The sequence below is a fragment of the Triticum urartu genome, chromosome 2A (assembly GCF_056163025.1).
Source record: "Triticum urartu cultivar PI428250 chromosome 2A, HENAU_Tu73, whole genome shotgun sequence".
Classification (NCBI taxonomy): Eukaryota; Viridiplantae; Streptophyta; class Magnoliopsida; order Poales; family Poaceae; genus Triticum; species Triticum urartu.
The window spans coordinates 287,136,426-287,208,514 of NC_141874.1; the positions used below are offsets into that span (position 1 = coordinate 287,136,426).

General features: G+C 45.1%; 1 protein-coding gene, 1 long non-coding RNA gene and 1 pseudogene across 2 annotated transcripts; 1 reads left to right on the forward strand and 2 right to left on the reverse strand.

Moving 5' to 3' along the window:
• Window positions 1–18,446: 18,446 nt before the first annotated feature.
• Window positions 18,447–20,053, forward strand: LOC125536958 (putative ribose-5-phosphate isomerase 3, chloroplastic). The gene is made up of 2 exons (XM_048700252.2): window positions 18,447–18,912; window positions 19,502–20,053. The coding sequence occupies exons 1-2, from the start codon at window positions 18,532–18,534 to the stop codon at window positions 19,937–19,939; spliced, it is 819 nt and encodes a 272-aa protein (XP_048556209.1). The 5' UTR covers window positions 18,447–18,531; the 3' UTR covers window positions 19,940–20,053.
• Window positions 20,054–23,592: 3,539 nt separating this feature from the next.
• LOC125536073 (serine/threonine-protein kinase Nek3-like) lies at window positions 23,593–54,208 on the reverse strand (annotated as a pseudogene).
• On the reverse strand, window positions 25,963–29,381 carry LOC125536957 (uncharacterized). Its single transcript, XR_007295381.2, has 2 exons — window positions 29,039–29,381; window positions 25,963–26,315 (listed from the first exon to the last, which is right to left on the reverse strand). It is a non-coding gene; the product is annotated as an uncharacterized LOC125536957 (long non-coding RNA).
• Window positions 54,209–72,089: the final 17,881 nt, after the last annotated feature.

A 72,089-nucleotide genomic window follows, 5' to 3' on the forward strand; every position in this document is an offset into this window, starting at 1 on the left:
GGACTAAGGGGAGGGGCGGTGCCCCCTCTTTCCTTCTCTTCTCTCTTCTCTCTTCCCGTCCCTTCTCTCCTACTCCTACTACTTGGAATGGGGGAATCCTACTCCCAGTGGGAGTAGGACTCCCCAGGGGGCGCCATAATAGCGGGCCGGCCCTCCCCCTCCTCCACTCCTTTATATACGGGGAGGGGGACACCCCATAGACACACAAGTTGATCATTGATCTTTAGCCGTGTGCGGTGCCCCCCTCCACCATAATCCACCTCGGTAATATCGTAGCGGTGCTTAGGCGAAGCCCTATTCCGGTAGCAACATCATCACCATCATCGCGCCGTCCTGCTAACAAAGCTCTCCCTCGAAGCTCTACTGGATCGTGAGTTCACGGGACGTCACCGAACCGAACGTGTGCAGATCGCGGAGGTGCCTTATCTTCGGTACTAGATCGGTCGATTGTGAAGACATACGACTACATCAACCGCGTTGTCATAACGCTTCCTCTTACGGTCTACGAGGGTACGTAGACGATACTCTCCCCTCTCGTTGCTATGCATCAGCATGATCTTGCGTGTGCATAGGAATTTTTTTGAAATTACTGCGTTCCCCAACAGTGGCATCCGATCCAGGTCTATGCGTAGATGTTATATGTACGAGTAGAACACAAAGGAGTTGTGGGTATGGGTATATACATATTTCTTGCCGTCACTAGTTGATTCTTGATTCAGCGACATTGCTGGATGAAGCAGCCTAGACCGACATTACGCGTACGCTTAGGCGGGACTGGTTCTACTGACATGCTTCGCACACACGTGGCTAGTGGGTGACTGCTTCACCATCTTTAGTTGAATCGGATTCAATGAACAGGGTTCTTTCTGAAGATCAAAAAGCAATCACTATACCGTGTTGTGGTTTTTGATGCGTAGGTAAGAATGGTTCTTGCTCAGCCCGTAGAAGCCACGTAAAACTTGCAACAACAAAGTAGAGGACGTCTAACTTGTTTTTGCAGGGCATGTTGTGATGTGATATGGTCAAGACATGATGCTAAATTTTATTGTATGAGATGATCATGTTTTGTAACACAGTTATCGGCAACTGGCAGGAGCCATATGGTTGTCGCTTTATTCTCCATGTAATTTCTTTACTTTATCACTAAGAGGTAGCGATAGTCGTAGAAGCAATAGTTGGCGAGACGACAATGATGCTTCGATGAAGATCAAGGTGTCAAGCCAGTGATGATGGTGATCATGATGGTGCTTTGGAGATGGAGATCAAAGGCACAAGATGATGATGGCCATATCATATCACTTATATTGATTGCATGTGATGTTTATCCTTTACGCATCTTATTTTGCTTAGTTCGGCGGTAGCATTATAAGATGATATCTCACTAAACTTCAAGGTATAAGTGTTCTCCCTGAGTATGCACCATTCCTACAGTTCATCGTGCCGAGACACCACGTGATGATCTGGTGTGATAAGCTCTATGTTCACATACAACGGGTGCAAGCCAGTTTTGCACACGCAGAATACACTGGTTAAACTTGACGAGCCTAGCATATGCAGATATGGCCTCGGAACACTGAGACCGAAAGGTCGAGCGTGAATCATATAGTAGATATGATCAACATAGTGATGTTCACCATTGAAAACTACTCCATCTCACGTGATGATCGGACATGATTTAGTTGATATGGATCACGTGATCACTTACATGATTAGAGAGATATCTATCTAAGTGGGAGTTCTTAAGTAATATGATTAATTGAACTTAAATTTATCATGAACTTAGTCCTGATAGTATTTGCATATCTATGTTGTAGATAAATTGCTCGCGTATAGCTTCTCTGTTTTATTTTTGATATGTTCCTAGAGAAAAATAAGTTGAAAGATGATAGTAGCAATGATGCGGACTACGTCCATGATCTGAGGATTATCCTCATTGCTGCACAGAAGAATTATGTCCTTGATGCACCGCTAGGTGACGGACCTATTGCAGGAGCAGATCCAGACGTTATGAACATTTGACGAAGCTCGGTATGATGACTACTTGATAGTTTAGTGCACCATGCTTTACGGCTCAGAACCGGGACTTCAAAAACGTTTTGAAATGCCACGGAACATATAAGATGTTCCAAGAGTTGAAACTAGTATTTCAGACTCATGCCCGTGTCGAGAGGTATGAGACCTCTGACAATACTTTTCTTACAAGATGGAGGAGAATAGCTCAACCAATGAGCATGTGCTCAGATTGTGTGAGTACTACAATTGCTTTAATCAAGTGGGAGTTAATCTTCCAGATAAAATAGTGATTAGCAGAGTTCTCTAGTCACTATCACCAAGTTACTGGAACTTCGTGATGAACTATAATATGCAAGGATGACGAAAGTAATTCCCAAGCTCTTCGCGATATTGAAATTAGCGAAGGTAGAAATCAAGAAAAGCATCGAGTGTTGATGGTTGACAATACCACTAGTTTCAAGTAAAAGGGCAAGGGAAAAAACGAAACTTCAAGAAGAATGGCAAGCAAGTTGCCACTCCCATGAAGAAGCCCAAAGCTAGACCCAAGCCTGAAACTAACTTCTTCTACTGCAATGGAAATGGTCACTGGAAGTGGAACTTCCCTAGATACTTGGCAGATAAGATGGATGGCATACTGAACAAAGGCATATTGGATATAGATGTTATTGATGTGTACTTTACTAGTGTTTATAGCAACCCCTCGGTATTTGATGCTGGTTCAGTTGCTAAGAGTAGTAACTCGAAATGGGAGTTGCAAAATAAACCGAGACTAGTTAAGGGCGAGGTGATGATGTGTGTTGGAAGTGATTCCAAGGTTGATAAGATCACCATCGCACACTCCCTTTACCTTCGGGATTAGTGTTGAACCTAAAATAAATGTTATTTGGTGTTTGCGTTGAGCATGAATATGATTGGATCATGTTTATTGCAATACGGTTATTCATTTAAGTCAAAGAATAATTGTTGTTCTCTTTACATGAATAAAACCTTCTATGGTCATACACTCAATATAAATGGTTTATTGAATCTCGATCGTAGTGATACACATATTCATAATATTGAAGCCAAAAGATGCAAAGTTAATAATGATAGTGCAACTTATTTGTGGCACTGCCGTTTAGGTCATATTGGTGTAAAGCGCATGAAGAAACTCCATACTGATGTGCTTTTGGAATCACTTGATTATGAATCACTTGATGCTTGCGAACCATGCCTCATGGGCAAGATGACTAAGACTTCGTTCTCCGGAACAATGGAGCGAGCAACTGACTTATTGGAAATAATACATACTGATGTATGTGGTCTGATGAGTCTTGAAGCTCGCGGCGGGTATTGTTATTTTCTGACCTTCACGGATGATTTGAGCAGATATGGGTATATCTACTTGGTGAAACATATGTCTGAAACATTTGAAAAGTTCAAAGAATTTCAGAGTGAAGTGGATAATCATCGTAAACAGAAAATAAAGTTTCTACGATCTAATTGTGGATACGAATATTTGAGTTATGAGTTTGGTCTTCAACTAAAACAATGTGGAATAGTTTCACAAATTCATGCCACCTGGAACACCACAGCATAATGGTGTGTCCGAACGTCATAACCGTACTTTATTGGATATAGTGCAATCTATGATGTCTCTTACCGATTTACCACTATCGTTTTGGGGTTATGCATTAGAGATAGCTACATTCACGTTAAATAGGGCACCGTCTAATCCGTTGTGATGACACCATATGAACTATGGTTTGGCTAGAAACCTAAACTGTCATTTCTTAAAGTTTGGGGTTGTGATGCTTATGTGAAAAAGTTTCAGCCTGATAAGCTCAAACCCAAATCGAGAAAGTGCGTCTTCATAGGATACCCAAAAAGAAAATGTTGGGTACACCTTCTATCACAGATCCAAAAGGCAAGATCTTTGTTGCTAAGAGTGGATCCTTTCTAGAGAAGACGTTTCTCTCGAAACAAGTGAGTGGGAGGAATGTAGAACTTGATGAAGTAATTGTACCTTCTCCCGAATTGGAAAGTAGTTCATCACAGAAATCTGTTCTAGTGATTTATATGCCAATTAGTGAGGAAGCTAATGATGATGATCATAAAACTTCAGATCAAGTTACTACCGAACCTGTAGGACAACTAGAGTATGGTCCGCACCAGAGTGGTATGGTAATCCTTTCTGGAAGTCATGTTACTAGACCATGACGAACCTACGAACTATGAGGAAGCGATGATGAGCCCGGATTCCGCGAAATGGCTTAAGGCCATGAAATCTGAGATGGGATCCATGTATAAAGAACAAAGTATGGACTTTGATTGACTTGCCCAATGATTGGCAAGCCATTGAGAATAAATGGATCTTCAAGAGGAAGACGGATGCTAATAGTAGTGTTACTATCTAAAAAGCTCTAATTGTCGAAAAAAGGTTTTCGACAAGTTCAAGGTGTTGACTACGATGAGATTTTCTCACTCGTAGCGATGCTTAAGTCTGTCCGGATCATGTGAGCAATTGCCACATTTTATGAAATCTGGCAAATGGATGTCAAAACTACATTCCTTAATGGATTTCTTAAAGAAGAGTTGTATATGACACAACCAGAAGGTTTTGTCGATCCTAAAGTTGCTAACAAAATGTGCAAGCTCCAGCGATCCATCTATGGACTAGTGCAAGCATCTCGGAGTTGGAATATATGCTTTGATAAAGTGATCAAAGCATATGGTTTTATATAGACTTGCGGCGAAGCCTGTATTTACAAGAAAGTGAGTGGGAGCACTAAAGCATTTCTGATAAGTATATGTGAATGACATATTGTTGATTGGAAATAATGTAGAATTTTCCGAAAAGCATAAAGGAGTGTTTGAAAGAGTTCTTCAAAGAAAGACCTTGGTGAAGCTACTTACATATTGAGCATCAATATCTATAGAGTTAGATCAAGACGCTTGATATATTTTCAATGAGTACATACCTTGACAAGATTTTCGAGTAGTTCAAAATAGAACAGTTAAAGAAGGAGTTCTTGCCTGCGTTGCAAGGTGTGAAGTTGAGTAAAGACTCAAAACCCGACCATGGCAGAACATAGAAAGAGAATGAGAAGTCATTCCCTATGCCTTAGTTATAGGTTCTATAAAGTATGTTATGTTGTTTGCCAGTCCTATTGTATACCTTAGCATGATTCTGGCAAGGGAGTACAATAGTGATCTAGGAGTAGATCACTAGACATCGGTCAAAATTATCCTTAGAGGACTAAGGAAATATATCACGGTTATGGAGGTGATAAAAGAGTTCGTCATAAAGAGTTACGTCGATGCAAGCTTTTTACATCGATCTAGATGACTCTAAGTCTCGATCTGGATACATATTGAAAGTGGGAAAAATTAGCTAGAGTAGCTCCGTGCAGAGCATTGTAGACATAGAAATTTGCAAAATACATATGGATATGAATGTTGCAGACCCGTAGACTAAACTTCTCTCACAAGCAAAACATGATCACTCTTTAGGTGTTAATCACATAGCGATGTGAACTAGATTTTTGACTCTAGTAAACCCTTTGGGTATTAGTCACATGAAGATGTGAACTAATCACATAAAGATGTGAACTAGATTATTGACTCTAGTTAAAGTGGGAGTCTGAAGGAAATATTCCCTAGAGGCAATAATAAAATTATTATTTATTTCCTTATATCATAATAAATTTTTATTATTCATTATAGAATTTTATTAACCGGAAACTTAGTGAAGGAAATATGCCCTAGAGGCAATAATAAAGTTATTATTTATTTCCTTATTTCATGATAAATGTTTATTATTCATGCTAGAATTGTATTAACCGGAAACATAATACATGTGTGAATACATAGACAAACAGAGTGTCACTAGTATGCCTCTACTTGACTAGCTCGTTAATCAAAGATGGTTATGTTTCCTAACCATAGACAAAGAGTTGTTATTTGATTAACGGGATCACATCATTAGGAGAATGATGTGATTGACTTGACCCATTCCGTTAGCTTAGCACTCGATCATTTAGTATGTTGCTATTGCTTTCTTCATGACTTATACATGCTCCTATGACTATGAGATTATGCAACTCCCGTTTACCGGAGGAACACTTTGTGTGCTACCAAACGTCACAACGTAACTGGGTGATTATAAAGGATCTCTACAGGTGTCTCCAAAGGTACATGTTGGGTTGGCGTATTTCGAGATTAGGATTCGTCACTCCGATTGTCGGAGAGGTATCTCTGGGCCCTCTCGGTAATGCACATCACATAAGCCTTGCAAGCATTGCAACTAATGAGTTAGTTGCGAGATGATGTATTACGGAACGACTAAAGAGACTTGCCGGTAACGAGATTGAACTAGGTATTGAGATACCGATGATGGAATCTCGGGCAAGTAACATACCGATGACAAAGGGAACAACGTATGTTGTTATGCGGTCTGACCGATAAAGATCTTCGTAGAATATGTAGGAGCCAATATGAGCATCCAGGTTCCGCTATTTGTTATTGACCGGAGACGTGTCTCGGTCATGTCTACATTGTTCTCGAACCCGTAGGGTCCGCACGCTTAAGGTTTCGATGACAGTTATATTATGAGTTTATGAGTTTTGATGTACCAAAGGATTTCGGAGTCCCGGATGAGATCGGGGACATGACGAGGAGTCTCGAAATGGTCTAGACGTAAAGATCGATATATGGGACGACTATATTCGGACATCGGAAAGGTTCCGAGTGGTTCGGGTATTTTTCGGAGTACCGGGGAGTTACGGGAATATGGAGGAAGAAGTATATGGGCCTTATTGGGCTTTAGGTGAGAGGGAGAGGCAGGCCGCGCCCCCCCCCCCATTGACTAGTCCGAATTGGACTAGGGGGAGGGGCGGCGCCCCCTCCTTCCTTCTCTTCCCTCTTCCCATTCTTTGTCTCCTACTCCTACTACATGGAAGGACTCCTAGTTGGACTAGGAAAGGGGGAATCCTACTCCCGGTGGGAGTAGGACTTCCCTAGGGCGCGCCATAGAGAGGGCCGGCCCTCCCCTCCTCCACTCCTTTATATACGGGGGCAGGGGGCACCCCATAGACACACAAGTTGATCTCTAAGATCGTTCTCTTAGCCGTGTGCGGTGCCCCCTTCCACCATAGTCCTCGATAATATTGTAGTGGTGCTTAGGCGAAGCCCTGCGACAGTTGAACATCAAGATCGTCACCATGCCGTCGTGGTGACGAAACTCTTCCCCGACACTTTGCTGGATCGGAGTCCGGGGATCATCATCGAGCTGAACGTGTGCTAGAACTCGGAGGTGCCGTAGTTTCGGTGCTTGATTGGTCGGGTCGTGAAGACGTACGACTACATCAACCGCGTCGTCATAACGCTTCCACTGTCGGTCTACCAGGGTACATAGACTACACTCTCCCCTCTAATTGCTATGCATCACCATGATCATGCGTGTGCGTAGGAAATTTTTTGAAATTACTACGTTCCCCAATAGTGGTATCAGAGCCTAGGTTTTATGCGTTGATGTTGTGCACGAGTAGAACACAAGTGAGTTGTGGGCGATATAAGTCATACTGCTTACCAGCATGTCATACTTTGGTTCGGAGGTATTGTTGGATGAAGCGGCCCGGACCGACATTACGCGTACGCTTACGCGAGACTGGTTCTACCGACGTGCTTTGCACATAGGTGGCTGGCGGGTGTCAGTTTCTCCAACTTTAGTTGAACCGAGTGTGGCTACGCCCGGTCCTTGCGAAGGTTAAAACAGCACTAACTTGACAAACTATCGTTGTGGTTTTGATGCGTAGGTAAGATTGGTTCTTGCTTAAGCCCGTAGCAGCCACGTAAAACTTGCAACAACAAAGTAAAGGACGTCTAACTTGTTTTTGCAGGACATGTTGTGATGTGATATGGTCAAGACATGATGCTAAATTTTATTGTATGAGATGATCATGTTTTGTAACCGAGTTATCGGCAACTGGCAGGAGCCATATGGTTGTCGCTTTATTGTATGCAATGCAATTACGCTGTAATGCTTTACTTTATCACTAAGCGGTAGCGATAGTCGTGGAAGCATAAGATTGGCGAGATGACAACGATGCTACGATGGTGATCAAGGTGTTGCGCCGGTGACGATGGTGATCATGACGATGCTTCGAAGATGGAGATCACAAGCACAAGATGATGATGGCCATATCATATCACTTATATTGATTGCATGTGATGTTTATCTTTTATACATCTTATCTTGCTTTGATTGACGGTAGCATTTTAAGATGATCTCTCACTAATTATCAAGAAGTGTTCTCCCTGAGTATGCACTGTTGCAAAAGTTCTTCGTGCTGAGACACCACGTGATGATCGGGTGTGATAGGCTCTACGTTCAAATACAACGGGTGCAAAACAGTAGCACACGCGGAATACTCAGGTTATACTTGACGAGCCAAGCATATACAGATATGGCCTCGGAACACGGAGACCGAAAGGTCGAGCGTGAATCATATAGTAGATATGATCAACATAGTGATGTTCACCAATGAAACTACTCCATCTCATGTGATGATCAGACATGGTTTAGTTGATTTGGATCACGTGATCACTTAGAGGATTAGAGAGATGTCTATCTAAGTGGGAGTTCTTTAGTAATATGATTAATTGAACTTTAATTTATCATGAACTTAGTCCTGGTAGTATTAGCATATCTATGTTGTAGATCAATAGCTCGCGTTGTTGCTTTCATATGTTTATTTTGATATGTTCCTAGAGAAAATTGTGTTGAAAGATGTTAGTAGCAATGATGCGGATTGGATCCATGATCTGAGGTTATCCTCATTGCTGCATAGAAGAATTATGTCCTTAATGCACCGCCTAGGTGACGGACCTATTGCAGGAGTAGATGTAGACGTTATGAACGTTTGGCTAGCTCAATATGATGAATACTTGATAGTTTAGTGCACCATGCTTAATGGCTTAGAATCGGGATTCAAAGACGTTTTGAACGTCATGGACCATATGAGATGTTCCAGGAGTTGAAGTTAATATTTCAAGCAAATACCCGAGTTGAGAGATATGAAGTCTCCAACAAGTTCTATAGCAAAAAATGGAGGAGAATCGCTCAAGTAGTGAGCATGTGCTCAGATTGTCTGGGTACTACAATCGCTTGAATCAAGTGGGAGTTAATCTTCGAGATAAAATAGTGATTGACAGAATTCTCTAGTCACCATTACCAAGTTAGTAGAACTTCGTGATGAACTATGATATGCAAGGGATAACGGAAACGATTCCCAAGCTCTTCGTAATGCTGAAATTGACGAAGGTAGAAATCGAGAAAAACATCAAGTGTTGATGATAGACAAGACCACTAGTTTCAAGAAAAGGGCAAAAAAAGGGGAACTTCAAGAAGAACAGCAAGCAAGTTGCTGCTCAAGTGAAGAAGCCCAAGCCTGGTCCTAAGCCTGAGACTAAGTGCTTCTACTGCAAAGGGACTGGTCACTCGAAGCGGAACTACCCCAAGTGATTGGCGGATAAGAAGGATGGCAAAGTGAACATAAGTATATTTGATATACATGTTATTGATGTGTACTTTACTAGTGTTTATAGCAACCCCTCAGTATTTGATACTAGTTCAGTTGCTAAGATTAGTAACTCGAAACAGGAGTTGCAGAATAAACAGAGACTAGTTAAGGGTGAAGTGACGATGTGTGTTGGAAGTGGTTCCAAGATTGATATGATCATCATCGCACACTCCCTATACTTTCGGGATTAGTGTTGAACCTAAATAAGTGTTATTTGGTGTTTGCGTTGAGCATGAATATGATTTGATCATGTTTATTGTAATACGGTTATTCATTTAAGTAAGAGAATAAATTGTTGTTCTGTTTACATGCATAAAACCTTATATGGTTACACACCCAATGAAAATGGTTCATTGGATCTCGATCGTAGTGATACACATATTCATAATATTGAAACCAAAACATGCAAAGTTAATAATGATAGTGCAACTTATTTGTGGCACTGTCGTTTAGGTCATATTGGTGTAAAGCACATGAAGAAACTCCATGCTGATGGGATTTTGGAATCACTTGATTATGAATCACTTGGTGCTTGCGAACCATGTCTTATGGGCAAGATGACTAAAAACACCGTTCTTCGGTACTATGGAGAGAGCAACAGATTTGTTGGAAATCATACATACATATGTATGTGGTCCGATGAATGTTGAAGCTCGCGGCGGGTATCGTTATTTTCTGACCTTCACAGATGATTTAAGTAGATATGGGTATATCTACTTGATGAAACATAAGTCTGAAACATTTGAACAGTTCAAAGAATTTTAGAGTGAAGTGGAAAATCATCGTGACAAGAAGATAAGGTTTCCACGATCTGATCGCAGAGATGAATATTTGAGTTACGAGTTTGGTCTTCAATTAAAACAATGTGGAATAGTTTCACAAATTCATGCCACCTGGAACACCACAGCATAATGGTGTGTCTGAACGTCATAACCCTACTTTATTGGATATAGTGCAATCTATGATGTTTCTTGCCGATTTACCACTAAAGTTTTGGGGTTATGCATTAGAGACAGCTGCATTCACGTTAAAAAAAGGGCACCATATAAATCTGTTGAGACGACACCGTATGAACTGTGGTTTGGCAAGAAACCAAAGTTGTTGTTTCTTAAAGTTTGGGGTTGCGATGCTTATATGAAAAGGTTTCATCCTGATAAGCTCAAACCCAAATCGGAGAAGTGCGTCTTCATAGGATACCCAAAAGAAAATGTTGGGTACACCTTCTATCACAGATCAGAAGGCAAGATATTCGTTGCTGAGAATGGATCCTTTCGAGAGAAGGAGTTTTCTCGAAAGAAGTGAGTGGGAGGAAAGTAGAACTTAATGAGGTAACTGTACCTGCTCCCTTATTGGAAAGTAATTCATCATAGAAATCTGTTCATTGACTACTACACCAATTAGTGAGGAAGCTAATGATGATGATCATGTAACTTTAGATCAAGTTACTACCGAACCTCGTAGGTAAACCAGAGTGAGATCCGCACCAGAGTGGTACGGTAATCCTGTTCTGGAGGTCATGTTACTTGACCATGACGAACCTACGAACTATGAGGAAGCGATGATGAGCCCAGATTCCGCGAAATGGTTTGAGGCCATGAAATCTGAGATATGATCCATGTATGAGAACAAAGTATGGACTTTGATGGATTTGCCCGATGATCGGCAAGCCATAGAAAATAAATGGATCTTCAAGAGGAAGACGGACGCTAATAGTAGTGTTACTATCTACAAAGCTAGAATTGTCGCAAAAGGTTTTCGACAAGTTCAAGGTGTTGACTACGATGAGAGTTTCTCACTCGTATCTATGCTTAAGTCTGTCTGAATCATGTTAGCAATTGTCGCATTTTATGAAATCTGGCAAATGGATAAACAAAACTGCATTCCTTAATGGATTTATTAAAGAAGAGTTGTATACGATGCAACTAGAAGGTTTTGTCGATCCTAAAGGTGTTAACTAAATATGCAAGCTCCAGCGATCCATCTATGGACTAGTGCAAGCATCTCGGAGTTGGAATATACGCTTTGATAAGTTGATCAAAGCATATGGTTTTATACAGACTTACGGTGAAGCATGTATTTACAAGAAAGTGAGTGGGAGCACTACAGCATTCCTGATAAGCATATGTGAATAACATATTGTTGATCGGAAATAATGTAGAATTATTCTGCAAAGCATAAAGGAGTGTTTGAAAGGATTTTTTCAAAGAAAACCTCGGTGAAGCTGCTTACATATTGAGCATCAAGATCTATAGAGATAGATCAAGACGCTTGATAAGTTTTTTCAATGAATACATACCTTGACAAGATTTTGAAGTAGTTCAAATTGGAACAGTCAAAGAAAGAGTTCTTGCCTGTGTTACAAGGTGTGAAATTGAGTAAGACTCAAAACCCGACCACGGCAGAAGATAGAAAGAGAATGAAAGTCATTCCCTATGCCTTAGCCATAGGTTCTATAAAGTATGCCATGCTGTGTACCAGATCTATTGTATACCCTACACTGTTGTTGGCAAGGAGGTACAATAGTGATCTAGGAGTAGATCACTGGACAGCGGTCAAAATTATCCTTAGTGGAATAAGGATATGTTTCTCGATTATGGAGGTGACAAAAGGTTCGTCGTAAAAGGTTACGTCGATGCAAACTTTGACACTGATCCAGATGATTCTAAGTCTCAATCGTGGATGCATATTGAAAGTGGGAGCAATTAGCTAGAGTAGCTCCGTGCAGAGCATTGTTGACATAGAAATTTGCAAAGTACATACGGATCTGAATATGGCAGACCCGTCGACTAAACTTCTCTCACAGGCAAAACATGATCACACCTTAGTACTCTTTGGGTGTTAATCACATAGCGATGTGAACTAGATTATTGACTCCAGTAAACCCTTTGAGTGTTGGTCACATAATGATGTGAACTATTGGTGTTAAATCACATGGCAATGTGAACTAGATTATTGACTCTAGTGCAAGTGGGAGACTGAAGGAAATATGCCCTAGAGGCAATAATAAAGTTATTATTTATTTCCTTATTTCATGATAAATGTTTATTATTCATGCTAGAATTGTATTAACCGGAAACATAATACATGTGTGAATACATAGACAAACAGAGTGTCACTAGTATGCCTCTACTTGACTAGCTCGTTAATCAAAGATGGTTATGTTTCCTAACCATAGACAAAGAGTTGTTATTTGATTAATGGGATCACATCATTAGGAGAATGATGTGATTGACTTGACCCATTCCGTTAGCTTAGCACTCGATCATTTAGTATGTTGCTATTGCTTTCTTCAGGACTTATACATGTTCCTATGACTATGAGATTATGCAACTCCCGTTTACCGGAGGAACACTTTGTGTGCTACCAAACGTCAGAACGTAACTGGGTGATTATAAAGGAGCTCTACAGGTGTCTCCAAAGGTACATGTTGGGTTGGCGTATTTCGAGATTAGGATTTGTCACTCCGATTGTCGGAGAGGTATCTCTGGGCCCTCTCGGTAATGCACATCGCATAAGCCTTGCAAGCATTGCAACTAATGAGTTAGTTGCGAGATGATGTATTACGGAACGAGTAAAGAGACTTGCCGGTAACGAGATTGAACTAGGTATTGAGATACCGATGATCGAATCTCGGGCAAGTAACATACCGATGACAAAGGGAACAACGTATGTTGTTATGCGGACTGACCGATAAAGATCTTCATAGAATATGTAGGAGCCAATATGAGCATTCAGGTTCCGCTATTGGTTATTGACCGGAGACGTGTCTCGGTCATGTCTACATTGTTCTCGAACCCGTAGGGTCCGCACGCTTAAGGTTTCGATGATAGTTATATTATGAGTTTATGAGTTTTGATGTACCGAAGGAGTATGGACTCCCGGATGAGATCGGGGACATGACGAGGAGTCTCGAAATAGTCGAGACGTAAAGATCGATATATTGGATGACTATATTCGGATATCGGAAAGGTTCCGAGTGTTTCGGGTATTTTTCGGAGTACCGGGGAGTTACGGGAATACGGGGGAAGAAGTATATGGGCCTTATTGGGCTTTAGGGGAGAGGGAGAGGCAGGCCCCCCCCATTGACTAGTCCGAATTGGACTAGGAGGAGGGGCAGCGCCCCCTCCTTCCTTCTCTTCCCTCTTCCCCTTCCTTGTCTCCTACTCCTACTACATGGAAGGACTCCTAGTTGGACTAGGAAAGGGGGAATCCTACTCCCGGTGGGAGTAGGACTCCCCTAGGGCGCGCCATAGAGAGGGTCGGCCCTCCCCTCCTCCACTCCTTTATATACGGGGGCAGGGGGCACCCCATAGACACACAATTTGATCTCTAAGATCATTCTCTTAGCCGTGTGCGATGCCCCCTTCCACCATAGTCCTCGATAATATTGTAGTGGTGCTTAGGCGAAGCCCTGCGACAGTTGAACATCAAGATCGTCACCACGCCGTCGTGCTGACGAAACTCTTCCCCTACACTTTCCTGGATCGGAGTCCGGGGATCGTCATCGAGCTGAACGTGTGCTAGAACTCAGAGGTGCCGTAGTTTCGGTGCTTGATCGGTCGGGCCGTGAATACGTACGACTACATCAACCGCGTTGTCATAACGCTTCCACTGTCAGTCTACCAGGGTACGTAGACTACACTCTCCCCTCTCGTTGCTATGCATCACCATGATCTTGCGTGTGCGTAGGAATTTTTTTGAAATTACTACGTTCCCCAACACTTAGTACATGTGTGAATACATAGACAAACAGAGTGTCACTAGTATGCCTCTACTTGACTAGCTCGTTGAATCAAAGATGGTTAAGTTTCCTAGCCATAGACAAGAGTTGTCATTTGATTAACGGGATCACACCATTAGAGAATGATGTGATTGACTTGACCCATTCCGTTAGCTTAGCACGATGATGGTTTAGTTTGTTGCTACTGCTTTCTTCATGACTTATACATGTTCCTCTGACTATGAGATTATGCAACTCCCGAATACCGGAGGAACACTTTGTGTGCTACCAAATGTCACAACGTAACTGGGTGATTATAAAGGTGCTCTACAGGTGTCTCCGATGGTACTTGTTGAGTTGGTATAGGTCGAGACTAGGATTTGTCACTCCGATTTTCAGAGAGGTATCTCTGGGCCCTCTCGGTAATACACATCACTATAAGCCTTGCAAGAAATGTGACTAATGAGTTAGTTGGGGAATGGTGCATTACGGAACGAGTAAAGAGACTTGCCGGTAACGAGATTGAACTAGGTATTGAGATACCGACAATCGAATCTCGGGCAATTAACATACCGATGACAAAGGGAACAACGTATGTTGTTGTGCGGTTTGACCGATAAAGATCTTCGTAGAATATGTAGGAGCCAATATGAGCATCCAGGTTCCGCTGTTGGTTATTGACCGGAAATGAGTCTCGGTCATGTCTACATAGTTCCCGAACCCGTAGGGTCCGCACACTTAACATTTCGTGACGATTGGTAGTATGAGTTTATGTGTTTTGATGTACCGAAGGTTGTTCGGAGTCCCGAATGAGATCAAGGACATGACGAGGAGTCTCGAGATGTTTGCGACGTAAAAATCGATATATTGGAAGGCTATATTCGGACATCGGAAAGGTTCTGAGTGGTTCAGGTATTTATCGGAGTACCGGAGAGTTACGGGAATTTGCCGGAGAGTATATGGGCCTTATTGGGCTTTAGGAGAGAGAGAGAGGGGCTGCCTAGGGCAGGCCCCTCCCCCCAAGGCCTAGTCCGAATTCGACTAGGGGGAGGGGCGGCGCCCCCTCCTTCCTTCTCTTCTCTCTTCCCCTTCCTTCTCTCCTACTCCTACTACTTGGAAGGGGGGAATCCTACTCCCGGTAGGAGTAGGACTCCCCAGGGCGTGCCATAGTAGAGGGCCGGCCCTCCCCCTCCTCCACTCCTTTATATACGGGGGAGGGGGGCACCCCATAGACACACAAATTGATCATTGATATTTAGCCGTGTGTGGTTCCCCCCTCCACCATAATCCACCTCAGTAATATCGTAGTGATGCTTAGGCGAAGCCCTGTTCTGGTAGCAACATCATCAACATCATCACGACGTCGTGCTGACGAAGCTCTCCCTCGAAGCTCTACTGGATCGTGAGTTCGCGGGACGTTACCGAGCCGAACGTGTGCAGATCGCGGAGGTGCCGTATCTTCAGTACTAGATCGATCGATCGTGAAGACGTATAACTACATCAACCGCGTTGTCATAACGCTTCCGCTTACTGTCTACGAGGGTACGTAGACGATACTCTCCCCTCTTGTTGCTATGTATCACCATGATCTTGCGTGTGCACAGGATTTTTTTAAATTACTGCATTCCCCAACATAAACTCATTATTCGCATGGTTGCAAGCTATTCACGATGGTGTATTAACGAGAGGGCCCAGAGATATCTCTCTGTCATACCGAGAGACAAATTCCAGTCTTGATCCATGCAACCCAACAAACACTTTCCGAGATACCTATAGAGCACCTTTATGATCACTTAGTTACGAAGTGACGTTTAATAACACACAAAGTAATCTTCTGGTATTCGGGAGTGGCACAATCTCATGGTTATGTAACAGATACTTGACATGAAGAAGTTGTAGCAAATAAACAAAGTGATACGATCTGATGCTAAGCTTACGGTTGGGTCTATCAATCACATCATTCTCCTAATGATGTGATCCCATTATTAAATAACAATTCATGTCGATGGTTAGGAAAGCTTAACCATCTTTAACCAATGAGCTAGTCTAGTAGAGGCTTACTAGGGACACGGTATTTATTTGTGTATCCACACATGTATCTGAGTTTCTGGTCAATACAATTAAGCATGGATAATAAACATTTATCATGAACAAGTAAATATGATAATAACTTCTTTATTATTGCCTCTAGGGCATATTTTGAACAGTTAGAATATTAGGCAAGTTCATGATTAATTCCAGTAAATAATTCATGACTGGAACAGAGACTAGCATGCAACAATCTAGCAAATTAGATGAACATCAAAACAAGCACACCAGCATCGCACACAAAGTAGCAACTACAGAGAAAGACATGAACATATCATGAAGGACGTACTGTTCGTTAGTTGCTGCAGGAGCGACAGTGTTGATGACGATGTTGGCGACGATATATTGTTAACGGCGATGAGTAGCACCACCCGACTTGGACGAAAGATGACCCATGATGACGAACTTGAGAAGTCGCGCAGAGTGTTTTCCAAAAAACCTAATTCGTCCTTTTTCGGTGCAGGATCGCAAGTATGAACGATTCCGGAGACCTGCTCTCCCGCACGTTGATGAACGCCGGCGTTCGGCATAGAATAGACTACGGTGATGGCGCAAGTTGCAAGATGAGGCAAACCCCTAGGTGTATTCGGTGTGTCTTTGGTCGAGGACGGTAAGTTGTATATATAGGAGAACTAGAGACGATATCGTGTCCCGATGACGATCTCAAACAAATTTGATTTTTAAGTCAAACTTACCGGACAAGAAAACAGTAAACTTGTTCATCAAGACACCAAAAAATAAAACGACAAAAGGAAGTAGCGCCCCTGCGAGGCAACAAACCGGATTTCGACGGACCATTCACGCGCATGTCATACGTTTGTGCTGCCTTGGGCCCGGCCTAAACTTAGAGCCACCACTTCACTATTTTATTCATGGGCTACTATTTGAGATTTCAAAAAAAATTATGAGCCTAGTCCATTTATTTCTAACCCGTAGTACTACTGTTCACTTCATACCCGTTTCTACTGGTGAAATCGTTCCGTGGATAAAAAGTTCCTACTGACATCGTCTACGGCTGTAAGTGTCACGTGTCAGCTTGCACAGGTCCCATATCGATATGTTTCGGCGATATTTCTGGCGATTGAATGTTGCCATGTTGTTTACACTATTGCACATAAATTGCCATGTTGTTTACACTATTGCACACAAATTGCCATGTTGTTACACTAAAGTTGCCATGGTATGTATCAACTACTTTTTGTTTTACGTTTAAAGTAAATTTTGACATGTTATAAAAAGGAAATTAAAAAACTAAATTTGCCATGGAGAATTACTAAAATTTGCCATTATCCATGAAATAATTTTGACATGCTTCATAACTAAAAAGAAATCCATCGTCAATTACTTTAAAAATGCATAGTCAATGACTCAAATTTGCCATGAACCAGAAACTAAAATTGCCATGGTGAATTGCTTAAATTTTTCATACTACAATTTGCCATGGTTCATACAAAAAATAATTTCCATGGTCAAAATACAAAAAATATCATGATCTATAAACTAAAAATTGTCATGATGAATTACTAAAAATTGCCATGATTCATGAATTAAACTTGTTGTGATTAATTACTAAAAATTGCCATGGTCAATTAATAAAATTTGCCGTGAAAAGCAGTTGAAATACAATGGTAGCTTCAAATCTAGAAGATTTTTTTTAGATGAAACATATTATGACAAATTTAGTGTAAACACTATGACAACTTCAGTGTAACATCATGGCAACTTTTGGCTCCAAAAGAACGTCGTCGAAACATATCAATGTCGAATGTCGAATCTAGTTTTGAAGATCTTATCGAGACAAATTTAATGATGAAAATGGATTTTTAGTTGGATTTTTATTTAAGAGATAAAATATTTTTAAGTCTGAAAAACCAAAAGAAAGTCTGATGATATCATCTGTTTGATGTGGCAAAATGGATGGTAATAAGACGTTTGGATCATGTTACTTCGTGTCATACGTGTGGCACTTATCATTTTGGTGTTTTTTTATTTTGCAAAAAAGGCCAATGTTTTTTTGGAGATGGTGTTTTCTGCATTTCTGTGTTGCTTTATGATGGTTGATCGTCAGGCAGCAACCCCCGCACATCTCCTCCCTCCTCCACCAGCTCCCCATCCTCAACGAGCTCGCACCACCCGCTGCTACCCAGCATGGCCGCCGCCGCCACCGCCGTCCGCTTCCACACGGCCGCCGCGCGACGCGCCGCCCCTCGCCGACCGGCGCGCTTCGCCGTGCGCGCGGATGCCGCGCAGGCGGCGACGGCGCTGACGCAGGATGACCTCAAGAGGCTTGCGGCGGTGCGTGCGGTGGAGCAGGTGCAGAGTGGTATGGTTCTGGGGCTCGGGACAGGCTCCACGGCCGCCTTTGCCGTCGCCGAGATCGGTGCGCTTCTTGCCAACGGGAAGCTCTCCGGCATCGTCGGTGTGCCCACTTCCAAGCGCACCTTTGAGCAGGCCATGTCCCTGGGAATCCCTCTTTCCACGCTCGACGACCACCCCGTGATCGACCTCGCCATTGACGGCGCTGACGAGGTCCTCCCTCTTTTCTCATTGCTTCTTTACCACTATGCATAAACGTGTAATTTCCATTGTTTGTAGGGATATTTGGAAGATGGGAAAAAAAACACCTCTTGCTAGAATTTCTGTCATACTCCACTTGGAGCATGAAAGATGTTTTTAGTTGATGGACGATATTTGGAAGATGATAAAACACCTTTTGCTAAAATTTCCATCTTTCTTGCTTTCCGAGCATGAAAGATGGCTCTGTCTTACTACTGTACTTCATGGACGATAGTTCAGACTTCCTGTCTGTATCATTTTAGTTCTGACATTTAACATGTTACTACGAAGGAGCAACCATTTATCTTGTATGTATGCCGTTATCATGCAGGACTGTCAGCACTCTGAAAGTGTATGCCTTCCTGTCACTGCTTCGGTCGAATGCCATGATGTTGCGGAGCTAAAATGAATGGTCAATCACAACAACTGCATGTTCACTTATTTGTCCTTTGATTTTTTTATTAGGAGGGGTTGCCGTAGCGAGGTTCAGATTCTCCTCTTCATTGTTTTCTAAGAACCATCGGTGATTAACCTTGTTCCTTTTTTTTACTACTATAAACAGGTTGATCCAGATCTTAACCTTGTGAAAGGGCGGGGTGGAGCCCTTCTCCGGGAGAAGATGGTCGAAGCTGCATCAGGAAAGTTTGTTGTTGTCGTTGATGAGACGAAACTAGTTACTGGCCTAGGAGGGAGCGGTCTTGCCATGCCTGTGGAAGTTGTGCAGTTCTGCTGGAAGTACAATCAAGTAAGACTGCAGGGTCTGTTCAATGAAGAAGGTTGCGAGGCAAAGCTGAGATTGAATGAGGATGACAAGCCCTATGTTACTGACAACTCGAACTACATCGTAGATTTATACTTCAAGACGCCAATCAAGGATGCGTTGGGCGCGGGCAAGGAGATTGCAACTTTGGAAGGAGTTGTTGAGCATGGGTTGTTCTTGAACATGGCAAGCTCAGTGATCATTGCTGGATCAGACGGTGTCAGTGTCAAAACAAAGTGAGTTTTTTGGGTCGGCTATTGTTGACGTGTTGAATTTACGGTTTTTCACTGAATAATCTATCTGTGTAAAAGGAGGAAATAATGTTCTTCTCAAAATATATTTTTTCCATGTTTCGATGGCTCGGTTTATTTTGGGCTTGAAAGAGTCACATTGCAGAAAAAACACCACTTCAATTGATTGAAGCCCTGATGATCGTGACAAGTCAATGACATTAATCTTTTTGGGCGACAATCATCTTCTAGAACAACACTTTGAATAAATTTGGGAGCATGCATGTATATCAGATAATTCAGAATACAGCTCACCACAAGCTTATTCATTACCTAACATGCTACATACTCAAGGAAGCAAAAATAAAAATAAAAATTGTACGGCTTAGACTTACCTGTTAAAAGTTTTTTTTTTCTGTGAACCAACCTGTGGTTGAGATGGTTAGGTGGACAGTGCATATGAACACGTCCCGCACCCATCCCACTTCCTGTTCGCGTGCGCCCAGTCAATGCACATGCCTTGTCAAATGGTAAACGTTTCGGGCCGGAGCGCCAGCCGAAGCGCTCCACCGGTTCGCTCCCGCTGGCTTCCTTTTTTCACGCGCGAGACAGACTGACAACGCACGCTTGGTGGACCCAAACGTTTTCTTTTTTTATTTTTTTTCTTTTTCTCTCCTTCCTTCCGCTTTCTGTCTGATCTCATCCCATCTCCCGCAGTACGAGCTCGCCGGCGTCAGCGGCGCGACCCCCTGCTGCTTTCATGAGCGCCACCTATCTGCCATTGCAAGCATCTCCTCTCCCAAACAAAACCTAAAAGTTTTTGCTCCTCCATCGATGCTGCAATCGGCGACCTAAAAGCTACAATCAACGACGACAAAAGCTTCAACCAGAAGACGCTGGCGCGCCACCGGAGAGCAGCGGCCGCGTCCTGCGATGGAGCAAGCCACAACTGGAGCTGCGACAGGGGCTCACAGGAAGTTGCAACCGGCGACCAAGTTTGCTGGAACCAGCGAGGAGTTTTGCTGGAACCACCCCCAAAAATGCTACCACCAGAGTTCGTCCTGCTGGAACATCGACATTTTTGCTACAACCGTAGCCTGTTTTTGCTACCACCAGTGACTTTTTTTGCTACATGCATGCACTGCGGTGTTGGCCGATGGCGGCGATGCATTTCTTTTGCTGCAACCGAAATGCTACCATCGCTTTTTGTTTTTGCTGGAACCGACGCCCACATTTGCTACCATCAGCTTTTGGTTTTGTGCTGAAAAACATATCGTTTGCTGCAAATCCATCTCCTGGTCACTACTTCCGTCAGTCGTTGTGGTAGCAAAAAAGCTCGCCAGTAGAAGCTTTTTGTCTTGTCGGATGCAACAAATGAGGCGGACGCCAGCGTCGCCACAGAAAACACTTCAGCCAATGCACCAAAACTACATGCTGGTTCCAACTTTTTATTTGTCAGTTGTAGCTAAACAAGAAACTGGTGTTGCAATCGGCGGCGACGGTCGTCGATGATTTCACTCGTAAGTGGGAAATGCTTCAACCAGCATAGGAAAAGCTTCATCCTGCGGTGGAAAAAGCTTCAACAGGCATGAGGGAAAAGTTTCAAACAATGGAAGAAAACTTCAAGCATGAAAAAGCTTCAACTTGGTGGTGCAAAAGCTTCAAGCGACGGCGGAAAAAGCTTCAAGCGGCATGGGGGGAAAGCTTCAACCTGCGAAAAAGCTACAACCATAGTGTGTGGGAGATGCAACCGTGAACTATTTTTGCTGGAACCAGTGACCACGGCGAGCAAGAGGTGACCATGGCGAGCACGACGGTCACCACGGCGAGCGGGAAACCATGGGGGTGGTGAGCTGGGACTCTGGTCAGGAGGTGCTGAAACCCGTGTCTCTGTGTTCTAGAACTGTTACTACGGCGAGCTGCGAGGTTGGATCGGTGTTTTTATGCTATTACCGTGGCTGCCTGGCGAGGATGGCAAGCAGCGGCTAGCTTGGGAAAGAAGTGGAAGGAAGCGGCGGCAAGCAAGTGGCGGCGCGCCGGCGCGGGGTCGTTGGGGTGGATACTACGGGCTCTGACGGGACGGGGAAAGAAGTGAAAGGCGAGAGACGGGGGAAGGAGAGGATGCGGAAGCCAGATTAGATGGCTGCGCTTCGCTACATCGGGCGGCTACGGTGCGACCGGCCCAACTATTGGGCCGGCGTGCCGGCGCCTAATACTGCCCTTGTCAAATCCTACAATCAGCCACTCCGAACCTAGCATCCAGTGACTGGCAGTTGATAGCAATCGAGTACTCCCTGAAAATGCACATATTTGATCCTTTTTCTTTGAAAATATTTCATAAAACAATCCTTTTTCTCGATGCCCTGATTTTTCACCTCCGAAGCTTGTTGTCTTATTTTTGCTCCGACCGTCTTAATATAAACTAAAAAAAATGTAACATGAAATCTATTTCATCATGAAAAACATCCCATTGTAACACTCCACCTCTGCCACTCCGACACACCTTCATGGATGATATAGAAAATGGGGTGAATTGAAGGCCCAGTTTTTATTAGTTAATATTCACAATTGTGGTTTGTCCTTTTCGCTATTCTAGATATGTGCTTTGAATTCGGATCTAAACTTATAAAACCGCACTGCATATGTATTGTACTTACATGGTTTGCCTAAAAAAAAAACCTACAAGTCTCAAAAAAGAACTTACATTGTAAAACTAACATGTATTTTTTCTGATATATCTTAATGCTCGGGCGCACTGGATACTTTACATTTATTGGGTACCCCCAACCATTTGCAAAACGGGCGTACATAGTTTAAAATATCTTATGTATGCACATTGAAAAATTCCTAAAACATTTTTTTGTAGTAACAAGAATCTATGTACCACAAATTTTCAAATGCAAATTTGAAGCATAATATGAGAAACACAAAATGTCAAATTCATTGTCGTTACATGGAATGGGCCCGATTGAAGTCCCAGATTGCATTAGTTACTATTTCCGATCATGATTTGCGTTTTGTATTATTTTAAGAGAAGTATTTTGAATTTCAGTCTACAATTTCATACCTTGGGCTGATGCTAGTAATGAAAATTTCCATCTCTCATTTATTGTCTCACCGGCCTACACCTTTGGCCACATGGGCCAAAAGCAAATTCTCCCACGAGGCACATCAGCCCATGGCACCAGTCCCCTGCATGGTACCTCTATATTTCCACATGGAACTGACACTGTATTAGACTGGAAATCCACGTCATACACATCCCAATGGGCAAATGCTTGGTTGGGATTCCGAGCTCCAGGTAGCTCATCCTCCAAAACACCCCTCTCATTTTCTTCTTCTTATTTTCGAGAGGAAGCCTTGACTGCATATCCATCTGATCTTTCAAGACAACAGGGGCAACACGAAAACAGTCTTCCAAGGTAGAAATACAAAAACAAGAACAACCGAATTGAAACTTTATCAAGATACCAGCAAAATCTTCAGATAACTTATAGTATTAAAGCATATCCAAAACTATTCTTTTCTCAAAATGTCAATAGAGTTTTGGAGTTGTATTCACAAGACCATTTCAGGTCAGAAATTTGAATTAGTCATCCACAGGAGGGTGGGGTGGGTGGGGGTAGTGAAACTGTACGGTCTGAACCTAATAAAGATGGAAAATTAGTGTGGGCTTATGTTTTCCTTTGGAGGCCTCTCCTTATAACCCCGTTTGTTTTCCTTAGGAGACGCCTTCCCGGGCCCAAAAGGCTTTAGCAAGACCCCCAGCTCCTGAAATCTCTCATGTTGGAGTAACCAGGAACTAAACTCAAGCAAGCCCTCGAGAGCCTCAGCTCTCTGCCTGTATGACGTCGTGTCGAACCTCTTATGCCTCCAATCGCATGACTTTCAAGTGAATTATTGTCGGCACTGAGCAATTTCGGATCATGAGTGTTCGTGTGGCTTTCGCTGTCGCTCCGGAGCACCTAGAAAGTGCATTTGTCCTTGGTGATCGATTGGTCGGTGATAGATGGTGGCAAGAGATTCATGATGGGAAGCAATAGATCTTTAGAGGATGCCAGTGGGAATTCAACAATTATGTCGATTGGAGGTGCCTTAGCTGAAATATCTGGAGACTTCAATCTAGCACGAATGTCGGCGACTCGCCTCTTCTCATGAGCATTGAACATGCATGGGGAAAGTGATGCTTGCCGCGTAGCTTGTCTTGTCTGGTCCACCGAAGCCCTTGATGTGGGAGGTTGCTGGTATCAAAACAAGAAAAGGTTAATGCATAATATTTGATCGAAGCACACACAATGCGTCACACATCCACTACATATAATGCTTCACACATGAACTTCCTACGAAAGGAAGTCTTCAAACTTTGGATGAGATGTTGGATTTTCAGCAAGGGGCGATAAAATGGCACTTCCTTTTGTGGGACTAAAGCTTGGTGAAATATTTGTGATGAAGAATTGATTAGAGCAACTCTAGTAGACCCTTTGAATCATCGACCCGTATCGCGTGTTTACAGTTTGCGGAAAATGCATTTTGCGGGCTCGCGCGGGATGCGACCGAACAGAACCCGCATAGTGGAACTGTAAAACAGAATATTCGGTTCCGCTACGCGGGTTCTATTCGGCCGCAGCCCGCGCGAGCCCGCAAAACGCGTGGTTTCCAGAATTAACACATATCTCACATATGACAGTAATATGAATTCAAATAATATAAAATGTGAATATTACGTATCCAAATTACAATGATTATTCAAGTCAGCAAATAAAACTAACAATTTAATACAAAAATTGTTCCGAATACAACAATGATACCGATCACACATGAATTAAATGAAATGAATGTAAAATTGGCTGATGCCTTTGCCAACTGTGCTCAATGCCTTTGGCCATGCCTCTATCAATGGTGCCCAATGAGATCCTCCTGGAGCTGATGATGGGTGTCTACATCTTAAATCTGTTGGTATGTCTAAAGGAATGCTCGTATGCGGTCAGGGTTGATCTCTAGCTGGCTTCACACGACTACCGACATTGTCGTAGAAGAACTCTAAATTCAAGTCCCTCTCATCTTTGATGATCATGTTGTGAAGAATCACACAACATGTCATGATGTTGCTCAGGGTTTTCTTGTCCCAAAAATGAGCAGGACCACGAACAATGGCAAATCTAGTTTGCAAAACCCCGAAGGATCTTTCTATATCTTTTCGGATAGCCTCTTGCTCCTTTGCAAATTCAATACTAGTTTTGGGCTTTTTGATGCTCTTCACTAATATACAGCAAGAGGGGTAAATACCATTTGCAAGATAGTACCTGTCGGGGATATACCCCACGGTATGACCCGGCCAGATCTATGACCCGGCCGGACTTGGCGACTCACTGGTGACCCATCCGGATCTCTCCACTCACTGATGACCCGGCTGGGCCTGGTGACTCATTGGTAACCCGGCAGGCGGGTCAGAGGAGCGACAAGACCCGTTGGCCCAACGGGCGGTTCAAGGAAGGCCAACCCATATTATGGTAGGCCGGCTTAAGATGATAGGCATAAGGAATATTCCCTTACAAAGGAAGCAAGACTGGAACTCCACTTGTAATAGAATAATCCTAATCCTACTAGGACTAGTCATGTAACCCGCCCCTTCAACATAAATAAGGAGGGGCAGGGCACCCCAAGAGGGAGAAATTCCACAAGTTAGACAAATTAGGGTTAGAAAAACAAGTCTATAGCTCTTGAGTTAGAGCACCCGTGTAATCGTGATCATCGTCATCAATATCAATGAAGCAGGATGTAGGCTTTTACCTCCACCGTGAGGGGCCGAACCTGGGTAAAACCTCGCGTCTCTCGTCCCACTCAACCCCTCTCAAGCTACGAACTAGATGCGTTGGCCTCACGACTAAGTCCTTTCAACGAGGACATCTGCCGTGACAATTCCACGACAGTTGGCGCCCACCATGTGGCCTGCGCACGGTGGTGTTGAGTTCTTGGAGGGATTTCATGTGACGCCCCCAATTTGACCGTACACTAATCATAAACGCAAACGTGTACGATCAAGATTAGACACTCACGGGAATATATCACAACACAACTCTACAAATAAAATAAGTCATACGAGCATCATATTACAAGCCAGGGGCCTCAAGGGTTCGAATACAAGAGCTCGATCATAGACGAGTTAGCGGAAGAAATAATATCTGAGTAGAGACATAAGTTAAACAAGTTTGCCTTAAGAAGGCTAGCACAAACTGGGATACAGATCGAAAGAGGCGAAGGCCTCCTGCCTGGGATGCTCCTAAACTACTCCTGGTCGTCGTCATCGGCCTGCACGTAGTAGTAGGCACCTCCCGAGTAGTAGCAGTCGTCATCGACAATGGCGTCTGGCTCCTAGACTCCATCGTCTGGTCGCAGCAATCGGGTATAGAAAGAGAGAAAAAGGGGGAGCAAAGCAACTGTGAGTTCTCATCCAAAGTACTCGCAAGCAAGGAGGTACACTACATATGTATGCATTGGTATCAAATGAAACATGGGTAGCATATGTGGACCGAACTGCAGAAAGCCGGAATAAGAGGGGGATAGCTAGTCCTATCGAAGTCTATGCTCCTGGTAACCTCCATCTTGCAGCAGAAGAAGAGAGTAGATGGTAAGTTCACCAAGTAACATCGCATAGCATAATCCTACCTGGTGATCCTCCCCTTGCCGCCCTGTGAGAGAGCGATCACCGGTTGTATCTGGCACTTGGAAGGGTGTGTTTTATTAAGTATCCGGTTCTAGTTGTCATATGGTCAAGGTACAACTCCGGGTCGTCCTTTTACCGAGGGACACGACTATTCGAATAGATCAACTTCCCTGCAGGGATGCACCACATTTCCCAACATGCTCGACCCCCTTTGTCCAGACACACTTTTCTAGGTCATGCCCGGCCTCGGAAGATCAGCACGTCGCGGCCCTATCTAGGCACAACAGAGGGGTCAACACGCCGTTCTAAATCCTATGGCGCAGGGGTCTGGGCCCATTGCCCATTGCACACCTACACGTTGCATACGCGGCCAGCGAGCAGACCTAGCCTCCCTTATACAAGAGTAGGCGTACCAGTCCAACCCGGCGCGCGCTGCTCAGTCACTGACGTCACGAAGGCTTCGCTTGATACCATGACGTCGAGTGCCCATAATTGTTCCCACGTAGTTTGTTAGTGCGTATAGGCCAGTGGTCAGACTCAGATCAAATACCAAGATCTTGTTAAGCGTGTTGTGTTGAAATAACCGCGGACATCGACCAGGGCCAGGCCCACCTCTCTCCTAGGTGGTCTCAACCTACCCTGTCGCTCCGCCACAAGGATCCACTCATAGGCCGTCGGGACAAACGTCCTTTTGGACCCAATCCGTGAATCACTCGCGGGTACTCTACGAGCCGACCCGACTTTAGTCACCACAAGTATCATATATAATATATAATTATATACCCGAGATCATCTCCCGAGTGATCACGGCCTGATAGTATAGCATGGCAGACAGACAAGAATGAAGGGCCACTGATTGTAAACTAGCATCCTATACTAAGTATTTAGGATTGTAGGTAAGGTTCAATAACTGTAGCAACAATCACATGCTATGCATCAGGATAGGGTTAACGGAAAGCGGTAACATACTACACTACTCTAATGCAAGCAGTAGAGATAAGAATAGGCAATATTTGGTGATCAAGGGGGGGAGCTTGCCTGGTTGCTCTGGCAAGAAAGAGGGGTCGTCAACAGCGTAGTCGATTGGGGCACCAGCAGCGGTGTCAGTCTCATAGTCTACCGGAGAGAAGAAGGGGAAGAAACAATGAATACAATGCAAACAGATGCATAACGATGCATGACATGACAATGAGCGGTGCTAGGTGTTCCCTAACACTGTAGGAGGTGATATCAGCGAAGGGGGGAAACATCGAGGAAAGTACTCCCGGTGTTTTATGTTTTTAGACAGATGATTCAGAGGGGGGATGTTACATGTTTGCTATGCTAGGGATGCATGGCGGACGAACGGGCTGCGTATCCGGATACGTCTCATTGTTCTGAGCAACTTTCATGAACAAAGTTTTTCCATCTGAGCTATGGTTTATTTTATATTGATTTTAAAAGATTTAAATTAACTTTAGCATTTATTTAATTATTTTAATTCAACATTATCCAGAATAGTGTTTGCTGACGTCATCATGACGTCAACAGTCAACAGGGTTCATAGGTCAAACTGACGTGTGGGTCCCGTTCGTCATTGACTAGACTAACTAATCACGATTAATTAGCTTAATTAGTTGTTTAGTTCAATTAATCAAAATTAATTGAGTTAATTATTATTATTATTATTATTTAATTCCTTTTTTAAACGTTCTCAGGGGCTTGGCCCACCAGCCATTGTCACAGGGGGCGGGGTCCAGCTTTCATGGGTCCATGTGGCCTTAGCGGGCAAAGGGGAAGCGGGCCCTCGGCGCGGTTGCGGGCGCCCTGACGGGCATGTGCCCGAGAGGACGGACCCGGGCGGCGTCACGACTGCCGGGTGCAGCGGGGTGGCCGGCGGAGGCCGCGGGCCACGCACGGCCAGCGAAGCCAGAGCTGGGCGGAGCTGGGGCGCGATGGTAAGCGAGGCCACGCGGGGCGAGCTGGGCGTGCGGTGAGGCTGGAGGTGGTGGCGCGGGGGCGTGCGCGAGGGGCTGCGGGATGAGGACGGCGGGCGAGGCCTGGCGAGGTTAGGCGGGATAGCAGGAGGGCGCGAGCGCTCACGCCCGACAAAGGCCGTCGGGAGCAGCGGGCGATGCGGGCATGGTCGGGCGGAGGCCGGCGGGGGACGCAGTAGGGCGTGGGGAGGTGCGGGAGCCGTGGTGAGCGCGAGCGCGGGAAAGCGTGCGCGTGCGCGCGAGGCGGGACACGGGATGGTGGTCGGGCGCGGCGATGCGGAGCAGCAGCAAACCGGTGCGGGAGCGAGGCGAGCAATGTTGCCGTGTGGTGTGGCGTGGCCAAGGAAGACGGGCGCGCGACGCGGTCGTCGCGGGGGGCGAGGCAGGGAGCGGGAGCAGCACGAGCGGCGAGTGTGGACGCGGCGGCGGATCCGCCAGGGAAGAACAGGGGAATGGAAGGGGGGCTCACATAGCCCTGTAGTTGAGCGAGGCGTGCTCGGGGAGGAGGACGACGAGGCGACGATGACGGTGGGCGGCTCCAGCGAAGCAGTGGAGGGACGAGGCGGCGACGGTGCGGCTTCGGGGCTCGGGGTGCCGCGGGGTCGAGCCCCCGATCCAGCTCGTGTCAGGGGGGCGGGCAATGTGCGGGAGGAGTCGGAGAGGCGGGCGGTGGCGACGGGCGGCGCGGCTGGGGCCGCGCCGGGGATGGGCGCCTGTGGCGGAGGCATGGGATCAGGCTCCTCCCCGATCCAGGCGAGTGGGAAGGGAGAGACGAGGGAGAGAGTGGGGGTCGTGGGGGAGCGGATCTGGAGGGAGAGGGGGATAGGGTTCGGTCGGGTGTGGTGTATAGGCCAGGGAAGCGGGGGAAGGGGAGGAGTGGGCCGGGCTGTGGGGTGGCATGGTAGCCCTGTTGGGCCGAAGGGCCCAGGGGAGGGGGGGTCTCTCTTCGTTCTTTTTTTTGTTTTTGTTTTACTTTTCCTTTTTACCGTTTTATTTTATTTTCTATTTATTTTAGTTTTGTAAAATATATAATTTGTTTCTAAAATAGTTACTACTTATGCTAATGCCACAATAACTTGGGCTCCCAAATAAATTAGTTTAATATTTTATATATTACAAAAAGCATTTGATTATTGGTTATAGCTACTAATTTGATTAGTTTAGTGCATTTAAACATTTTATGAAAACTTGTTTTCTCCACCAATATATCTTGTGAATTATTTGTGAGAATAAGAACATTTTAGTTTTGACTTTTTAAAAACTTTTGTTGTTTGCCATATTCTTAAATTTGAATTTGAATCGGTTTTTAAACTAACACGAGATTAGCAACAAAAATCGAGGTGACATGGCATCATTAGCAGAGGTTCACTGTAGCTTAAATATCCGGGCGTCACTTTTCATCTAGGGATCAATGGGCTCGCAAATTTTGTCAGTTTAGGAAGATCCGGCAGGTTCATTGTTTGGTGGTCGAGAGCATGATTAACTTTGAAGCTGGCAGTACAAGGTTTGAGATCACAAGAAGCTAGGGTTCCGTGCGTGTTGCCGCACGCGGCATGTTTGTCCGCCTGTTTGAGGAGGGTTGATTTCCATCAAAACAGCCAGTATTACGATCCAGCGAGACGGAGACCGACTCCGCTATTTTATTGCCGTTTTGGTACAAGAGCTGGTGCGTGTGAAATTTGGATGCACAGCAGTTGACATAGGTGGATTCACTTCAAATCACGAGGCTGCTGCCTTGCTGCTGTTACCATGCGCTACATCCAAATATCAGATCAGAACCAGTACTAGGTACTGGTGGCCGGTTTAGTACTCACGTGGAGGCATTGAAAAAATTTGATATACCAGTTAATTAGGAACAAACCTGTCCTGCTGAGCCGCCCGGCCGCTCCTCCTTCTGCTATGCCGCTCCTCCTGCTATGCCGCTCCGCCTTGCTGCTGTTGAACCGCCCTGGCCGAGGGCAACCCGCGAACCGCCGCCTGAACCCCACCTCGGGTGTCTCCTTCTGCCGTAAGCTGCAATACCAAATCGCCGTTCCAGACGAACCGCCTCCGCGCGCGCCGGCTTACCGCCAGCATCCGCGCCCTTGTCATCTTCTTGTAAAATGATATGTTTTGGAAAACTGCACGACACCCTAAACGGGTGTGGCTATCTCATATATATAGAAGTATCAAGAGGTACAATACATGATGTATACAGATAACTACGTATATACAGTCTAACACCCTCCCTCAATCTTAACTATGGCCTGAAGTACAAAGCAAGTTAAGATTGCGCCTACAACCTACAAACTGCGGCTGTGGAAGAGGCTTCGTGAAGATGTCAGCAAGTTGATCCTTGGAAGAGATGAACTTGATACGAAGTAGCTTCTGTGCAACACGTTCCCGAACAAAGTGATAATCAACTTCGATGTGTTTCGTCCGAGCATGAAATATAGGATTAGATGAAAGGTATGTGGCTCCTATGTTATCACACCAAAGGACTGGAGGCTGAGCTGTAGAGACTCTCAATTCTCGTAATAAGGACTGTACCCATATGAGCTCCGCTGTGGCATCGCCAACCGCCTTGTACTCGGCTTTAGTACTGCTGCAAGACACTGTAGCTTGCTTGCGAGCATTCCAGGCGATCAAGTTAGGTCCAAAGAAGACCGCATATCCCCCCGTGGATCGCCTATCATCAGGACTGCCAACCCAATCCGCATCTGAGAAGGCCGAAAGCTCACAAGATGGTGCAGGCTGAAGGAGCAACCCATACGAGGCAGTGAGACGGACATAGCGAAGAATACGCTTCACTGCTGACCAATGAGACGTCGTGGGTGCATGAAGATACTGACACACATGGTTAACTGCATAGGAGACATCCGGCCTGGTGATAGTGAGGTATTGCAGACCTCCAACGAGACTGCGGTACTCAGTAGCATCAGTAGGAGAGAGAGGGTCTCCATCAAAGGCAGACAACCGATCAGTCGCAGACATCGGAGTGGCAACAGGTTTACACTTCAACATACCCGCGCGCCGCAGCAAGTCCAGAGAATACTTCTTCTGAGTAAGAGTCAACCCATCAGATGATCGCGAGACCTCCAGACCAAGGAAATAGTGCAGAGCACCTAAGTCCTTGACAGCAAAATCATCACTGAGTGCAGTCACAAGACGATCAGCAGCAACATCGTAGGAACTGATCAATATGATATCATCAACATAGACCAGAAGATACATCGTAACCTCAGGACGCTGAAGGAGAAACAAAGAGGTGTCAGCTGTGGAGGGAACAAACCCAAGAGCCCGAAGAACTGAGCCAAGACGCGCATGCCATGCACGAGGAGCCTGTTTTAGTCCGTACAACGCCTTGACAAGACGACAGAGATGCTGAGGATGTGCAGGGTCAACGAAACCTGGGGGCTGGCGCATATAGACCTCCTCCTCAAGAACACCATGGAGGAAGGCATTCTGCACATCAAGCTGACGAAGAAACCATCCTCGAGTAACAGCCAGAGAGAGCAGCAAGGTTTGATAACTGGACTGAACGTGTCCTCATAATCAAGACCATATCTTTGTTTAAAACCCTTTGCTACTAACCGTGCCTTGTAGCGTTCAATGGAACCGTCAGCATGTCTCTTAACCTTGAAGACCCACTTGGAGTCAATGATATTAACACCAGAAACAGGGGGAACAAGTTGCCAGGTATGATTTTTTAATAACGCCTGAAACTCCTGTTCCATCGCAGCTCGCCAGTGAGGAATCCCGAGAGCAGCCTCAAAATGACGTGGCTCAGCTATAGGGTCAGCAGTAGCATGAGCAACACAAGCGGCAAGCCACGCAATAGTTCCGTCTGTGCGCTCCTTTGGGCGAAAAACTCCATTCTGACTGCGTGTGCGGGGGCGGAGCGTAACAACTGCAGGCAGAGCTGATGAGACCTGGCTCAACTCAGTCGACAGAGGCGACGTCGAGCCTGCAGAAGCTGGCGACGCGGAGCCAGACGGAGAGTTTCCAAGCGGCGTCGGGCTGGGCGGAAACGGCTCACTGGGAGCCGGGACAGCCGCCACCGGGCCGAGCGAAGCGGTCGCTCGCGGGGAGACCACCGGGCCAGGCGAGCCAGGTGGAACGGTCGCGCGCGTGGGGACCATTGGGCCGGGCGAGCCAGGCGTAGTGGTCTCGCGCGTGGGGACCATCGGGCCAGGCGGACTGGCCACCCGTGGTGCTGGCGGGGCCGCAGCATGTGCGGCCATACCAGGCAGGCCCACCCGTGGTGCGGCGGGCGCAGCATGCCCACCCGTACCAGGCGGGGCAAGGGCGCCGGGCAGGGCAGGGTCGGGTTGATGGGTTTGACCCGATATGCATGGCCCATGCACACGATCAACATCTCCTCCGTGATCGTCATCCGACACTTGATCAGTAAGGAGCTCGAGCCGGGCACCACGTCCAATACCTGCAGCATGGTTAGGAAGTAGCATAGGAGCATGTACAACATCTACAAATTGATCAGGCGAAGGTGTGGTGGAGTGCATAGGTGGTGTCGGAGTAGTAGAGTTGTCCGGAAGTGCACGGAAAGGAAATACACTCTCATCAAACACGACATCACGAGATATATAAACTCGATTAGTGGGAACATGAAGGCACTTGTACCCTTTGTGGAGAGAACTATACCCGAGAAAACACACAGTTTTGACCGAAACTCTAGCTTGCATTTGTTGTATGGACGAAGGTGAGGCCAGCAAGCACATCCAAAGACTTTTAGAAAAGTGTAATCTGGGAGTTCATTGAGCAGGAGTTCAAGAGGAGTTTTCATTTTCAGAAGTCGTGTGGGAAGCCTATTTATCAAGAAACAAGCTGTTGAAAAAGCATCACTCCAAAACCGAAATGGAACGGAGGCATGAGCCAGTAGGGTAAGGCCAGTCTCTACGAGATGACGATGCTTACGTTCAGCGGTACCATTCTGCTGATGTGTATGAGGACAAGACACACGTGCGAGATCCCAAGCTTATTAAAGAATGAATTGAGGTTGTGATATCCCCCCCCCCCAGTCAGACTGAACATGAATAATCTTATGCTTAAGGAGACGCTCAACATGCGCTTGAAACTGGATAAAAACATCAAACACACCAGACTTGCGTTTAATAAGATAAAGCCAGGTAAACCGACTATAAGCATCAATAAAACTAACATAGTAATTGTGGCCACTAACAGATGTTTGAGCATGACCACACACATCAGAAAAAATAAGCTCAAGAGGGTGCTTGACAAGACGACTCGACTCTAAAAACGGAAGTTGGTGACTCTTGCCTTGCTGACAGGCATCACAGATAGTTTCAGCAATTTTATTGGACACAACTGGAAGCTCATGACGATGCAGAACATGACGAACTATCGGAGCAGCAGGATGACCAAGGCGCGCATGCCAGTGCGTAGGCGACACACAAACACCACTGAAGGCTTGGAGAGGACTCGGTGTAGGAAGTAGGCGTGGCGTATCAAGCGCGTATAGACCATGGCGCAGACGACCGCTAAGTAGAACGTCCCTCGTGTCCCGATCCTTGATAAAGAAACGAAACGGATGAAATTCAGCAAGGACATTATTATCACGTGTAAGTTGAGGAACAGACAACAAACTACGTGTAGCAGAAGGAACTCTAAGAACATTGGAAAGATGCAATTTTCTCGAGTTGTGTGCAAGAAGTGAGGCCTGACCAACATGTGAGATGCGCATACCTGCTCCACTGGCGGTGTGAACCTGATCATGACCTCGGTATGTCTCCTGAGTGGAGAGTTTCCCCATCTCGCTCGTTAGGTGGTTGGTAGCACCCGTGTCCATGTACCATGTCGGATCAATTGAGTAGGACGGGGTGTGCCCGTGCTCATGACATGTCACTGCAGCAGCGGCCTGCTTCTCATTCCCTTTGCCGTTGTTGCCAAGGCCAAGGAAGTCCTTCTTGTAGCGGCGATGACAGCGAGAGGCGATGTGACGCTCAAGGCCACAAAGTTGGCAGGCCTGCAGAGTGCCACAGCATGGGCAGCTGGCGACGGGGCGGGCACCGCCAGTGATGGATGGCGGCTGAGCAGACCGCGGAGCCTGCTGAGACGAGGATGCCTGCTTGCCACCAGGCGGGAATGGCTTCTGCGATTTACCGCGGGTCGCGGCGTTGGCAGAGGCGAAGCTCGGGGAGGCACGGCGCGCCTTGATGCGCTGTTCGCGACCGAGGAGGTGCGCATAGAGCTCACGAGGCTGAAGGGGAGCGTCGCGACCGTGAACATTCTCAATGAGATTATCATAGTCGTCGTCAAGTCCGTTAAGAACATGAGTGGTGAAGTCCTCGGGAAGAAGCGGCTGCCCGATTGAGGCCAGTGTGTCAGCGAAGCCGGTCATCTTGTTGAAGTAGTCCGTGATGCTGAGGTCGCGGAGCTTAGTCTCGCCCAACTCGGTGCGTATAGAATGAGCACTCGCCTGAGACTGAGAGGCGAAACTGGTGTGTAGCGCCGCCCATGCATCGCGAGACGTGGCGGCAAAATAACCAGCGACGAGACGCTCGGAGTGAGCGAAGACTGGATGGCGGAGAGGATGGCCTGATCCTGAGCCACCCACGTGTGATATGTGGGATGATATGGCGGCGGGCACGGGAAGGATCCATCCACATGTCCCTCCAAGTAGCGGCTTCGAAGGAGAGGTAACACCTGAGCACGCCACGGCAAATAATTGTCCGGCGAAAGTTTCACCGGGATTAGATGTGAGAAGTAGAAGGGCGACGACGCCATGGCATGATCCGTGTGAACAAACGGATGTGACGCGGGCACGGCACCATCGTACATCTGCGACGAGTAGGCGCCAGGCGGAGCAGCAGTATGCGCACCATACGGAGGTGCGGCAGGCCCCCCGTAGGGCGTGGTAGACACAGCTCCATAGGACAGCGGTGGCGCGGGCGCCGTATACTGTTGCGGAGGCAGCGTTCCGAAGGAAAATGCGGGCCACGCGGATGACGGCGGCGGCGCTGCACCATAGTACCCTGGAGTGGCGCTGCACCATGGGGCGCTGCAGGAGCACTTGATCGGGGAGCCAGTAACGGAGGTGCACCCTGGAGTGGCGCTGCAGGGGCACCCAATCGGGGCTGCATGCCCTGGATCGGTACAGCCGGAGGAGCCCCGTACATGGGCGGGACACCATACGCAGGTGCCGATGGGGCGCTGTACTGCGGGACAGCGTACGCAGCTAGATTAGCGGGCGCAGGACCGCCGTAGGCCGACGGAACGTCGGGATTGATCGAACCACCGTAGAAGGTCGATGGAGGTAGATCGTCCATCACCTCAGATCCAATCAGGGAGCCAGAAAGAACGGCTTCGGGGGACTGGGCCTGCCACACCGTCGCAAGCGGGCGAGAGGCGAGGAAGGGCAAGACAGAGGCCGGCGCTGCGGCGGCGGCGGCGTATGCAGCGGAAGACATGTAACCTAAACTGATATCATGTAAAATGATATGTTTTGGAAAACTGCACGACACTCTAAACGAGTGTGGCTATCTCATATATATAGAAGTACCAAGAGGTACAATACATAATGTATATAGATAACTACGTATATACAGTCTAGCACTTCTGCCATGCGTCGCGGCCGCCGTGAGTCGCCGCCCTCACTTCGCCTTAACCCGCCGTGGTTGACCCACCGTGGTCGATCTGTCGTTGCTCCGTCCGAGTCAAACCGACCTGCTGCCGCCTACTCCAAGCTGTCGTCGAGTTGCCTCTTCTACGGTGAGTCACCACCAAATTGTGCCCGGCCTCATCGTTCACCACCATCACCTTGAGCCGCCTCTCCTTGTTGTGTCTCCGAAGCCTTTTTCAGTTCCAGGCAGGCCTCAAATTACTTGGCCGGTTGTCAACTAGTACAGCCTTGAGCTGATGGGCTTCGCCTTCGCCTTCCGCCGGCGCTGGCTTCCGTGGCTGTTTCAGCGCCGCCTCACACCACCACCTCCAGGAGCTCCATCATTGAGTCGCCTCGGCCGAGCAATCTTACGGCAGCATCACTCGCTCTATGAATCGCCGCGCACCGAGTCGCCTTCATGGACCTAATGGCCGGCCCGCCGTCTTCCTTGCTGGCATCACTTCTGAGCCGCCGCTGTGGGTCGTCGCCTCCGAGCCTCAAGTTTCTAGCTCCCGCGGCCTCACTTGCCATCGGGACAAACCTCTAATTCTGGATACGCTAAACCGCCGCGTCGGATCAACTCCGCCCAGCGTAATCAGATCGAAACGACCACCATGGCCTCTTGTCTGAGTCACCGTCGTGCCTCGCTTCCCGTCCGAGTCGCCATTGGGCCTTCTCCCCTGAATCGCCATCGCCTCCGCCTCGTTGCTTCGTCAGTATAAGTACGACTTGAAGGGGGACTCCGGGTTCATTTCTGTTTTCAATCTGAGCCACGGCCAGTCCGCCTCGTTCCTATGGCACAGAGCCGCCCCCGGCCTTGGCCACACACCGCCCTCGCCGGAGTAGGTCTTTGAGCCGCCATCCAGGGCCTTGAGCCGGTTTTCTGTAGAAACTTAAAACCCCGCCTCCGAGTGGCCTACGAATTCAGCGACCTCGTCTCTGCTTCTAAGTCGCCCAAGGCCTAACTGCAGTTCAAAGATCGAGTCGCCCCGCGGCCGTGATCTTGACCCGTACTTTTTCTCGCCGGGTGTGTGCTCCCTGTAATGACCTTGAATTGCCTCCTCCTCACTGTTGCGGGTTGGTCTGAGCTAAACCGCCACCATGGATTTGCCTCGCGGCAGCCGTCAAGCCGCACCGTGAGCTACGTGCCGTCTCTGCGACATCAAGTCGCCTCTGCTCGCGAGCCGCCGCCCGCACTCCTCCAACCTGCCTCGCTCTGCCTCGCCAGGGGACACCACACCCGCAGCCATGCCGACCTGCCGGCGCCGTGACTACACCGCTCCAAGTCGCCGCCGGCCTGCGGGTCGCCTCTCACGGGTGTCTGCCTCAGGCGTGGCTCATAAGTGAGGTGAGCTGGAGAGGTAGAGGTCGTTGCAAGACCCCAGCCGGATGACTCCAACTCGCCGCTATGCGCCGGCCCAGCCGGATGACTCCATTGTGAGCCGCCAGTGGCCACGTCAAGCCGCTGGTGCCCAGTTCTACAACCACGGACAAATCCTCACCGAGCTTGTTTTCGTGGCCTGTGCGCCCTCGCCCATGTTTGCTAGCTAGTGCTAGTTTGTGCTTGCGCATATATGGTACAGATAGAGCAGAGCGGAGGCCGGGAGTAGCACATACGCCTGCAAGTTTTCTAATACTTTGTTAGAACATGGAAAGTGCTAGATGAAGCACGTATGTCGGCCGTTTCGGAGCTTTGTCATAGTAGCCTCAAACTGTTGGTTGCTCCCGTATGCTTCTCTGACAGAGGAAAAAGATAAGATGAGGCCAAAGGAAACAAAGTGGGCCAGTACTGCTGATTGATCAAACAACACAACCTGCCGCATCAGTCAAAGGGCAAGAACGTGGGCATCAATTAGTGCTATTTAGTACTCCTAATTCAGATGAGCTGTGTCCGTGTTCGTCTGACAAAACATCAGCTGATATCCGTCCCATCTGTTTTAATAGCACATATTAATTTTTATGTGAACAATTACTCTGGTCTATGGTATTGTTTCGCAGGACAATTGTTCATTACAGATGAGGCGTTATGCTGCAAGTATGGAGCATGCACTAGCAACGTTCTGCAGTGATATTTTCGTCCGAGCCACACTACCCGATGAACAGACGTGCGCAAGTCGCCGCTCCTATGACCCGGTCTACATCAACTTTCCCGTCCGTGCGGTTTACTGCGCCTACGATTACCTGCCCGTCCGCATCGAATTATAATGCCACAGCTAACTCGCCCGGCTTACTGCGCTTGCGATTGACTTGCTCATCCGCACGGCTTACCGTGCTTGTGATTGAAGGCTGACTCATCTGTCTGCTACCGCGACCGATTCGCCCGTGATTACTTTTAGCTTTGCCGTGGTGATCACCAACTCCGCGGTGGATATTTCCTGTCCTAACATATCAGGTGAAATCCATTCAGTATATTTTATATATTACATATTGCTTTCTTTAAAAAAAGCAATTACTCTGGCTTGCAATTTCTCCAATGCAGGACAAGTTGTCTACTGCAAAAGGGATTATTATAACACTGAGCTATTGCATGACTTATACCGGTTTATATCACGGTCAAAAATGGAGAATCTCAAGACAACTCCTCGAGTAGTCTTAAGACTCGGGGGCTATGATGACATGAATTAGCAAATATCGTGAGATTCAAGACCCCGGGTCATTGGAGGGAAGATAACCCGATCCTAGAGGCTACTGCCATATTGGTAAAAATTTAAAGGCCGTCAGAAAATTTCCGGCCCACAATGATGCTTCGGTTTACAATCTGTCTCAAGGTAAACCTATCTCCCACAAAGCTTTGAAGCTATAAATATCCGGTTTGAAATTCCGGTTTAAAAAGAATATCTCTCGCAAGTTCGTGTTTTCAGAAAAATATTACAGGGACCAAAGAGATTTTGATGCACAACACAACTCAAACATAGGCACCCGGCGAGCACAGCTCAGGAATATATCACTTGGGGGCTTCTGGCTTATTGAGCTAAACTATGATTACCCTTTGATCCGGCTCATAGCCACATTTATAGGTCATTTGGGGCTTCCTGTTCAAACATAGGTCATATTCGAACTAAAGAGAACATAGCTGTCGGTACCCTCTTGATCGGCGCAATGCCAAACTCACTAGGGGGCTTCTTGATCGTATTCGAATCATAGCTTAACCCCTTTCGGGTCCGACTTGGATCGTATTCGAATCAGGATCGTTAAAAACCTCTCAAGGTCATTTGGGAGCTTCCTGTTCAAACATAGGTCATATTCGAACCAAAGAGAACATAGCTGTCGGTACCCTCTTGATCAGCGCAACGCCAAAGCCACTGGGGGCTACATGATCGTATTCGAATCCTAGCTTAACCCCTTTGGTCCAGTTTACTAATCATATTCGAATCAGAAGCCTAAAATTCTTCTTTCTATTTTGCTTAAGTTTTTTGAAAACAGTATTTTGGGTTTGTCTTGAGACTTTTTGTTCATATCTGAAGCATATATGTGGTTTTGATTAACCTGGCTTGACTTTGGATGATAAGTCGCCATATATGACAATCATAAACATTTGGAAGTTTTGGCTTCTAAAAATTGGGTTATCGCCCTTACTACATAGGTATCCTAAACCGCCAGTACGATTCAATATCACAGGAACCGGTTTTCCAAACCAGATTATATTATTCAAATCTTTAATAGCCAACATGGCTGGATTTTTATTATGGTTATCAATAGCCAATATTATGTTGGAGGTCTTCATAGTCGCTTCAGCGCAATGGTTATTATTTTATTAATGGACATGATTTATTTTTACAATGGAGGGAATAGTCCCGAGTCGCTGCAGGGTTACCACCCGGTACTTGGGGGCTACATTATTTAAATTGAGATTACAAGTCCCATGTCAAATATGCAAGTCCCATGTCACTGCCAGCATGCACCATGGCACTTGGGGGCTAATGTAAAGTCATTTTTTATCAACTTATTGAAGACCCGACTCATCCCATTGTAATGAGCCGGCCCTTGGGGGCTACCAATTGCTCATGTCAAAAATTCAAGGTACACAAGCCTTAGTTCATTATATTGAAAGATCCACTACTCAGTTGGTAGAGTACAAAGCTCTTAACCTTATGGACGTGGGTTCAAGCCCTATGGTGGAGATTACATCATATGATGTTATTATCAATGAATTATATATAAAGTCCCAGCTCAATATTATCTTACTGAGCCGGCCCTTGGGGGCTACACATTGCTGTTCAAGTTTACATGATCATATTTATAAAGTCCCTGCTCATTAGGGCATAATGACCTGGCCCTTGAGGGCTACACTGGTTGAAGTTTTTGTGAGCATAAGACAATTACAAGTCCTAGGGGCAAGCATGACAACCCGACACTTGGGGGCTACATATGTGGAATATTCAGTTTTGACTAGTGACTGAAGATGAGTAACATGGATTTCTTCAAAGTAGTAATATTTATATTGAAGCAAGTCTTAAGTCATCACTTTGTCCTGCTCAAGACTTGGGAGCTACAGGTAACACGGATATAAGGGACAACTATTTTTGAAATCTCTGTTTTGAGCAAACCAGATTGACCCGGCATCACCAATCATTATGATCTAGTGTCTGCAACAATCATAGCCCGACGTCATCAATAATCATGAACCAGCGTTGGCAACAATCATGAACCGGCGTTGGCAACAATCATGACCCGGGATTATTAGTTTTTATAACCCGGCAATGGTGGTAATCATAAATCGGCATGTTCTACATCTTCAAGCCGGCTGAAAATCAGATGAGTATTTCAAGACCAATATTTTTGTTAAGTATTGGGAGTTGAATCAAATATTCTTCACAATATATTTCTGTGAGAAGCCAATGCCAGCAAATTGATTATGAAGCTGGTCTATTGACCCGGATTTTCTAGAAGGAGGAAATAACAAGGACTTAAGGGTGATCAAGTACCGGCTTACAAGAACTGTTAACCCAGAGCACAACTTGTCAAAATTGTTCTTGTGTTTATTTTGTAGGATAAGTTTACCATGGATAAATCCAAGCTAAACTGGGGGCTAATGTAGGCGATATACCCCGCGGTATGACCCGGCCGGATGTATGACCTGGCCGGACTTGGCGACTCACTGGTGACCCGTCCGGATCCCTCCACTCACTGATGACCCAGCTGGGCCTGGTGACTCATTGGTAACCCGGTAGGGGGGTCAGAGGAGCGACAAGACCCGGTGGCCCAATGTGCGGTTCAAGGAAGGCCGTCTCGTATTATGGTAGGCCGGCTTAAGATGAAAGGTATAAGGAATATTCCCTTACAAAGGAAGCAAGACTAGGACACCACTTGTAATAGAATAATCCTAATCCTACTAGGACTAGTCATGTAACCCTCCCCTTCAACATATATAAGGAGGGGCAGGGCACCCCAAGAGGGAGAAGTTCCACAAGTTAGACAGATTAGGGTTAGAAAAACAAGTCTATAGCTCTCAAGTTAGAGCACCCGTGTAATCGTGATCATCATCATCAATATCAATGAAGCAGGATGTAGGCTTTTACCTCCACCGTGAGGGGCCGAACCTGGGTAAAACCTCGCTTCTCTCGTCCCACTCAACCCCTCCCAAGATACCAACTAGATGCGTTGGCCTCACGACTAAGTCCTTTCAACGAGGACATCTGCCGTGACAATTCCATAACATTACCCTTTGTGTAATCGTGCCCATGCACCGTGAAATGCTAGCAAGAGCATCACCACTAACAAGTCTAGCAAACAAATGAGACCGTGGCAACACATTGATATCATTGAGAGTACCCGGCATACCAAAAGAACAATGCCAAATCCATAAATCCTCAGATGCTATGAACTCTAGCACAATTGTTACCTTACGAGACTTGCCACAAAATTTCCCATGCCATGCCTTCGGGCAGTGTTTCCAAGTCCAATGCATGCAATCAATGCTTCGTAAGATGCCAGGACAACCTCGCTTCTCATTTGTTGCCATCAACTGTATTGTGTCTTACTTGGTGGGTGGACGAAGATACACATGACCAAAGACGCGGATCATCACTTTGGAAAACCTACGCACTAACTCAATTGTAGTATCTCCGCCAATGCGAAGATACTCATTGGCATAGTCATCCGGGATACCGTATGTAATCACACGCATAACTGCGGAGATTTTTTGGTAGGCGCTAAAACCCAACAAGCCCGTGGCGTTTCTCCTTTGAGTAAAAAACTGACAATTGGCCTCGCAAGCTTGCACAATTTTTATGACGAGTGATCGACGCATTTGGTACCTTCTCCGGAAGAGATGCGGCGGATAGGTTGGATTGTCCGCGAAGTAGTCTTGCATCAACATCATATTCCCAAGAGACCGGTTGAGAGAGATGCAAAGACGACCGACAGTCAAACCTCGTTGTCTTTTATGGTTTCGATCCTCCACCTCCTTCATGGCTAGGACCACCATGACCATCTGCTGACGATGGCGCTCGAGCATCGATTCCACGTCTCAGTCGTCGGACGAGGAAGAATCCTCGAGCAAAAATTGCTCGCATGGGCTCAAATCCATCTATAAAAACGGAATCTAAGCTCGCATCAACGAGATTTCTACGACCAAGCTAAAAATAGGAAGGAAAAGTACTCACCGGGGCGGCGGGGCCAGCGGCGGTTCGACGAAACAGGGGCTAGCTTCTGGGGTGGGCGGCGGCTCAAGGCGATCGATTCGGGGCGGCGGAGACGTCGCAGTGGCTCGACTCGTGTCGGATTTGGGGTGAGCGGCGCAATTCCGCTGGCTAGAATGGTCGGAATCACAGGCAGCGGACGACTGCAGGAGGGGATGTGGGGAGAGTGCGTGCTGAAATGTCCCTCTCGCCAACCACTTTCACGGGATACAGAGCACCTACGGGGCAGGGGAGGAAGGGCTGTGCTTTCGCGGGTCGGAGGGTGGATTTTACCGCGCCCCTCAAATTTTTTTATGGGTCGGATGCTTTAAGGTTTATGTTCAGGTCACTTTTTTTGGATAAAACCATAAACTAATGGTTATTTTGCGGGTCGGGGCGATTTAAGGGGTCTGCTAGAGTTGATCTTACGTGATTGGTGATATCAACTGGCTAGTGTCTGCAATGAAATATGAACGATAGCTGGATGTTAACTAACGATGTTTGTGTGTGTACTCAGGTTCTATCCCCTTGTTTTTTAAAGACCTGGTTTGTCCGGCTTCATTGATTTAGGAGAAAGGAATGGGAAATACAGTGTGGCTCAAGTGATTATGGGCACAAAAGTTGTGCAAAAAGGAGAGTAAAAACAACAAACAAAGGGCTCAAGAGCCGCACTGGGCCTATTATCTCGCAGTATCAACACCGAATGGGGGCTCTAGGCATGCCCTTCCGGCGACTCTCCACTGGGCGTAATCCAGCATGATAGCTTGCTATACATAGTCCATGCATGTCAGCTTCCCTAGATCAGCATGGTTCTGAAGCCTTTCCTTGCTCCAGCTGGTGTGCGACGAATCATCTCTTGGCAGTGCTGCATGGAAGTGTGTGGAGGGGAGGACTAATTTATTACTACAAGTTGCAACTCCGACAACTCATTTTTAGCCTTTCTTTCTCTAAAAATCAAGTTCGGTCCATCCATGACGTTTGACAAGGGGCCCATCAAGCATACTGACTCGTTCTTGAGAGTGGTTAGTTTCACTTCGCGCTAAATTCCTCTATAACTAACTTTACAACTACTTGCATTGCTTTCCTCTCCATGTTTATTTTTATTCCTGTTATGATATACATGTATTATTTTCAGGGAAATCAATCATGTGTATGTTTTTATTCTCTAATACAAAGAGACACAGGTCTCCTTTGTTTTTAATGGTTTTTACTGCGTATAAGATTCTAACCTTTTGTATGGCCAAATACTACATACCTCCTCTTTATGAGCTATTCTAGCATGGAATGTTCTTGCAAGTTCTAGCCATCTCCTAGGAGTCGAGGACGCCCTTCGTGGAGTAGGTGCTGGTGACCTTGTTTTTTTTCAAAAAGGGGGTTCGCCCCAGCCTCTGCATAAGAACAATGCATACAACCCTGATTATTACTAAGCAAAAGGTCCAACACAAGTCTCCAAGTCTCAAAACAAAAAAAGCTCATGAAAAGCAAAATAGTAATAGAAAAGCCGCAACCGGCTGGCATAAAAATATAGGAACACTAAACGCCTATCCTATTACATGACCGCCATCCAAACCGGTTGAAAATATCCCATGCTACCATCTCCCATCGGGTAGATCCAGTAACCAAACGCTCCCTGGCCTCCGTCGGAGTGAGTAGCGACCACATATGAATCAACGCAGTGGCTCAGAAGATATCCTGCAAAAAATGAATATTTGTTGTTCTGTTAAAGACCAAATCATTTCTGTAGTTCCATACTGCCCATAATAAAGCACATACTCCTACACGAATGTGTCTCGCTATGTCGAAATCAATCTCATCAAGCCACCTTCCAAATAACGTGGTGATAGAATTCAGAGGAGTAATGTTAAAAGCTATGTGAACCGTCTGCCACATAATTTTTGCCAGAGGGCAATCAAGAAAGAGATGTTTGATTGATTCATGTTGGTCGCAAAAGCTACATCTTGTAGAACCTATCCAATTGCGTTTTGCCAAATTGTCCTTAGTTAAGATAACTTCTTTATGTACAAACCACATAAACACTTTGATTTTCAAAGGTACTTTGACTATCCAAACATGTTTCGTTCGGGGAATCGCGCTAGAGTTGATAACATCCAAGTGCATGGATTTAACTGAAAACTCTCCATTCTTAGTGAGTTTCCAGCACAACTGACCGGGCTGTTGAATATTGAGCGGAGTAGACTGCAGTACTGTTCCAATGTAAGCGTATCACTCCAGGCTACGAGATTCTTGGAGGATACATGGCTAGGGGAGACGCCCCTTTCATTTCAGCTCATCACTCTGCCAGAAGAAGCATGATCGATAAAAGTCTAATCTCTTCCGAACTCCAACAGGAACCTAAAAAAAGGAGAGGTGAAACATGGGCATACTCATGAGGACCGAATTAATAAGGATTAGTCGGCCTCCGTATGACATCAGCTTGCCTTTCCAGCAGCTCAGTTTCTTCTCAAATTGATCCTCAATGCACATCCATTCTCTGTTAGTCAGCTTACGATGGTGAATTGGTATACCTAGATACGTGAAAGGTAAAGCTCCCAATTCACACCCGAACAATTGTTTGTATGCATCTTGGTCATCATTAGCTCTTCCAAAACAAAACAACTTGCTCTTGTGGAAGATAATTTTTAAACCGGTCAATTGTTCGAATAAGCATAACACCAGCTTCATGTTTCATGCTTTTGCCAAGTCATGCTCCATGAAGATGATAGTATCATCAGCGTACTGTAGGATGGATACACCTCCGTAAACTAAGTGCGGGATGAGGCCACCTAGCTGGCCCGCCTCCTTAGCCCTTCCTATCAAGATTGTCAATATATCGACCATTATGTTGAATAGAATAGGTGACATCGGATATCCTTGCCTCAGTCCTTTATGTGTTTGGAAGTAGCGACCTACATCATCATTCACTTTAATCCCAACACTCCCTCTTTGCTTGAAAGAGTCTACCTTAAAGTTTATATAACTAATTACTATAAGCAGTTGTTTGGGCCTCTGGAGGATAACTTATCATGTATCACTTCTTTGACAACTTCCTTCATGACCTGGACGGATAACTTACCCATCTGTTGATGAAGCAATTCTGGACAATCTTTTGCTATTTTGGTAGACTGAGGACCTCCATGGATCGCAGTGGCATTGTCAAATTCCACAATCCTCTATTATTTAAATGAATGGCTGTTAGTGTATTGGGGTTTGCAATTGTCTTCATCATCAGAACATGCGGTCTTATGTGCTTCATGTCTGGTAAGAAGTATAGTTGGGAACATACTGCATGTAGGACTTGATTTCGATTGGATTTTCAAGCCATAGGGTTGAAGTTGCGGATGGTTTAGCAGATCTGCCGCCTGAAAATCACAATCAGTATGAGGCAGTGAGATGCGTAAATGAGTGCAGAAACAAGAGTTTATTCATTAAAGTAAAAAAATACGATGTATGAAAATGACTCACACTCGGTCTATGATCTAGACTTCTGCTCGCAACATGCTTTTGATCAGTCCCCTATAGCATGATATAAATATACGATAAAAGTTTCAGATGTCATGAATAGCTCACAAGAATTTCATACAAGTTAATGCATTACAAGTGCATACAAGGCACCCAAATGAAATGACTGAGCACTGCTTCCCCACCCGCGACGCTCTCAGGGGGGCAGCTCGGGTGAAACCTAACGCAGCCTTCGCCGCTCCCACCTTCACCCTCCTCGCCACCGTCGGGCGACCCATCGGGCAGAGCCCATGCGGCAGCCAGCGGCGGCAGGCCTCTCTCTCTGGTCGCGCGCGGAGGCCGGCCCTGGACGGCAAGGCGTGCATCGCGGAGCTGCGCAGCGGGGAGAATTTGGCTCTCCGGCCTCTTCTGCGGCGCGGTGGTGCTGGGGCGACTGCCCCAGGAAGCAGCGGCCCCCTCCTCTCTGTCTTCCTTGTCGTGGGGAGCGGCGGCTGGCCATTTTGGTGATGGATCTGGGCTCCTTTTCTCGGATCTGGTGGGTGCACATCATCGACGAGATGCGGCGGTGCTGGCCATCCTGGCCGCGTGGGTGGCAGGGCGGATGCGCATGGTGGAGGCCTGACGGCTCTCGATGGCGGCGGGTGGAGTTGCTGATCCCATCCTGCCTGGCCGGAGACAGGCTACTCGGCCGGGCTTGTCTGGCGAGGTTCTGTGGTGTGCCCTGGCTAGCGTGGTGCTGGCTAGGCCGCCTGGTCTCCTCGTGCTAGTGGCCTCTATATGGTGTAGGTGGTTCCGCCGGTGGTGGGTCTGGCACTACTCGCTCCCGTCGCCGGTCCGTTGGTGGATGGTGGCAGGCCGGTGATGCAGGTCTGTTGCAGCGTGCCGTGGTGGTGGCCCCGTGGTGCCTTGCAGCAGCGGCTGGTCGTGCAGGTGCGTGCCCTGTGGCTCCGACGGTTGGAGCTCGCCAGGCGGCGCAGGTTGGGCCGTGGCTTGGTGTGGTTGCGGCTCTGGCCATGGGTGGCTCCACAGTAGCTTGGCAGGTCGGCAGCGGCAGCGGCGGGCATATTTTGGCATCAGCTCGTCCGTTGGCGGCTTGTGTCAGCCTTCGATATGTCTCCTCGTTGTTCGGGTGCTATTTCCGTTGAAGGGACGGCCCGTCGCTCGGTGCTGGCCGATGGCCATGGCCCCACGGGCGGCGTGGTTGTCGGGGAGTGGCGTTCAGTGACGGTGAGTGTTGGCCAGGGTGAAAACCTGCTCTATCTTCGGATAGACTGGCGGCGGCGTAGCTCGTTCCCTTCTTGAAGTTGTCGTCGCAGCTCTCATTGCCCGTCGCGTGGCTCCAGGGGAAACCCTGATCCTCAGATCGGGCGGTGTCGGCACTCTGGTGTCGTAGCCTTCCTAAAGGGACTGTCTTGGAGTCCACGGTTTGTCATATGTGGCTTCATATCTTCGCGGTGGCATATTCATTGTTGGAGCCCCGGTTGCTCTTGTAGTGCTAGGGGTCGAGTTGCTGTGCTCAACGTCTATATATCATTTCTTGGGTGTGTGTGTTGTGGTGGAGTGCGTTTGTATCGGGTTGTTGTTGATCTTTGCTTTATATATAAAGCGGGGTGAAAGCCTTTTTCGGTAAGGCACCCGAATATATATTCGGTGGAAGAGCGACAACAGACTTATTTGTTTTGTTTATCAATGTCTACATATCCTCTTAGGGAAAACATCATCTGGTGAAACGTCATCGTGGTACAACTTACAAGAAGGAACAGTAACTCTCTTTTTTTCTACCGGAAAGAAAGAAGGAACTGTAACTTAAAGGTCATGTCAACATTGCTACTTACAAATGCTTTGAATGAATGCTTCAACGCAGGCATCTCATAGATGCAGCATCCTGAAATTTGCAGATGTTTAGCTAAGAGAACAATGAGACATGAGCATGACATACAACTGAATAACATACTTTCCTAGCGACCATATGTCGGACTAGGGGCCATATGGAATATCAGCAAGAAGTCCAGGGCACATGTAACTGGGAGTTCCTACAACCTTGAGAAGAGATACAATATATCAAATATCATCTATGCCACCGTTCATGTACCACTACTCTAGGAATTTCAACTACACAAAAATGGCATCGCTTCGTTGGGCGCATACTCAAAAGTGCCACCAGATATCATTACTATGAGCTCAAATCTCGTTTGCCATGTTATAATGACCAAAATACCTATGGAGCAACATGTCAGCTCTCCCTCTATCTCACTACAATTATTCGCTTGCTTACTCTTGACAAGTTGGGCCCACACTTATCATTGTGAGATAGAGAGAACTGGCATGTGGGTTTAGGGGTATTTTTTCATATAACATAGTCAATGGGTTTGACCTGACAATAATGATGTCTAGTGGCGTTTTTTAGCAAACATCTAATGGAATGATGTCAATTTTTAAGATATCTAATGGCATATTCGAGTAACTATCTTATCGAACGTTGGCATTTTTGAGCAGTTGTAACTTCTAATGGCAAAACTAAGTTGTGGGATACAACTAGTGGCGATAAAAACTCATCAAAGAACACCTACCTAGAGGTTGAGAAAGAACAACTTACCGATGAAGCTAAATCATCATAAGTCAATACTTTAGCCAGCCCAAAATCACATGTTTCAGTCAGACACCATAAATATGCGGAGGAGAAGATATTGCCGTCAGTAATTCCAAGTATTTTTGATGTACTAATTTTATTAGAACATAAATGATGAGGACATGGCTACCTTGGATATGACTAAAAATATTGCATACATGTATATTTGTGAGGTGTATGGGATATTTGTACAATCCACATATGAAGATAAGGGAAAAAGAGAAGTTCAGGTGTTGTTCAAAAAGTCCTCTGATGTCACTTTTGGGCCAAGAAAAGATAGAGTCCAAGTCTATTACATTCTGAATTCAGATTCAGGCTACATAGATATACATGACTCAAAACACCAAGAACACTTTAATACGGACTCTGAATTGGGTGATTGTTTTTTTGTTGGAAAGTAGATTTCGTGATCTTTCCTACCCAATTGGATTCACCTTCAAATATGTCCGGAGCGTTGATATATTGATGAAACAATCTGACGCTGCAGCAGAATCCGAGTCAAACTACAAGTGTAAAGGTTTTGCATCACCTCCACTTCAGCCCATGAGCCTTATGACCTAGGGTTATTTTTAGGCTGCCTTGGGACGTCCTCCCACCTCCTTGGCTACCACCCCTTGCTCCCATATTAGTAGATCCATCTAGTAGCTTTTTCCTTGGGATATTTTTGTTTAAAAGTTAGCCATTGCAACTTCGTGTACTTCGTTTGTGTCCAATGACTAGAACAAGACCGGTTCCGGATCCCCACCTTTATCAATACTTCATCTGTATTCGCAATATTCAAATTGCATTATCATATTATTGCTTCATCTTTGATTGCATGCAGGAATAGACCTTCATGGTCAGGCTGATCGTGCTTCTAGCATCGTCAGTAACCTCAGGAGTTAGTTTAGCGATTGCTAAGGCGCAACGTCATTGCATGTTTGTAGTCGGATCATCAAAGTTGGCTCCACAAAATCGATAGTTATCATATCACCGAAAGATCGAGCCCCTCGCCTCGATCAAGTGGTATCAGTTTTTTGGGTTGCTCGGTGAGAATTTCCAGTTTTCCATAGATTAGATCTATTTTCTTACCCGTTGTCCAAGAAAAAGCCCCCCCCCCACCCAAAAAGTTAGATCTATTTATCCTTTGTCCAAGCCAGCATGAGCCTTTGCAATTTTCTTTTCATTGTCTGCATTATTGAATTACCAGTTGCATCATCGTGTCGAGTTGCTGGTCTTAGTGTCTAGTTCGTTTAGAGTTTCTAGTTCTGTTCACATTAGTCACGCCACTGCTGCATCGTTATTCCTTCCACTGTCCACCATCCCATCCATCAATTTCCACCTCGTGCTACCCACTATTCATTGTCATAATCATAGTTGAGGCCGTTCACATCTTCGCTTGATTCAATCTACATCTTAGCTAGTTTATTTTGGAAAGTGGGAGAGAGAAAAAAATTAAAAAAGTCAGAGGAAAAAATGACATAAATGAAAAGAAAAAAAGAGAATAAAAAACAAAATTCGGATCTATCTACACTCAATCTCGTACCTAAATTCGGATTGGAATCTGTTTTCCACACTGTATAGTAAAACATGCATATCTTCCTCATACGAAGTCCGTTTTGACTCCGCGAGTACTCAATTAAAGCTAGCAACGAGCCGCATCTGATTAGTTGCAGAAGCTAGTTCAATATTTGGCACCTCAATTGGCTTCTAAATAGGTCTTTGTTCCCTCCGAAGTTCGCGAACACATCTTGTTCCAATTTTTTAGGCCAGTTTTAGAATTTGTTGACTCCTCATATCAACTCAGAATTGAGTGATTCTTTTTGTGTTTGAAAGCTTGAGTCAGTGCCATTCTTGAGAAAAATTATCAGAAAATTGGCACAAACTTTTCCAGAGGAAAGTTGGAGAGAGAGAGATTTGTTGGCATATCTTGCTTCGCAGGTGTTTCTCATCATTATCTTTACTGCCATTGTGATCTTCACTTATATCTTGCTGTCCAGAGCTACTTGGTATCCTTTATTAATGCTAGTTGTGCTATGCCGTGACCTCATTTGTGTTCTAGGCTCACGTCTCTACTCTGCTCTAGCGTAGGGCCAGCACAGTAACGTCATTGAGCGTTTATTCAGCATTGCATCTCTGAATTGATTATTGCTAATCTTTTGCTACCAAATATTTAAGCCTTTAGCTCCACATATTTCTATGCTATGTACACATACGTTCCCCTGGCAATCACTTTACTCGATCTTCGAAGTTATTCGACATCGCTGGTTGCTAGTGACCACCTGCTGCACGGTAAGAACTTATAAGATATTGATATTGCTTTACTATGAGCGTTTTACCACCATATTCTAGTAGTGCATAGGAACTTTATTCTCGAATTTTGTTTCTTGTTTCTACTAACCATGACAGGTTTCAGAGATACAAGTTCTTGGAGGAGGGATACATCTTCACCATCATGAGAGGTGGGACAACACACACAAGCACATGGCCAGGTTATCTCTTTACCGTCATTTGAGGGTAGATTTAACCCTGCTATTTATCTTGATGGGAATCGTTGCATGGAAAAAAAATCTATGCACACGCAATGATTTATCCATGGAGATGCATAGATACGAGGGGTAGAGTGTGTCTACGTACCCTCGTAGACCGTAAGCGGAAGCGTTTCACAATGCGGTTGATGTAGTCGAACTTCTTCGCGCTTCAACCGATCAAGTACCGAACGCATGGTACCTCCGCGTTTTACACATGTTTAGCTCGGTGACGTCCCTCGCCTTCTTGATACAGCAAGACGTCAAGGTAGTAGACGAGTTCCGTCAGCATGATGGCATGGTGACGGTGATGGTGAAGTGATCTCCGTAGGGCTTCGCCTAAGAACTATGAAAATATGACCGGGGGTGTAAACGGTGAAGGGGGGTGCCGCACACGGCTAGACAATTGTCTGTTGTGTGCTAGGCGCCCCCTCCCACATATATATAGGTGGGAAGGAGGGAGGAGCAGCCATAGGAGGAGCCCAAGTAGGAGGAATCCTACTTGGAGTCCCTCCCAAGCCGTGCCCCCTTTCCATATATAACCAAGGGGGAAGGAAAAGAGGGGGGGGAAGGAAGTGGGAATCCTAATCCACACTTTCCTTTCCCTTCCGTCTTTCCTTCTCCTCCTAGGCCGGCCTGCTATGGGGGGCGCACCAGCCCCCTGGTGCGTTCCCTCTCTTGGCCCATATCTTTTGCCGGGGGTGCCCGGAACACCTTCCGGTGACCCGATAAGTACCCGGTACCCCCCAAAATACTTCCGGTGTCCGAATACCGTAATCCTATATATCAATATTTACCTCTTGACCATTTCAAGACTCCTCGTCATGTCCACGATCTCATCCGGGACTCCGAACAATATTCATTCACCAATCATATAACTCATATAATACTATATCCTCAACGAGCATTAAACGTGTGGACCCTACGGCTTTGAGGACTATGTAGACATGACCGAGACACCTCTCCGGTCAATAACCAATAGCAGAACCTGGATGCCCATGTTGGCTCCTACATATTCTACGAAGATCCACTACAAGAAATATGTCAACTAGTGACCTTCTGTCAGTGACCCTAGAAGAATTGGTCATAGATCTACGACCATTTGAGATCAATTGGTCAAAAGCTGTTCAAGGGGCTCCAAACCCTCAACTATATCGACCATTTTGGTCAGAAAGGTCGTAATTTCCTTATATGGCATGGTCATAAAGCAGACATCACTGGTCTGCTGCCTTATTTCTAGCTGATCACGACCAATATAGATGGTCATAACCTTGTAAATTGTGGTGGATTGCTGTGACTAGGCACCACCTCATTAGTTTTGCCTATCACTACTACAAAAAAGGGCTATACCTAATATGGACATTAATGGCGCACCATGTATGTGGTGCGCCACTGCTATATAGCAGTGGCGCACCAGATACAGGTACGCCATTATTGACATATTACGAATGGCGCACCTGGTGTGTGGTGCGCCATTACTAGTTTTGAAAAAAATTGTTAGCGGTGGCGCACCAGGGGATAGTGCGCCATTACTAGTTGACATAGTAATGTCGCACCTTCACAAAGTGCGCCATTACTATGTGTATGACTGGGTCAAACCTTGGTCAAACTTAGTAATGGCGCACTTTGCATAGGTGTGCCATTACTATGTCAAACTTAGTAATGGCGCACCTACACAAAGTGCGCCGTTACTAACTTTGACCAAGGTTTGACAAACTCACACACATAGTAATGGCGCACTTTGTGAAGGTGCACCATTACTAACTTTCTTTGCACCCCCCTATGGACTGCCTTTTCAGTTTTAGAAAAAATAAAAGAAAATGATGGAAATGTCAAAAAATAAAAGAAAATAAGTTTCCCATGTGATATGTGGTCTAGTTGTTGGGAAAATTTACAAATATGAATTTCGACTTTATTTGCAAAATCTCTCTGGAAGTTAGTAAAATGGGCATAACTTTTGCATACGAACTCGGATGAAAAAGTTTTTTATATGAAAAATTATCTACTCGAAAAATTACATTTGAATTCAACGGGTTCCCCCAGTTTAAGATTTTTAGAATCCCGAAAAACCTAACAGAACGAAAGATACGGGGCTTTTAAGATCTAGAGGGGGAATAAAAAAATCAAACTTAGTAATGGCGCACCATTTGCTAGGTGCGCCACTAGTAACAGAAAAAAAATTGGTTTCGAATTTTTTTTTGGAAAAAAATGTTCAAAATATGATACATAATATGACTGGGAAGTTTGAAACATTTTTTCAAAATTCATCACACTCATGAACATGAACAAAGTCATAGACATCAACAAGGTTTAATAAGATTGATATGATAGATATATCAACAAGTACCTGTTAAGTGAGTTGGTGCTGGGGTTGGATAGAACTATGAAGTTAAGCATGCTCGGGCTGGAGTAGTGTGAGGATGGGTGACCTTTTGAGAAGTTTGACCACGGAGTGCGATTTGACTTGAGATTAAGCATATTGACCCGAGATTAAGAAAAAAAATGAAAAAAATTGAATTTTTTTGAAAAAATATTTTCTAAAAAAATTGAAAATTTTTTGTTAGTAATGGCGCACCATGGCGCACCAACATAGTAATGGCACACTACCCAGAGGTCCCTACAGCTGATGAAGAACCACCACCGGCCAATGGTGTACCGTATCCCATGTTTGGTGATGGCCTCACGGCGGAGCAGCTCTATCAGCAACAACTCCAGAACTAGCTGCTTTAGAATGGGATTGGTAATGATCAGGCTCCTCACCTTGCTCCTCAGCAAGAGGGTCCTCAAGCTGCTCAATGGGACCCATGGCCGCAGCCCCTTCTCCACAAATGCCAGCTGCCCTGGTTAACTTCCAAGCGTGGCTTGCTGCTCAGGGTCTCCGTGTGCAAGATGACATTTTACCCAAAGACAATGTCACTAACAGCCTGAATTTGGTCTGGTATGACACTAACTCCTCTGCAAGCACTCATGGCTCCTCTCTTGGATCCAACAATCAAGTTAGCACTCTCTTTGTGGCTCCCCCTGTGATCCACAATATCATCAATGTGGATGTTGCTATTTCAGCTGCAACTCTGAATGTCAGTATTTCTGTTGAAGGAAATGAGCTTGCTATAGTGTTGACTTCAGACTTGATCCCGAGGAATGTCTTCACTACTTATCTCTCCTGGTACATCCTGTTTATGGTTGCTGCTTTTTGCCCCTGGAGCGCTGGATATGGGATGCCTCCATTGGAGTTTCAGACAACTTCTCCTCCTACCTTTCTTCAGGTGGCAGACCAGGAGACCACCCACCTTCTGTGCTTCTCTGCGCGTGTCCTGCATGACGCACCAGCTTCTAGCTCGATGCAAATCAATGTATTGGCACTTGACGAGGAGGTTCCTGGTACGCTGCCCTCTGAACACCTTCACGCTCCTCCAACTGAAGCTGCCGATGATAGTTCAATGGTCAACCTGACGCAAGATAGTGCTGCTCTATCTGATGCTCTGCTCAACTTGGCCCCAACTACTTCTTTAACTAAAGGGCCCTCTTTTGTCTCTCATGGCCCATTGGAGGTGGACTCTGACTTGGGCTTAGCCCAAGTCCCGTCTGATGAGCCTGGCCCTTCTACAGCCCGCCATGTCGCTCGAAATAAAAGGCTCCTGTGGTCACCACTAAAGTCAGGCGCAGCACTAGATCGATGCGTTTCGATGTATTCAGGGTGCCACAAGCCTCTGATGTGTGCCCTACTGTATCCAAAGCGAAGCCCAGGGTGATACCTTCTGCTGCTCCTATCTCCAGTACTATGATCATGGATCAGGCCCCTCCACCAACACCTCTCCACACCATGCAGTACATTGGCATCATTCACTACACCGTCCCACCCCAGGAACTCACCAAAGCTGCTCTGCTTGCACCGGACGACACGGCTATCATCCACAATAGCCCGACGGAGAGCTCCTCTTCTTCGGCTTAAGTTAGCTACCCCTAATGCCGCTTTTGCGTAGCTGGAACGTGCTATGTTGGAATGTGCACGTGTTAAATTCAGAGAAAAAACTACTAGCGTTGTCAAATGCGATCTCTGTTAGTGGTTGTGCCATCGTGTGTTTGTAGGAAACCAAAAAACCTGTTATCGATCTAGCGTTTGTTAAAACTTCCTGTCCTAAACGTTTCGACAGATTTGCTTACATTCCTTCTCGTGGGGCTTCGGGTGGTTTACTTACATTGTGGAACATCTCCATCTTCTCTGGGACTGTGGTCGTCCAAGAAGATTTTGCTTTGGGAATTCAATTCACCAGCACGATTTCAGCCCAAGCGTGGACACTCTTCAACATCTATGGCCCCTGCACAAGGCCTGCTCGGGACGATTTTACTCAATGGCTTTATGCCAGAGATATCCATGCAAATGAAGGTTGTTTATTCCTTGGGGATTTTAATTATATTAGAGGGCCAGAAAATCGGAACAAGCCAGGGGGTCATGCCAATGATATGTCCATGTTCAATGACATTATTCACAAACATAATCTAGTGGAATTACCTATTAAATGCAGATTGTACATGTGGAATAACATGCAACAAGATCCACCTCTCGAGCAACTAGATTGGGTTTTTACCTCTACGCATTGGACACATGCTTACCCCAATACAATGGTCAAACCTCTTTGCAAGCCCACCTCGGATCACACACCCTGTGTTGTAACCATTGAGACAAAAATCCCTCGGGGCAAACTATTCAGGTTTGAATCATATTGGCTTTCGCACCCTGGTTTCATGGAGGTGGTTAAAAGAGTTTGGGACAAACCTATTGCTATGAACAATGCGGCGACCCTTCTCTGTCGTAAATTCAAACATCTATGGCAGGAGCTAAAAGCTTGGAGTAAAAGCATTTCATGGCTTTTGGTGGCCATTCAGAATACAAATAAAACCATTGCAGACCTAGATGAGCTAGAAAATCAGCGGGCTCTCACACTTCCCGAGAACAACTTCCGCAATATTATCAAAAATCATCTCCTTCGGCTATTGGATTATCAGAAACAGTATTGGAGGAAACGTTGCACCATTAGGTGGGTTAAGTTTGGCGAGGAAAACACAAAGTTTTTCCAAGCTGTGGCCACTGACAGATATCGCAAAAACAACATTGCTAACCTGCAAACACCTGATGGCATAGTGGTGGAAGATCACAACGGCAAAGAAGCCCTCCTTTTCCATGCTTATTCGAACATATTAGGTACCTCTAGCCCCACTCAAATGCAATTTGATCTACCGCCTCTAATCAGGCCCCATGCAAACCTTGATCACCTCACTCTTCCCTTCACGCATGAGGAAATTGACTTGGTCATTAAAGAAATGCCACGGGATAGGGCCCCTGGTCCAGATGGTTTTAGTGGTCTCTTCCTTAAAGCGTGCTGGCCAATCATCAAGGAAGACTTCTACTCGCTGTGTGATCAATTCCATGCAGGAACACTTAATCTCCAGAGCATTAATGATGGATTGATTACTTCAATCCTGAAGAATGTGTCTCCATCCACAGTTAATGATTACAGGCCAATCACACTACTAAACTGCTGCCTTAAACTCATTACTAATCTCCTGGCCAACCGTATGTAGAAGGTCATTCTGGAAATTGTCCACCGTAACCAATATGGATTCATCCGTGGAAGATCTATACAAGATTGCCTTGCATGGATATTTCAGTACATCCACCAATGCCAAGCTTCCAAACGACCGATCATTCTACTAAAGCTCGATTTCGCCAAAGCTTTCGACACCATCGAGCATGACCCCATGATCAACATTATGAAACATATGGGCTTTAATGAGAAATGGTTGTCCTGGATAAATTCAATATTTTCTTCGAGCAGATCCTCAATCCCACTAAAGGTGCTCCGGGCAGACAATTTCATTGCAGGCGTGGTGTCAGACAGGGCGATCCGCTGTCTCCACTCATTTTTGTGCTGGCAGCCGACCTCCTTCAATCTGCCATTAATGAAGCATATAGGGAGGGTAGAATCCAGCTTCCCTTCCCGTCTACCGAACAAATGGACTACCCCATTGTCCAATATGCCGATGATACAATTCTGCTCATGCCTGCTTGCCCTCATCGAGCCTCGATTATTAAAGACATCCTCACCAAATATGCAAAGTCCATTGGCCTCAAAATCAACTTCTACAAGTCAACACTAATTCCTGTAAACTTGGACACGGCTCTGGCCACACAATTTGCTGTTATCTTCGAATGTACAATCGGTACCATGCCTTTTACCTATCTTGGCCTGCCTCTGGGCACGTCTCGGCCTACCATTCATGACTTTATGCCCCTAGTCAGCAAGTTTGAAAGAAGTTTGTCCTCAACGCTCTCCCTTATGTCCCATGCTGGCAAACTGACTCTCCTCAACTCCACAATTACCTCACTTCTTATCTATGCAATGTGCACGTTACATCTCCCACCCAAACTCATTGAACTTTTGGACAATGTTAGGCGCAGATGCCTATGGATCAGGAAAACTGAACAAGGAGATAAATGTAACTCTCTTGCTACCTGGGACATGGTTTGTAAACCTAAAAATAAAGGAGGATTTGGAGTTCTCAATCTTCGAATACAGAATGAAGCATTGCTTTTGAAATTCCTACATAAATTCTACAACAAGATGGACATCCCTTGGGTGCAACTCACATGGGATTCATACTACGGCCAAAAAATTCCACATGCTTGTGAGCCGGTTGGTTCATTCTGGTGGAAGGACGTACTCAAGCTCACTCCTAAGTTTAGAGGCATTTCTCGAGTCAACATTGTGTGTGGCACCACGTCCCTGTTTTGGAAAGATTTGTGGGTGGGGAAACTTATTCAAGACTCCCATCCTCGTGCTTTCTCTCACTCATTGGACGAAGATGTTTCTGTCAAGGACTTCTTGGGGATCATGTCGCTGGCGGAAACATTTCACCTACCCTTGACCCCTCAAGCGCTTGCGGAGGTCAGAGACATGCAAATAATTGCAGCTGAACTACAGCCCTCCACGACGGCCTCAGACATTTGGCACTACACATGGGGCAAAACCATATGTAAATCAACTGATTACTATAGATTTTTCTTCAAGGACATCCAGGTTCACCAGGTATTCTGCTGGGTTTGGAAATCGAAATGCACGATGAAGTTGAAGGTTTTTGCCTGGCTGCTCTTCCATGACAGGCTTAATACGAGGAACATTTTGAAAAGTAGGCACTATAACATAGGACATCCAGGTTCACCAGGTATTCTGCTGGGTATGGAAATCAAAATGTACGATGAAGTTGAAGGTTTTTGCCTGGCTGCTCTTCCATGACAGGCTTAATACGAGGAACATGTTGAAAAGAAGGCACACTTGCCTCTTATGTGGAAGGAATATCGAGGAAATGGTGGAACACATGATCTTCACCTGTTCTTTTAGTAAGCTTTGCTGGAATAGGCTTGGGATTAACTTGGAACCTTTCCATGATCGATTGCAAGCTGTTGAGGCTCAAAGAAACGGTCATCCCACTACTATGTTATTAGAGAAATTCATTGTGGCATCCTGGATCATTTGGAAGGAGAGAAATAACAAACATTTTAGAGCAATGACACCATCCATCAACTCCTGGCTGGACAGATTCAAAAAAGACTTCGAGCTTCTTCAACATAGAGTCAAAGAGGGCCGTAGGCCCTTTCTAGTGAACTTTGTACACTCCCTATAGTTATTGATCTCTATCTCTTTTTAGCTCTCTTATCACAAAGTTGACAAGTTGTACCCTAACTCCTCCCCCCATATAAATACCCATTGTATAGTTTGATCACTATTTTAATATATTAATATAGTAGGAGCCTTTCCTACTGTTCACGGTCAAAACAAACAAAGATTTTGGCGTTGGTTTCACAGGATTTGGTCGAACGGTTAAAAAGTTGCGAGGGTTTGAAGATCAGGAGCTAATCTGCAATAAAAGTAATCGCGGATAGGTCACTGGCAGAAAAAATACTATGGCATGAACGTACTTTAACAGAGACGAATGGGCGAATGCATTCGTTAAAACGAACGAACAAACGTTCGCAAACGAAACTAAACCGAGAAAAACCGAATCGATCTAAATAAAAAAACCAATCTAGGGTTTCTAAGAAAAACCGGCGGTTTTTACCTAAAACCCAAAAAAACGGGCGGCGAATCCATGAGGTCCGGCGTAGCTCCGGCAGCTTTCCGACGAGGTGGGGCGGCGCGGCGGCGGGCTGCGCGGGGCGGCTCGGCAGGTGGCGCGCGGCGAGGGGCGGCGAGGCAGGTGGCGGTTGCGGCGGCGAGGTGCGGCGCAGGCGGCGGGGCGGCTCGGGGTCCAAGGGGGGCCCGGGTGGTATTTAAAGGGAGGGGAAGAAGTGGCGGTAGGGTCCGACTTGGGGAGGGGGTCGGCGGTGTCGGGCGGGGCTCGGACTCCCTCCGAGTCCAGCGGCGACACACGCGCGAGTGGGGAAAGGCGGCGGCGAAGCTAGGCCGGGTGGGCCCTTGGCCCAGTTCGGTCTAGGGACTTTTTTTCTAAAACAAACCGCCGAAAAGGAAAAGATATCCTAAATAAATATTAAAAGTTCTAGAAATGCCAAAAACAATTTTCACCGTCTAAGTAAAATATTTAGAATGAAGTGAACATTTTCTTGGCCTAAAAATACAATTTTGAAAAAATGCATATTTTTTTCTAATTCAAATAAAATAGCAATAAAATCCAAATAAAATTATTTATTTGATTTTAACATTTTTACTCCAATATTTCTTTGATTTTGGAGAAGTCATATTATCTCCTCTCATATATTTTAATATGAAATATTTCAGAGAGAAAAATAATTAAATATAAATGACCCTCTTTTCAATATTTGAGGAAAAATCATATATGAAAATAATAAAATCCCGAACTCTCTCCGTGGGTCCTTGAGTTGCTTAGGATTGTTAGGTTCAAAAACCAAAATGGAAATAAAATATGATACAGATATGATGACCTATGTATAACATTCCAAATTGAAAATTTGGGATGTTACAGTTTCACATGTTTTCCCATGTTGGAATTTCTTATCCAAGCCTCTCTTGTTAATTCAACTCTCTCTATCTCTTCTCTAGAGTGTTGAAGATATCTCAGAAGATTCACGTTTCCATTCTTAATTCTTTCAAGCTATTTCGAGGTTGTTACCTTATTCAAGCCATTTAAATCAACCGGTGCAATCTCTCTTTCAGAAAATCATTTCCAGTGGTGTTTCTTGAGTGACCCCTAACCCACAGGTCTTTTCCCTGATTTTGCCGGACTCTTCTAATTTTTCTGGACTTATTCTCAAATTCTTTTCAAAGTTTTACATAAGAATGAATTTTCATCCGGACAATTCGTTCTCTTTTAGTTCGTTTCAGATGCTTATGGTGGTTCGTCAAAGATTCCTCTTCCTTTGTCATTGTATTAATTCATTCGTTTTTCCCAAAATCCTATCGATGAGCCATTCAAGATTTTCCCAAGTTTGCGTTGTATCTCTCCTCAATCCTTGCAAGAAGAATAAATAGCATTGCTATCCGTGGCTTGTCATTAACTTAAGTTGATGAAGGGTAAGCATGACATAATTCTAATGGTTTTTCCTCGAGATGATTTAATTCTTTCTACTGGAGTTTGTTCGTGATACCAATTTCAAATCATTGCAAGGTTTCATCTTATTCTTTTCAACTTTCCTTTCATTTGATCATTCTCTTATTACCAGTGTTCTCACTAACGCTCAACATGGTGGTTCATTAAGGATTTAATTCATTCTCAAAGTATTCATTAAGATTCTTTTGGAGGAGCCCAAGTATTCTTCTTCTTGTATTTTGATAATTCTCCATTGTCTTTGGAAGTGCTGTTTCACATCTTTTTATTCCTCTCAAGCAATCAATTGTTTCCGTTAGTGGCTGAAGTTCAACTCAAGTTTTGAGATGTTTTCCATAAGCCCACAGAATCATATATTTTGTTGTTAATTTTGCAACAACTCCATTCAAGACCTCTTCATACGGATGCATTCAAATTCATTTGTCGTAGAAGGTGTTGGTTCTTCTTTGTTATTCATTCCAAGTATCAAGCTTCAGTTCATTCATTCCAGAGGCATCATGTTGTTGCTCTCTTGTCCAAATTCTTTCTGTCTCATCTGGTTTTGTTCTGTTTTCAACCGGCATGCTGTCCGAATTTGTTATTTTCGCGTGCCTTGTCTATCTTGTTTCAATTAGAGTGCTTGCATGTTCTTTCTTGTCTATTTATAACCCCTTTCATATGTCTTCACAACCGCTATGGTTCTCATGGTGTTCCTTGTTTATGTTTTCTACCGGAGTGCTCTCAACTTCATCCATCTCTGTTGTATTATTTCTTTCAAGTTGTTCAAACTCTCAAGGTTCTTTGGTTTCACCCATTCGTCATATGTTCTCCGAATGGTGTGAAAGTTGGCGTGCGGTCTTTTTATATTGTAGGTAGATCACCTACCAAATTTCGTTGAGTTCGGAGGTCATTTGATGCCCCAACCATTAAACTTGTGTTGCATCATTGCCGGTTAAAATTGTCAGATGTGTTCGAATAAAACTGTCACCGACTCACCGGGCCAGACTAATTCCCTCTCATCTTAGCCCAATCCTCTTGGCATAGCCCACCAATCCCCCACTTTCGTAGGAGTTGTCTGATTGCGATCGGAGGGCTCAAATCACCCCCCAAAACCATCTCCTCTTGCCCCAGCCTATTTAAGCAGCAACCCTCCTTCCATTTCTAGACAAAACCCTAGCCCCTAGCCTCCCCCAAGCAGCACTGCTGCCATCCCCATCATTTTTGCGCCGACCACCCATCTGCCGCCATTTGGCGCGCCTACAGCGACCGTGTCGCCACTTGAGCCGCCAGCTTGCCCAACCACACGCCGCCACGTCGCCCCACCCGGCCTCCAGCTGCACGGCCCACCAAGCCCATCTGGGTCCCACGCGAGCCTGCGCTGTCCGTGCACCAACACCTCCCTACCCGAGCTCCTACTCCGAGTCGATTTCGCCCGAGGGCCTCTCCCAGTCTTGTGTCACCCATGCCGATGACCACCACCGGCGTCAGCCACCGCCGGCAACCCCTAGGTCATGTTGCTGCACCCCCACCTCCTCCATTTTCCTCTCAATTCTTCCCCTCGTGACATATCCCTCTACCTCTCTATTTTGTCAGGATGCAGCGCAGTTGTGCCATGGATATCGGAGCTCCTCCATCCATGCCTCGATGCCCTCATTCTCCGGCAGCCGGCTCCGCCGGTGAGCACCTCTAGTTACACTGCAAAAAAAGACACATCCATGACATTATGGCCCAAACAATTTTTTTCTATCATGGTTATGACACTTCTGTGATGATAATTGTGAAAAAATGTGTATCACCATAAATGTGGTGGGCTCCTACTTGTATGACAAAAAATCATGACAGAAAATGGACTTTTCATACTGGGCGGGCCGGGGACGCACCTGCATGACATTCTTTGGGCTGCCCATGACATAAAAAATCATGGTAGAAGTGAGGGCAAGGTAATTCTCGCGGAGTTCCTGGTTAGGGTGGGTGGTCGAGGCTGAGCGATGCAATGTGGTTTGCACGTTTCTCTCTCGTAAGCGTGTGCGTGGTGTGAGTCGTGTCGCTATAACTGAACCCGAGCGAGAGGCGTTCGCCTACTGAACTCGAGTGATCGCACTGAAGCCGATGGATCAACCCCTTCACTGCTAACTGAACCCGACCGAATCCTTTTGCTAACTGAACCAGATCTATCGCTGTTGCTGCTTACTGAAGCCTATCGAACCCCAGTATGAGACGTAGCTAGCTAGTTGGGTTTCCTCTAGATGAGCAGTGCCCGTTGTTGTTGTGCGCGCGATACGTATAACGAGTTGACACGTGGTGAGTCCAGCCGGTTGGCTGGCTATGGATGAACAATTCCCAATGGGGGTTGGATGAACAGGAACCCGGCCATGAGTAGGCACTTGCTGCTGGATGAATAGGACCCTGTGATACGTGTCCAATGTATCTATAATTTTTGTTTGTTCCATGCTGTTATATTATCATTCTTGCATGTTTTACAATCATTTTATAGCAACTTTATATCATTTTTGGGACTAGCCTATTAACATAGTGCCCAATGCAAAAATCAATACCAAACAGAGTCCAAATGTGGTGAAACTTTTTGGAGATTTTTTATGGACCAGAAGACATCTGTTGGGACAAAGAAGTACCACAGGGGGGATCCGAGGGGAGCACAACCCACCTGTGTGCACCTGGGGGCCCAGGCACGCCCTGGTGGGTTGTGGCCACCTCAGCGGCCTCCCGCACTGCCTCTTTGCTCTATTAATACCTTGAAAATCCAAAAACCCTAGGGGAGTCGAGAAAACACAATTCCAGCCACTTCAAGTTCCAAAACCACAGATCTAATCTAGACACCATCACAAAGGGGTTCATCATCCCCATTTGTGCCTCTACGATGATGCGTGAGTTGTTCATTGTAGACCTACAGTTCCGTAGGCAGTAGCTAGATGGCTTGCTCTCTCTCTCTCTCTCTCTCTCTCTTTTGATTCTAAATATAATGGTCTCTTGGAGATCTATTTGATTTAACTATTTTTGCGGCGTGTTTGTTGGGATCCGATGAACTTTGATTTTACGATCAGATCTAGTTTATCCATGAAAGTTATTTGAGTTTTGATCTCTTATATGCATGATTACTTATAGCCTCGTATTTCTTGTTCGAATCTTTGGTTTAGTTAGGCCAACTAGATTGATTTTTCTTGCCATGGGAAGAGGTGCTTTGTGATTGGTTCAGTTGTGCGGTGTTCTTTCCCAGTGACAAAAGGGGCAGCAAGACATGTATTGATCATTTCCATTAAGGATAACAAGATGGGGTCTATTCCTACATGAATAGATCTTGTCTACATCATGTCATAGTTCTTATTGCATTAGTCTATTTTTCCATGAACTTAATACACTAGATGCATGCTGGATAGCAGTCGATGTGTGGAGTAATAGTAGTAGATGCATCCAGGAGTCGGTCTACTAATCTTGGACGTGATGCCTATATAGTGATCATTGCCTGGATATCGTCATAATTATTTGAAGTTCTATCAGTTGCCCAACAGTAATTTGTTTACTCGTTGTATGTTATTTTCTCAAGAGAAACCACTAGAGAAATCTACGGCCCCTGGTTCTATTCTTTATCACATTTGCTTTCTGATTTATTATTTGCCACTTTTATTTTCAGATCTATTATTACAAAACCCAAAAATACATTGCTGCATTTTTTGTTATATACTTTATTTCGCGTTTCCGCGAAATCTATTTATCCAATCTACTACAAACAAATCTATCTTTTACCCGGGAGGGATTGACAACCCCTCTTATCCGTCGGGTTGCAAGTATTTGTTCTTTGTGTGCAGGTACCGTTTACAAAATGCTGCTTAGTTCTCCTACTGGTTTGATAACCTTCATCTCATCACTGAAGGAGATACCTATCATAGTTGTGCTGCATCATCCCTTCCCCCTCGGGGAAAATACTGACGTGGACACAAGCCATCAAGAAAGGATTTTTGGTGCCATTGTCGGGTAGACATCATCAACATCTACCAGGTTCCTAATCACAAATCTCATCTCCTTGCAATTCATATTATTTGCCATTTGCCTCTCGTTTCTATCTCCCCCAGTTCACAAAAAATTGCCGTTTTGTTCGCCCCATTTTTGCTTGCCGTTTTCTCGTCAGATCTATTTTTTGTGTGCAACCTTGCTTGCCTACCTTGTCATTGTGGCTAGCATGACTACTACTCCTTTGTCACCGGATTTTGAAGTTTTATACTTCAAGCAAAAAAACAAGGAGAAAATTTTGCATCATAGACAACTTTTGGACTTTGCCGCTAAAGGGAATTTTGTTGAACTTGATGCTAATAGTAATTATGAGATCCTAGAGGGGATTTTGGGAATCCCACCAACCAAAAAGGAGATTTCTTTTGCTCAAGAAGGGGTTAAATTTTAGATAAGTTGAGTGACTGGCATAAATATATTGTCGAGTTGCAAAATATAATGTACCTCTCAAACATAGTAGTGCAAACCTCAATCACATGAATACTTTGATTACTCTTTGCAATAAACAGTTGGATATTTTAGATCTCAAGATGGTTTCTTTTCCCAAGAATTTAAGGAAGTGTAAAGATCCTCTTGGGTTTGAGAAAGCCCTTGCAAAAGTTTCCACAACCCGCAAATGAGAATACTTAGATCTATGCTTTATGCCTAGCTAGGGGCGTAAAACGACAACGCTTGTTGGGAGGCAACCCAATGAATAAATTTTACTTTTTCCTTTTTCTTTCTGTAATTGAGTGTTTGCACAATTATGCCTCTGTTATGATTGTCTTTTTATGTTTAATCTAGTGTTTGGGCCAAGCAAAGCCTTTGGGATCATGTTGGGTGATAGTTGATTTGATCTTGTTGGAAAACAGATACTTTTTCGTCGAGTAAAATAACTTTTAAAAATCACAGAGGCGACAATAAATTCTGAATGTTTTACACAGTATTGATATACAAATGGCCTATGTTGTCCTAATTTTTTAGAATTTTTGGAGTTACCGAAGTATACGAAGTTTTCAGATTGCTACAGAATGTTCTATTTTTGACATATTCTGTTATTTTGTGTTGTGTGCTTATTTTGATGAATCTATGGACTTTATCAGGGGGTATAAGGCATAGCAAAGTTGGAATAGAGTAGATATAATGCAAAAAATAAAATATGAATGGATTTGCAACAATACTTAGAGTAGTGATTTTCTTTCTTATACTAACGGATCTCACAAAGATTTTGTTGAGTTTTGTGTGATTGAAGTATTCAAGTTTTGAGTGAGATCACGATGGATGAAGGAAGAAGGAATGAGAAGAGACTAAGCTTGGGGATGCCCCTGAGTTGCATCCCCTCTTTCTTCTAACGACCATCAATATTTTACTTGGAGCTATATGTTTATTCGTCACATATCATGAGTTTTGCTTGGAGCATCTTGTATTATATGAGTCTTGGCTTGTTTTGCTTTTTATTTTGTGTCATCTATCTTTGTTGGACACACCTATTTGAGAGAGCCAAAATTATGCTATGATTTGTTAGAATTGCTCTTTCTGCTTCACTTAAATTTTTTGAGCTATGGAATTGCTCTAGTGCTTCACTTATATCTTTTTGAGCACGGTGTGCTTTAATATTTTTTGAAGAAATTTTCTCATTTTTGACTTAGATTTATTTGTGAGTTAGTAAATTTTTTAAGAAATTCTCTCATGCTTCACTTATATTATTTTGAGAGATGAAAATTTTTATGCTCATGTTCTTCACTTAAATTTGTTTGAGCTATCAAAAGCAACATATGAAACTAGTCCCTAAGTGATAGATATTCAAGATGGATATAATAACAACTTTCATGAATACCATCGGACAAAATAAAATTGATTCTTTGTAATAGTTTTGCGATATGATGATAGTGATACGTGAGTCATGTTGGTAAGTAATTATGCTTTAGTAAGAATATTGGTTTTAAGGTTTGTGGTTCCTATGCAAGCACAAAAGTCAATAGTTATGCAATGAAATTACATCCTACTTGTGGTGCATCATTCGGTGTTAATTATCCTTAATGCTTGTTTATGTGATTTTTCGTTTCTTGGTTGGATGTCTCTCGGCTAGCCTCCCCTTGTACTAAGTGGGATTACTACTTGTGCATCCAAAATCCTTAAACCCAGTTTTGCCATATGAGTCCACCATACCTACCTATATGCGGTATTCTTTTGCCATTCTAATTAAATTTGTATGTGCCATCTCTAATTTTCAAAATAATTTCCTTTTTGTGTGCTCGTACCGCTCATGAAACGGTAGTGGGTGGCTGATATTTTTCCATGCTAGATGTGTTATTCCCAAGATGAGTGTTTATTCACTTGCTATTGCACGAGAGTACGACAAAGGTATTAGGGATGCCCAGTCCCGAAGTAAAAAAAATGAATTTACTTTATGTTGTCAAATAAGAAATTCCTTGGAAAGTGTTGGTATGGACGACACCCGTGGATACAGCTAGCCATGGAATGTGAAAGTATGGTGGAAAAAGGAATAAACTTTATTTTATGTTTGGGAATCGCCTCTGATATATCTAGCATGGAAAGTATTGGTAACTACTCGATCGTTTTTGTTGACAGGAAAAGCATGCCACCCAAAATGTTTTATCTCTATCCTTTTCTCTTTGAGCTCTGGAACCTCTACAAATCCCTACTTCCCTCTGCGAAGGGCCTTTCTATTTACTTTATGCAATTTTTATTTGAGTCTCCATCTTCTCTTACAAAGTACCTATTAAGGGGCACTATGATCGTACTTGAGCATTGGGTGTAGCTAATATGCGAGTGTGTTTCATGAATGGATCAATGATGGAGCACGATGGGATAGAGATAACTTGTTTTAGTGTTAATATTTGGAAAGCCATGGTTGCTTATTGATATGCTTGAGTATAGAAATCTTCATGTCAAAACTATACTATTGCATCAAATCATTTAAAAGTCCAAATGTCCATGCTACAAAAGAAAAGAATATGCGATGAATATGTTAGGAAGCATTCCACATCAAAAATTCTGTTTTTATCATTTACCTACTTGAGGATGAGTAGGAATTAAGCTTGGGATGTTGATATGTCTCAAGGTATCTGTAATTTTTGCTTGTTCCATGCTGTTATATTATCATTCTTGGATGTTTTAAATTCATTTCACAAAAACTTTATATAATTTTTTGGGACAAACGTATTGACATAGTGCCCAGTGCCAGTTGCTGTTTTTTGCTTCACAGAAAGTCAATACCAAACGGAGCCCAAACGCAGCGAAACTTTTTGGAGATTTTTTTGGACCATAAGACACCTGTTGGGCCAGAAGGCACGCCCTGGTGGGTTGTGCCCACCTCGGCCGCCTCCCACACCACCTCTTTGCTCTACAAAAACCTCGAAAATCCAAAACCCTAGGGGAGTCGACAAAACACAATTCCAGCTGCCGCAAGTTCCAGAACCACCAGATCTAGTTGATACGTCTCCAACATATATATAATTTTTGATTGTCCCATGCTGTTATATTAACAATCTTGGATGTTTTATATTCATTTTATAGTCATTTCATATCATTTTTTGGTACTAACCTATTGACATAGTGCCAAGTGGCGGTTGCTGTTTTTTTTCATGTTTTTTACATGGCAGAAAATCAATACCAAACGGGATTCGAAATGCAACGAAACTTTAAGGAGATTTTTGATGGACCAGAAGACACATAATGGGCCCTAGCTGCGCCTGGGGGGTGCTCCGAGGAGAGCAAAACCCACAAGGGCACGCCAGGAGACCCAGGCACGCCCTGGTGGGTTGTGTCGACCTTGGATGCCCCCCCCGGACCTCCTATTTGCTCTATAAATACCCCAATATTCCCAAAACCCTAGGGGAGTCGACAAAATATTCATCCAGCCACCACAGAGTCCAGAACCACCAGATCCAATCTAGACACCATCTCAGATGGGGTTGATCACCTCCCTTGGTGCCTCTCCGATGATACATCAGTAGTTCTTTGAAGACCTTTGGGTCCATAGTTAGTAGCTAGATGGCTTCCTCTCTCTCTCTCTCTAAACTCTCAAATCTCAATACAATAGTCTCTTGGAGATCCATATGATGTAACTCTTTTGCGGTGTGTTTGTTTGGAGCAATGAACTTTGTGTTTATGATCAGATCTATCTTTTTATATCCATGGAAGTATTTGAGTTTATTTTATCTCTTTTATGCATGATCTCTTATAGACTTGTATTTCTTCTCCGATATTTTGGTTTTGTTTGCCAACTTGATCTATTTATCTTGCAATGGGAAGAGGTGCTTTGTAGTGGGTTCGATCTTACGGTGCTTGATCCTAGTGACAGAAAGGGAACCGACACGTATGTATCATTGCTACTAAGGATAAAACGATGGGGCCTATCTCTACATATATAGATCTTGTCTACATCATGTCATCATTCTTATTGCATTAATCCGTTTCTCCATGAACTTAATGCACTAGATGCATGCTCGATAGTGGCCGATGTGTGGAGTAATAGTAGCAGATGCAGGCAGGAGTCGGCCTACTAATCTTGGAAGTGATGCATGTGCAATGATCATTGCCTGGATATCCTTATGAGTATTTGAAGTTCTATCAATTTCCCAACAATAATTTGTTCACCCACTGTTTGCTATTTTTCTCGAGAGAAGCCACTAGTGAAACCTACGGGCCCCGGGTCTCTTTGTCATATTATTTGCCTTTGCGATCTATTTGCCTTTGCTTTTATTTTCAGATCTATTAAACTAAAAGTACAAAAATACCTTGCTGCAATTTATTCTTATTTATTTTATTTGGCATTCGATCTATCAATCTACTACAATTTATCTCACGTCCGTTTGCTTGTCTTGAGGCGCCGTACCCGGAAGGGATTGACAACCCCTTTAACACGTCAGTTGCGAGGATTTGTTATATGTGTGCAGGTGTTGTTTACCTTGTGTTGTTTGGTTCTCCTACTAGTTCAATAACTTTGGTTTCACATCTGAGGGAAATACCTCCCGTTGCTGTGCTGCATCATCCCTTCCTCTTTGGGGAAATGCCGACGTAGCTTCAAGCCGCATCACCAATCTGGACACCATCACGGAGGGGTTCATTATCCCCATTGTTGCCTCTTCGATGATGCGTGAGTAGTTCATTGTAGACCGAAGGGTCTGTAGACAGTAGGTAGATGGTTTCCTCTCTCTCTTTTGATTCTCAATACAATGGTCTCTTGGAGATCTATTTGATATAACTCTTTTTGCGGTGTATTTGCTGGGATTCGATGAACATTGAGTTTATGATCAGATCTATTTTATCCATGAAAGTTATTTGAGTTTTGATCTCTTATATGCATGATTACTTATAGCCTCGTATTTCTTCTTCGAATCGATCTTTGGTTTATTTAGGCCGACTAGATCGACTTTTCTTGCCATGGTAAGAGGTGCTTTGTGATGGGTTTGGTCGTGCGGTGTTCTTTCCCAGTGACAGAAGGGGCAGCAAGACACGTATTGTTCGCTGCCAATAAGGATAAGAAGATGGGGTCTATTCCTACATGAATAGATCTTGTCTACATCATGTCATCATTCTTATTGCATTACTCCGGTTTTCTATGAACTTAATACACTAGATGCATGTTGCATAGCGGTCGACATGTGGAGTGATAGTAGTAGGTGCAGGCAGGAGTCGGTCTACTAATCTTGGACGTAATGCCTATATAATGATCATTTCCTGGATATCGTCATAATTATTTGAAGTTCTATCAATTGCCCAACTATAATTTGTTTACCCGCCATATGCTATTTTCTCGAGAGAAGCCACTAGTGAAATCGACGGTCCCCGGGTCTATTCTTTATCATATTTAGTTTCCGATCTATTATTGCTACTTTTATTTTCATATCTATTATTCTGAAAACCCAAAAGTACCTTGCTGCAATTTTTTTATTTACTTTATTTCGCGTTTCCGCGAAATCTATTTATCCAATCTACTACAAACCAATCTATCTTTTATGTGGGAGGGATTGACAACCCCTCTTATGCGTCGGGTTGCAAGTATTTGTTCTTTGTGTGCCAGTACTGTTTACATAGTGTTGCTTCGTTCTCCTAATGGTTCGATAACCTTGGTCTCATAACTTAGGGAAATACCTACCATAGCTATGCTGGATTATCCCTTCCTCTTCAGGGAAAATACTAACGTAGACACAAGCCATCACTCGGTGGTAGTATGTGGTTGCCGTTGGATGAACAGGACCCCGAGGAGGCCGCCACACACCCCAGCCGGTGGTGGGTGGATGAACAAGACCCCGTGGAGGTTAGTTGAGTAGTAGCTAGTGGAGGCTAGATGAATAGTAGCCCGTGGATGAACAATGACTGGTGGAGGCTGGAGGAGGTCGACGGTGGATGAACAATAGCAGGTGGAGGCTGGAGGAAGTCGATGGTGGATGAATAGTAGCCCGTGGAGGCTACAACTAGGTAGTTATTGGTGGATGAATAGTAGCCCATGGAGTCCCGTTTTGCGGTACGCCACACCCCTCCCAGTGAATAGGACCCCATTTTGATCATAGGCGGTCGAAGAGAAGTCTGTTTCCTCCGTTTTGCGGTACGCCCGACCCCTCCTGATCAACAGGACCCCATTTCAACCATAGGATCTCGAACAGAAGTTCGTTTCCTCTGTTTTGCGGTATGCCAGACCCCTCCTGATGAACATGATCCCGTTTCGACCATAGGCGGTCGAATATAAGGCCGTTTCCTTCGTACCGCGGTACGCCAGACCCCGTTTTAGCTATTTTGTCCAAGCCGGTTGCCTCCAGTTGAACATGACGCATTCCGACCCAGTCAGTTGCATCCCGATGAACATGACGCTGCTTCTTTGTTCCAACCCATCCGGTTGGCTTCTGATGAACAGGACGCTGTCACTGTACGTGTTCGAGACCACGCCCTTATGTACGCACGTGACCGTCCTTTTTGCAGCGTGGCTGTTGTATGTGTACATGATTTAGATGGGACTTCCTGAACTACTACCGCTCCTTACTCGGCCACCGTTCATCGTGGCAGGAAGAACGACCATCGGTATGTATGTACATGTTTCCGACCACATAGAAAACAGTACATACGCTTCGACCTGGTGGGTCCTAGCTATCAGGGAGGAT

Coding starts and splice junctions, on each gene's coding strand:
- LOC125536958 (XM_048700252.2), top strand. CDS start 18,532: ATGGCCGCCGCCGCCACCGCCGTCCGCTTCCACACGGCCGCCGCGCGA. Junction 18,913..19,501: donor CCATTGACGGCGCTGACGAG/GTCCTCCCTCTT, acceptor TACTATAAACAG/GTTGATCCAGATCTTAACCT.